The following is a 72089-nucleotide window of genomic DNA, read 5'->3' as shown; positions in this document are numbered from 1 at the left end:
CATCATCTTTGAGCACAAAAATAAGCAGGGGAGGATGGTCTTAGTGCAGTTGGACCTGGAAGAGTCTCATAAGGCACATCAAAAATGGGAGCCTGAAAGGAAGGCTGAGGAGGTTGTGGAGACGGGAACTGCAGAGCGCTGAGGGATTGCTTGGTGAAGCCTATGGCAATTTATGAACAAAACAAGTTGGCCACCACCTCCAGGGAGCTCACCCAATATATCTCCTCTCCCCCTACTCCCCAGCTTCCCCCCTCCTCCCATCTTTAAGATCTGCTGTATTGCCCAGGTAAACTGTGGTAAGTTAAAAACCTTCTTGAGGCAGTGTAATATTACTATTTTTAGTAGTGGTATTAATAGTAGTGATCGTATTACTACATTTATTAAGTACTAACTTTATACCAAGCACTGTACTAAGAGCTGAAGTAAATAAGACATACCAATTCAGATACGGTCCCTGTCACCTAGAGCCCACAGTCTAAATGGGCGAAGGTAATCCCACAGAAAGCAGGAATCAATTACAACAGTAAGATCAAATTGAAAAATTCCACAAGACACTCCTCCAACTCTTGACTGCTCCAGGAAAATGGCCTTTGGCTATGAATGGCGCATCACCCTAACGGTCGGAAAGGCAGGATCCACTCTTATGGTGTCAGATGGCCAGGGGGCGTCTGTCTTAGATGCAGTGGGGTCCTCCATGGAACCCTCCACGGGTTCAAAGGAAAGGCGTAGCCTCACAGGTACCAGAATGTGGAATATTTGCAAACCGCTGTTTAGATTTTTGTACTGCCAGAACTGAATCCAAGCAGATTGGACAGAGTCTAGCAGTAATTGCTCCATTTCTTCTGTGCTCTTCCTCTCCTCTTCACTCAATATGCCATCCCTGTAGGATTTGCCGGCGACTCCTTTCTCCTCGTTCATTGACTGGGGGAGCCCTGGTAGGTCGTGTCTCTCTCCGAAGCCCCCGGCACGGATTGTTCGTTAAAATGCAGGGACACGGGGAGCTGAACGTGTCAGCCACGGCTGTGACAGGTAAAGCTTCAATATAGTGTGGGAAAGGCCATAAAAATCACAAGGTGGTTCAAATGGATTCTAAGAATCTGAAGTGTTTTAAATGACTGAGCCAGCACTGCTGCCGTTTGGGTGTGAGATTGTAGCACTGAGACAGTGAATCTCAACCCATCCATCCTTCAGCTCTTCTGTCAGCCTAATGAAATGCTATGGGAATCCCTATTCCAGATGCGGCCACTGCTAAGTGCCTGGAAAATGCGCTCCCTGGGGGGGTGACCTCCGAGAAAATGGGGATGACCCCGCACAACCTGCATTAGTCTTGGTGTCATCTTTTCTACTCTTTTTCTCGTTGTCATTCTCCCATCAACCTCCACTCCCCTCTCCTGGCTGGCGTTGCCTGATTTAACCTTCCCCGGGATCCTTCCAAAGTTTCCTCAGGAGGCACTGTTCCTGTTCCCTGGACCCTGGAATCCTTCCCTCCCCATCAGTCCGTGCTTCAACCTCCTGCCAGCTTTGGATCTTCTCCTCTGTCATTCTAACCCCTGGTGCTGATGGTAGGCCAGGTCGACATATCCCTCCTCTCTCCCCCGCCCCCCACGGTGATTATCCACTGAATCAAGGCTGGATAGACAGCCCATCTAGATCATTCCAAATTTCAAATCCACCTATTGACCTGAATTCTTAAGCTTAAGAGCCAGAGGGGCACCTTGCACTGCTGTCACAGACAAGCCTATCGTACGTCATCCTGTCACTGCCACCTGTGGCCCAGCTGGTCCATTTCAATTTTTTCTTTACTTGTCCTTCTCTCGCCCTCCTCTTCATTCTCCTCGAATATCCCTACCACATCCGAGTGGCTTAGAAAGTTAAAGGAGGGCAGGGTAAGTGGGGAAGGGATTGTGAGGTCAGGAATTTTGGCTCCCCCCCAATTCCCAAACTCACTTGCAATAGCTCTCCCGGGCAGCCCGGGGATAGTGACGGGGTGACTCTCTTTGTGTTGACTGCCAAACAGCACTGGAAAGGTAACATAATAATAATGGTATTTCTGAAGTGCTAGCTATGTTCCAGGCACCGTACTAAGCGCCGGATGAAAGCCAAATGAAGTGGAACCAAGCTGATTCCAGGTATGGCTAAAACTGAGATTCTGGGTCCTGTTCCGTGGCCGAATTTCATTTATTCATTCAGTCGCATTTATTGAGTGCTTACTGTGTGCAGAGCACTGAACTAAGCACTCGGAAAGTACAATTCGGCAACAGATAGAGACAATCCCTACCCCACAGCGGGCTCACAGTCTAGAAGGGGGAGACAGACAATAAAACAAAGCAAGTAGACGGGCATCAATACCATCTAAATAGATAAATAGAACCATAGATAAATGCACATCATTAATAAAATAGAGCAATAAATATGTACAAATATACAAGTGCTGTGGGGAGGGGAAGGGAGTGGAGCAGAGGGAGGGAGTAGAGGTGATGGGGAGGGGAGGAGGAGCAGAGGAAAAGGGGGGCTCAGTCTGGGAAGGTCTCCTGGAGGAGGTGAGCTCCCAGTAGGACTTTGAAGGAGGGAAGACAGTTTGGCACATGTAATGTATCTCTCTTTGCTCTTTGCTTTTTTGCTCTTGGCCTTTTCCCCTGCAACGCCGGAGCTCCTTGTTGCCTCAGCTCTACTCTGAAGTAGAAGGGACCTGCTGATAGAAGATCCTATAAGCAGAGAAGTAAGTGTGTTTCCTTCTTTTCTTCTCCATCCAAATTGCCACTTCACTGATTTAAGCACTCATTCTATCCCACCTTGACTGTTGCATCTATCTCCTCACTGATCTTACTGCCTATTGTCTCTTCCTATACCAGTCAATACTAACGCTAATAATATAATGATAATTGTATGTGTTAAGCACTTACGTTGTGCCAAGCAATTTACTGAGTACTGGGGTAGATACATCAGGTCCCATGGGGTTCATAGTCTAAGTAGGAGGAAGAACAGGTATTGCATCCCCATTTTGCAGATGAGGGAACTGAGGCTTAGAGTAGTTAAGTGACTTGCCCAAGGTCATAGAGCAGGTAAGTGGCAGAGCTGGGATTAGAGCCCACGTCCTCTTACTCTCAGGCCCGTGCTCTGCAGCCCGGATCATTTTCTCTAAAAGAGTATTCAGTCCATGTCTCTCTACTCCTCAAAAGCCTCCAGTGGTTGCCCATCCACCTCCACATAAATCAATCTATAGTTTTTATTGAGCACTAGCATTTGCAGAGCTCTGTACTAAGCACTTGGGAGAGTACAAAGCATCAGATAGAAGCTCCTTACCACTGGCTTTAAAGCACTCAATCATCTTACCCTCTCCTACCTTACCTCACTGATCTATTACAGCCCAACCTGCACACTTTTCTCTTCTAGTGCCAGTTTGCTCACTATGTCCCAATCCTGTCTATCTCACCAATCTCTTTTCCATGTTATCCCTCTGGCCTAGAACTCCCTGTCCCTTCATTTATGCCAGACCCCACCACATTTCCCACCTTCAAAGCCTTATTAAGGTCACATTTCCTCCCCAGTTAAGCCCTCTTTCCCCTAACTCCCTGTCCCTTCTGTGTCACCTATTATGCACTGGCTCTGTGCCTGTCGGGCATCTGGTATTTGTCCTTCCCTCAGCACCACAGATTTATGTACATATCTATAAATGATTTATTTATATTAATGTCTGCCTCCCCCTCTAGACTATAATCGTGTGTGAGGAGGGAACATAACCAAATCTGTTGCATTGTATTCTCCCAAGTGCTTCATTCAGTGCTGTGTACACAGTAAGCACTCAATAAATACAATGATTGATTGATACTTTTTATTGGAAGGCACAGGATTTCAGTGATCTCTTTCCAGAGGAGGTAAACCCCAAAGGAAACTTTTTCTGCTCATCCATTCAATCGTATTTACTGAGCACTTAATGTATTCAGAGCATTCATTCAATTGTATTTATCGAGCACTTACTGTGTGCAAAGCACTGTATTAAGCACTTGTACACTAGAACAATAAACAGACACATTGCCTGCTCACAGTGAGTTTACAAGCTAGAGGGATTAAGCTGTACCTCATGGAGGGTCCCTTATTGTAGGTTAAATCCCTCAGCAGGGCAGCTTTTGACAGAAGAAGGAAAGTTTGAAAATGAGCATGTTGGCTCCCAGTAATAATAATAATAATAATGTTGGTATTTATTAAGCGCTTACTATGTGCAAAGCACTGTTCTAAGCACTGGGGTAGATACAGGGTAATCAGGTTGTCCCACGTGAGGCTCACAGTTAATCCCCATTTTACAGGTGAGGTAACTGAGGCATCGAGAAGTTAAGTGACTTGCCCACAGTCACCCAGCTGACACGTGGTAGAGCCGGGATTCGAACCCATGACCTCTGACTCCAAAGCCCGGGCTCTTTCCACTGAGCCACGCTGCTTCTGTGCTACAGAGTTGCCGCAGTGAGGGCCCTCATCCCAGTGCTTTAGCAGGGTTCTGTCTGTTCTGTGCCCTTGGTTCTGGACCAACTCCAGGATAGGGAAAACCAGCGTCAGGTTCCCTCTTCTTTCCGTCTCAGCTGCAGCCCACATCCTATTTTTACATCTGTGTTCACATCTCTGGGTTTGTTACATCAGCATATCCATACTTTTTGCATGGATGTTTATTTAAATTGGTATTCTAAGGGATGTCCTGTCTTCCATAGTGGATGGACCATGGGTCTAGGAGTCAGAAGATCATGGGTTCTCATCCCTGTCCTGCCACTTGTCTGCTGTGTGACCTTGGGAAAGTCACTTAACTTCTCTGTGTCTCAGTTTCCTATCTGTAGAATGGGGATCGAAACTGTGAGCCCCACATGGGACAAGGGACTGTGTCCATCTCGATTTGCTTATATCCACCCCAGCGCTTAGTACAGTGCCTGTTACACAGTAAGTGCTAAACACATACCATAATTATTATTATTATTATTCCTCCAATAGTTTGGGGGCAGGGGAAGGACTGCATACATGGAGCACTCTGATGCACTGATAGTTGGGTTTGTGCAGAACCTTGCATTATGGGGAAAACACATTAAAGCAATTTTTGATTCAGTGGGAATGAATGGGTAAGGGAGTAGATGGTTCAAAGATATCACCATGACAGACATTACAGCACTAATTCCTATTTTATCGTTCATTCCACCACAAGCAGAACGATTTACACCCCTTGCCATTAGAAGCAGTGTAGTTTAGTGGATAGGGCATAGGCCTGGTAGTCAGAAGGCCATGAGTCCTAATCACAGTTCCGCCACGTCTGCTGTGTGACCTTGGCCAAGTCACTTAACTTCTCTGGGCCTTGGTTATCTCATCTATATAATGGACATTAAGAATGCGAGCCCCATGTGGGATAGACACTCTGTCCATTCTAACTACCTTGTATCTACCCCACTGCTGAGATCAGTGCTTGGCACATAGTAAGTGCTTAACAAGTACCATAATTTTTATTATTATTATTGATATTTTACTGTAGCAAATGTTGTTGCAAAAATGCAAAGTACTATACGGAGTAAAGTAAGGCTGAGGCAGAGGCTGGGAAGCAAAGAAGCCTCAAGCCATGGCCAGAGCCATGTTAATGTCCAAAATCATTTCTTCCTACACTGAATTTACTTTCTAAAACCCTCCTTGTACAAACTGTAGCTATATTTTCCCTTCCCCTCCCTTTTCCTGTATATACTTTGGATCTGCCTGTCTCTCAGTCAATTATAAGCTCCCTGAGGACCAGGGTCTTTTACTTTTATTACATGGTTCTAAGCAACGAGTATAGTGCTCTACAACCAGAAGTTACTTGATTTTTCTACTCAGAACATCTGAAACCCAGCAACTTTGAGGCCTGCTAACTGTGCAATTAAAATTGTCAGTAATTTGCAATTACTATTTGTTTTTACTATTATTACATTCTTGACGTGGGTTCAGGCAGAATCAAGAGGACTTCTGCAAATTGTTTCCTATCACGTCATTCTGCCACACTTCATGCCTGGCATAACAATTAAGTGCCACACACATCGGGGTGGACACTCTAAGGATGGGGTGGCAAATTTTTTCCTGCCTCAGGGAAGTCAAATATCTGAAGTTGGCTCTGACGGTGACGGGCCACTGGGTGGATGGAGTACACCCTTCTATAGCCTTGTGGATCCCCTTGAGACCTGCTGTGAAGCTCTGAGGCAGGGGAAGTTTTGGGCATTAAGTACCCAGTTGTCCCAGTGTATAAAGTAGCACTGCCTAGCAGAAAGAGCACAGGCCTGGGAGTCAGAGAACCTGGATTCTAATTCCAGCTCTGCCACTTGCCGGCTGTGTGACCTTGTGCAAGTCACTCAACTCCCTGCTTCAGATTCCTCATCTCAAAAATGGGGATTCAATACTTATACTCCCTCCTACTTAGACTGTGAGACCCATGTGGGATAGTGACTGTGTCTGACCCGATTATCTCGTGTCTAGCCCAGAGCTTAGTACGATGCTTGGCACGTAGTAAGAACTTAAAAAATACCACCATTATTATTTGCCACCAGTTTGCTTTTGTCCATTGAGAATCTATATACAGTCTGGGTCCTCAAACAGCTGAACCTGTAGTCTATGCTCAGTGTAGGCTCCTTGAAGGCAAAAACCCTGCTTTCGCTATATTAAAGTATGTCAAGTTCCTAGAGACTTTCAGGTGGTGTGGCTCAATGAATATCCTAGGATGATGAAGAGCAGAAATAGGTGACTTGGTGAAAGAAACAAGGACAGAATTGCCAGTGTTTCAGTGTTTTTTTTCTTTGCTTAGTTTCCCTTTTTAGCTAAGAAATAAGAAATCTGGGAAAGAAAAATGAAGAAGAAAGGAAAACAAGTTCTTTAGCTGACAATAATGTTTATAACTGAAGAATCCTTAACTAATCTGCTATGGCTACTTAAGTAATTGACCTCTAAAAGCCAGGGAGGAATACAGTGTCATCAGATAATAATAATGTTGGTATTTGTTAAGTGCTTACTATGTGCAGAACACTGTTCTAAGCACTGGGGTAGATACAGGCTAATCAGGTTGTCCCACGTGAGGCTCACAGTTAATCCCCATTTTACAGATAACTGAGGCACAGAGAAGTTGTGACTTGCCCACAGTCACACAGCTGGCGAGTGGCAGAGCTGGGATTCATGACCTCTGACTCCCAAGCCCGGACTCTTTCCACTGAGCCACGCTGCTTCTCCAATGTGCTATTTAAATATATACATATATATGCCTGGACAGATATTATGCATCTCAGGTGTTTTCTTCTTCCCAAGATTTATATCTGGCCTGATTTAACCTTCTAACTCTCTACTCTCCCATCTCTGACCCATTGCTTTCACCCTTCTCCCTACCTGCAACTGCCTCTCCTTTCAAATCTGGCAGATTTCAAATCTTTCCTCATTTTCAAAGTCCTCCTGAAAATTACCTCCTCTGTGAAGTATCTCCCAACTGAAATATCACTATCACCTCCTCTACTCATGTAACCCCAACAGTTATCCTTAGACTTATAAGGCATATTGATCATGTTTTATTTATTTATTCATTTTCCATATTTTTTATGTACTACTTGTATCTCTGATTTTTTCTTCATTTTCCTGTTGTCCCTCACTTCAGATTATAAGATCCTTGAGGGCAGGAACCAGGTCTTTGACCCTTTTGTACTTTTCCAAGCATTTAGTTCAGTATTTGGCACAAAAATTCAAGCCAAAAATTGAATTTCAAGTCATCAACTTGAGAAAAACTTAGAATCCAAACTAATTTAAAATGAAGAAAAAAAATGAAGTTCACGTTAATTTTAGTTTAAAAAAATTGAAAAATGTAATAAAAATAATAATAATGATGGTATTTGCTAGGTGCTCAAGTCCTGGCTCTGCCACCTGTCAGCTGTGTGATTTTGGGCAGGTCACTTAACTTCTCTGTGCCTCAGTTCCCTCATATGTAAAATGGGGATGAAGACTGAGCCCTACGTGGGACAACCTGATCACCTTGTACCTACCCCAGCACTTAGAACAGTGCCTGGAACAAAGTAAGCGCTTAACAAATACCAACGATATTATTATTACTATGTGCCAAGCACTGTTCTAAGTGCTGAGGTAGATGCAGGGTAATCAGGTTGCTCCATGTGGGGGGGTGTCACAGTCTTAATCCCCATTTTACAGAGGAGGTAACTGAGGCACAGATAAATTAAGAGACTTGCCCAGAGTCACACAGCTGACACAGCTCCACAGTGGTGGAGCTGGGATTAAAACCATGCTCTTTCCACTAAGCCATGCTACCTCTTGAATTCTTCAAATTCTGGAAGCACACTTTTGGGGAGAAAGTTCTAAGGAACTGATCTTCCTGGTTCACTGGTGAACTTTTCTACTTTCTCATTAGCATTGGCAAGAGACCGTGTTGTAAAAAATGTTCTCCTGAAGTCCTGGCTAAGATATGATCTTACTTACTGTGCCCAGCTCTGACTGTGAGTCCTACGTAGTACAGGGACCTTGTGTGAAGTCCTTCCCTTGCTTAGCATAGTGCCCCTGACACATAGAATTATTTAATAAATGCTATAATTATCCAACCCAGTTGCTACTCTTTGGTATTATTGCATGATCAGCCAGGAAACTTGGGAAAATCAGGATGTTTGTGTGACCCACTTCCTCATTCCTTTCGTTTGAGTGATAACAATCAATAGTATGTACTGTGCACATACTGTGTGCAGAGCATTGTATTAAGCACTTGGAAAAGTACAATCGAACTAATAGAAATGATCCCTACCCTCAAGAAACCTTCTTATGTGATTATGAACAGCCATCCTCAGAGAAGGAAAGAAATTTATTTCCTCCACAATTCCTACCTTCATTCCTGTAACACCATTTGCCTACAGTTGAGTTGTTTGCCTGCTGGTAGAGCTGAGAGGTTGAGTTTTCCCTATTTCTACCACTGGCAGTGGTTCTGGAGGCTTGCTCGCACTCTCAAATAGGCTTCCAGGAAGAAGAGGCGAGGAATATAGAGCCATTTCATCCAAGGCAATTTGTCAGGTTTAATGTCCTGATGAAGGATGGGACAGTGAGTTCTTGTAGAAGACATTAAGCATTTGATCGCATTGGATCCATCTGGGAGGTGATTATGTTTACATGGGATTCCCACTTTCATGCAAGTAGAAGAAATCAATTGAGTCACTGCAGGTGAATTAAAGCAGTTTATTTGACATTAATCGCAGAATTTACAGCACTACCATTTAATGATAGGAATAAAAATATAAAGAATCCAGTGTAAGCAATGTCGCAGACAAAAACAGGTGGGTGACACCATGTTAGCAAACTAGCAATCGAAAATAGTAATTAACACTCAACTGAATCTCCCAAAGGAGAGGAAATTTAGCAAAGGATTTAAAGTGCCCTAATGATTTAAACAACACAACAACATTGAAACTCCAGGCAATGTAGCAATTGAAACCTATAACTCCTTAGCTTTTGACCAAATTTTTCAGGTCATGACTAACAATGTCAAATGGGAAATCTTACTATTAATGCACTCTGGAGTTATCAGATGAAAGAAAGGAAGAATGTGTGCGACAAAACAATTTGGTTTGAATTTCGATAGTTGAGAATAGACTCACTTGTGAGGCTTTGGCAGGCAAAGGGCAACTCAATACCTAGGAAGTGAAGGAGAGTGTCCAGGGCATATGGAGAAGAGATGGCTTTTCCCCTCATCCCTTTTTGTTTGCAGTCTCAAATTATTTCTCTTAGTAGTAGCATCAAGTCAAAATGTAGACACGGAAAAAATAGGTGACTCCTAGATTCCTAGCAGATTTGATTAGAAATGATTTGTTTAGAGGGGAGGATTTCTATCTATGAGAGAATGTATTTCCGTTGGTGAAGACTCTCCCATCTGGTTGTGATGTTTCTTTGGGAATTTGGAGGGTGAAAAATCTTACCTGAGGATTTTACATTTCTATGAACTTCTAACCAATGGCAGAAGGAGGAGCAGATGAAAAAGCTGTACCCCTGGAGCAGTTGACAGTAACCTTCTCAGAGCATTTGGCAGGTGTGTAGAAGAAAACGGGGACCAGGACAGCCTGATGAGCTAGGTGAACTAGGCATCTCTCCATTTCCACTTTGTGTTTCTTTTTCCCACTAGTGAACAACGGCCCAGTTGGTGATGATAGCAAATGAAAGTTGTAATTCAAAGTGGAGTTGTGTCAGACTTATCAATCAATCGTATTTATTGAGTGGTTACTATGGGCAGAGCACTGTACTAAGCACTTGAGAGAGAGTACAATATAACAGAGTTGGTAGACACATCCTCAAACGTACCCTCCTTCTGACATCCACAGAGGGAAAATCTTGGATTTAATCCACCTCTTCAAACAACAGCCAGAGGTCTGCTGTTTCCCACTCTTTCCTCAAAGGGAGGCCCTAGGATGTTAAAACCAAAATGCACCCTGGGCTTATAATGAGGAGTGAAATGAAAAAAGTAGCAAATCACTGTTCTAAGCTTGAAATCCTAGGTCCAAAGAAAGAGCAATCAGTTGCTTTCAGCCTCACCACTCTAGTGAACATCAATATCGAAAAAGTAGGAAGAGAAGAGGAGGATCAATTTCTAAACCTGTAATTTGGCAAGAAATAGATGCACTTGAGAGTGGGACCCTAAACCTCCAATGATCTGTAGCTTAGATCCTTTATCATTTGACGATATTTCAGAGACCCAGAGTGAAAAAGACTGAAGGTGAGATATGGAAGTCATGTTTATATCTATTGTAGGAATCTAGTTTCTTCTACAGTAGTCTTAAGATAGAAAATGATAATTGAATAAACTCCTTCTTTTGATGAAAAGGTAAACAGCATGGCTCAGTGAAAAGAGCACGGGCTTGGGAGTCAGAAGTCATGGGTTTGAATTCCGGCTCTGCCACTTGTCAGCTTTGTGACTGTGGGCAAGTCACTTCACTTCTCTGTGCCTCAGTTACCTCATCTGTAAAATGGGAATGAAGACTGTGAGCCTCACGTGGGACAACCTGCTTACCCTGTATCTACCCCAGCGCTTAGAACAGTGCTCTGCACATAGTAAGTGCTTAACAAATACCAACATTATTATTATAATTACACATTTGGTGCTTTTTCCTTGAATAATTATTTAATTTGACTGGATCCAGTTGATAAGGAAAATATGACAAGTGGGATTGAACTGTTGGCCAACGGCTTCGTTGGTGAAAAAGCGTGGTATTTCAGATCCAGTGAGTAAAGCTTCAGTAGTGTCTAACTCTACATTAACACTGGAAGCTTGAATAAAATGGAAAACACCTAAGATAAAGTTATCCATTTCCTGTTGTAGACCTTACCCGTCTGTCTTTGGAATCTCAATTTGATTCATCTTATGGTTTCTCTTGACACTTTTATTGCTGCTACAGTATTAATGGCATGCAAAGAAACCCTTCGATCCAAGTTGTTCTTGTGTAATTTTCCACGTTATTTCAGGAAAACTAAGTTCAACATCAGATTTCAAAGCAACTGGTGGGATGATCATCACAGCAATGTCTAGGCTTTGGGCTTTTATTCTTACCTACACAGTCAGGTCAGTGTCAGAAGCCTTCCAAATATCATCTAGACCTCAGGTCACGTCATGCTGAGCAAACTAACAAGTTTTTAAGTCAGAGGAAAAGCTTTTTTCCTGCTTAGGGTAAAATGACAGAAGCCTGAGGATGTCAACATTGAGATCACAGATTATCATCCGTTGTCTAGATAGGACTTTCCAGATCTTGATGTCCTAGCCAAATGCCAATTAGTTTGAAAACCACAACCCCAAAGTGACTGTATCTAGAACCAACACAGTCATTTTCAATGGCCTGTAATTAGCAGCTGGGGAGCTAGACAGAGACAAATAATGAGGCTTGTGGTCTCGTTTACCTCTTTCAACCCCAAAGATAAAGTTAGTTGTATTGCTAAAAATCCACCATACCCCGAAAATTCTTCCCCTTCTACCGTCCCTCCTTCCCCCAACCAACCTCTCCATAGTCCTTACCACCCTCAATCCAAGTTAGAAATATCACATAAAAGCTGGAGGATGGCCTGTAAGGTGGGAAAGGAAGAGCCATGAATTACTCTCAAGAAGGACTTTATAGGGGAGAGTGCTGCTATTGGTTTATATGGATTTAGCCCCTCTGTAGGAATCTTTCATGTGACCTATTGTCGAATCAAAGTACAACTGACCTCAGGTGAATCCAATGTTTCAGTGGGAAACTGGACCATCAGCAAAATAAGCAGTGACAAGTAAGTCACCGTCTACTTGTAAGAACATTTATAAAAGTTGGAGTTCGTTTATATGGTTATCTAGGAAAATGAATTTTCCAGCAAAAATATCTGAAGGCAGCTTAGTATTTCTTTCCTTTCTGTCCAACTCTTCCTATGCTTAAAATGTTAAGTCTGAGATCCCACAATAGACCTAAATAGGTAATCTTGGAGATGATGTTTTAGGAAGATTGCTGATGCAGTGAGTGGACCTGGGGGGCTGACGGGTTTTGGCGGGGGTGGTGGGGGCCGAGGTCATTTAAATTGATCCTGTTCTACTTTAAAGACTGCCACCTCTGGGAATTGGGAATTCAAGGGAACAGCACTCTTAATACCTCTTCAGTCCCATGCCTTGACATCCCCACTCAGGGCTCTCATTTTCTAGTTTACTTGAATCAACCATAATTATATTAGTAATCTAAAACCAAATATGGGATAGTTACATGGACCTCTTTTTCCACAGAAAAGGACATCTACTGGCACAAATCATTGAGTAAAAACCCTTTAATAATAAAATAACATTCACGATGTAGCTACTTTAATTGTCTGGAAAACTCAGCTTACACTCGATTCAACATACCACCTTCCACAAAGTTAAAAAAATGACATAAAATGGCATAATAAAATATACCTTAAATTTCATCATACAAGTATTCTTGGCAAATCTTAGTGAGCTGGCCCAAGCATTGTTTGCGTTCAACAGTGCTGGACACTGTCAGTTGTCTCACATACCCCTTGGTTCTCTTTGGATTGAAAATGCATTATGAACTTTGAAGATATTACAACATCCGCATTGGTAGGAATAGTCTGTGGATCTGTTAGCATGGGGAGAACTTATTGAAACAAATATCGATGTGGCTTATTGCGGAAGAACATATAAAGCTTTCTGGAAGATTAAACACTATTACAATCATTAACTGTCTTACAAAAACCTATTTAAAATCCTTGTTTCCATTACCATCTTTGGCAGATAAATAAGAAAAAAAAATAAACAGACTATATTACAAAGCTCTCATTATCACAAGCTACTTTATAAGGCCAAATAAAAAATTGTTTTTTTGCACTAATGAAAGCACATTTCCAATATATTCTCAATGACAGACAATATCGACACTCTACTGACGTTGACTTCAAATGTCTTGCATAGCAGACTGCCACTTTTAAACTATTCGTTGACTAAGTCGCAGTCTCCTATGCAAAGTAAAGTGTGTTTGGTAGTTGATTTGGCTTTATGTTAAGCGTGGTTGATGGGTTAAGTCAGTGTGAACCTTCCAACTGAGTGTCGGAGCCCAGTTATAAAAGAAGATGAATTTATCAATCCTGGTGCTGCTAAACCATCATTTTGGAGGTGTGGGAGGTTTCAGAGAAATGAGGGCATTTGGCTCATAGTAGCATTTCTGGAATACTGTCCAGAAATGTACTTTTATCAACCTTAAGAAGCCAAGATTGAGAGGAAGAGAGGAATGAGACAGAGACTCCATCCCAGAGAGTAGGGGGGAAATCTATGCAAACTTATTTCAGTAAGACTTAGGTAAAATGAGTTTTTGCATGTCTGACTCTAAAGATAATGGAAGTACAGTTGCATAGGCAAGGCATATGGGTGTAGATTCCAATCATGTCCTTTAGACTGAATCACTGGAAGAGCCTGCATTGTCGTTAATGGTAACAGGCGGCAAAGCTACAGTGGGCTTGCTCATTCTGAAGTTGTTTTGGTTCAAGCTGTGTCCTGACCCTCTTACAAATATAAGAAGGAACCAGTTTCAAAGAGTCAAAAATGGTCATTCCCAGCCAAAACAATAGGAGAAATTTACATTTTGGATGATTTTTTTTTCCTCCAGATACCTTGCATGTTCTGTCTAATGGTGTTTATTGCCATAAAGCCAAAGGAACTCCTTGAGGTGAAAAAAAAATGCAGTTAATCAATTTTCTATGGGTATTTTGAAACCATTCACGCATAAACTAGGTGCACGTGGGCCTTAGGGACCCCAAATTGGTATCTGAACCCAATAAGAATCCAACTTTATACAAATACTGATCTTAAGGTATTTTAAGGGTGAGACATCTCCCAGTGTAAACCAATATCATCACTGTCCGAGGCTGAACTGTGCACATTTTCACAGTTTAATGTATACACAATTGTCCACAATTGCTAACAAATAACAGGCTCCCATGCATAAATAAAGTCCATTTAACAAAAGGGAAAGACCTAGTTCCAAATGAAAAATGTTGCTATTAAGAACCACAATGCATCACACTGCTAGGTTTTTAGCCTCATGCATAAAATTATAGCACTGATTGGCAGTTGCTAATTATAATATTACACCGTTAACACAGAACAATTAATTGTTCAGACCAAGTAGCACAAATGTAGAAAATAATTTTTTTCAACAGAGCAAATGAACACAGATTGTTTCTTCAGCAAAATATGAAACTGTAAACTTTGGGCTCATTCTGCAATTTTCCCCAATCCATAATAAATAAAATCCAAAGGGGAAAAAAATGACTTACATTTTTAAGCGCACCTTTTCGTCTATTACAAAAGCACAACCTAAAACGTATAAAGCTTTTTTAAATCACAGTTACCAAAAGAAACAGTGAATAATTTATTACATACGCTATAATAACATTACTCTAAACACTATTATCTATGAGGTATATCTGAGAAAATTCGGTAAGGAATTGCGCGGTCTGCGTTGCCAACATGCCCAGTTTTATATTAAAGCTTTGGAACCGTGAAGAAATAGAAAAGGGAGAAGAACAAGAGGAGACAGAAGAGGAGGGACTAGAGAAAGAACCTTTGGTATTATTACAAATCTTGCTCTTTGCAGGGTTGCATTGCAAAGCACCACAGTACAATAAGCCCACCAGGTACAGTATGGAGGCCCAGTTGAAGCTGAGGTATTATTCACAGGAAGGATAAAAAAAGCACAGAGAGGTCCAGACTGGCAAAGTCGTTGCTTTGGTTCAAGCAAGGCACTCGTCCCATGGTTATGTCACACTTTGCAAGTGAAGCATGAGTCTGATAGGAAATGCGATTGCTGTAGAGGACTCTGCCAATTTGGGATATTTTTCTGTGTTCCGGCTGCCGTCGGGCTCTAAATGTGTTTTTGGGTGCAGGTTGGGGAAGTGAGAGAGGAAAGAGTTGCACTGAATAGATCATTTCCTCTAAACCTAGCAGGCCCCCTGAGAACTCTGGCTCCAAGACAGGAGAATCTGAAAGCCAAAGCTCTTTTACCCTGCCATTCTGGTCTCTTGAGGAAAGAAAGCTTTCATTATTGGACCTAGTTTGGGGAGAAGGAAGAGCATTTGTGTTGAGTTTAGAGATGAAAATAAATGGCGATCATGACAGGATGGGTGCATTGCAGATTCAGGCAGGGAAGCAACAGCTGTTCTCTACAGTAGCTTCTTCACAGCCTTTTGTACCCGATTGAGTGCTATTGTCCTTTACCAAGCATTACATCCTGCCTTGGCAAGGGTATGACCTGGATGATCTAATAAGGCTGCTCTTTTGCCAGCCACTGTGACTAAATGGTCCATTTAAGAGCTCAGAGACTGAGTTCTATGTTGAGTGAAAGTGCATCGTACTATTACTCGGTAAATAGTCTTGTGGACGAGACAGTTATTTGCATGTGTCTAAAACCCATTTGATCTAGGGGTGAGAATGTTTTCATTGGCTAACAGACAAGTCCATTCTGATGAATGGATCTTAACAGCAATTTAATCATTTAATGGAGGTGAAAAGAAACAAATAAAAAGAACAGAAATTAATTTCATGACAGGAAGAGGCAACTGTTAAGTAACCATTTCTGAATGGAGGTGAAAAGAAACAAATAAAAAGAACAGAAATTAATTTCATGACAGGAAGAGGCAACTGTTAAGTAACCATTTCTTAACCTGGCATGTAGATTCTTTGGTAAGCATGTATTTCTAGGTCACTGTTCATTTCTGGAAAAGAAAGCGGGGGCAGCATTCATTCTGACTCGTTAGATACCTAAAACTCCATTGAGCATCAGCTGGTGTGAATGGGATTTATGAAGAAATCTTGGATTTGGTCTAACTGATGAAATCACTGAAAAAAAAAATTCAATACTGATTGTTTCAATGTATGTATTTTACGTCACAATATCAATGGGTTGAAATCCATTGACGATTGATGACCCGTACATGGTATCATGATGAATGATGATGAAAGTGACCTTTTTTCCAGTCAAATCTTCCATGTATGTCATAGAGGTAAAGGAGGGGGTTTTCTTTCAAAAATATCCCCAGGCCTATCCCATAAGGAATGTGGGTGCAACTTTCTTCAAAATGAATGAAACTATTCTGTCATAGCATGCTAGTTACATGATAGAGGTCATAAGGCCATGAAAAGGACATTTCAAAAGCCATGTTTTCATCTTTCCTTTATCTGGACTTAGAGATTCAGAAATTGAAAATCTGACGATACCTTACACCGAATATTCATTCACAGGGTGAAAATGGGAAAAGTGTTTTTCCACTAAATTAGGACTTCTTCACAATTCTTTCTATTGAGAAACTTCCAGCTACTTATTTTTCTAGCTTTTTGCCACCTCATTCTTACTTTGTATTTATTAAATCACCCCTGGAATGCCAGAAATAGCTCAAAAAAGCTACATTCATTTCCAACCAATTCTCAACACAAATGACTCCCATCCTCCAAATTAGAACCTCAATTTGTCCTAGAAGTTTGCAGGGATTTAAAGATTGGGTCAGAGGAACTTGCTTTTCAGCACCTGGGCACTTTTCTTAGTTGTCCACAAACCAAAAAGATAATCACAGAAAATATCCTTCTCCCAAATTAGCAGGACCTCACCACACAGGTATTTATTTCTTTGGGGTATCTGAGCTGTAGCTGTACATACCATATGTCAGAGAGAATAGTTCAAACTATAAAAGAGCACAAGCAAAATGCAGACCGCACAGAGAAAGAAATCTTTGGTATCTTTGGTATCATCAACACGATTAAAATTACAAATGGAAAGTCAGTGAGGTAGCCTTCTTTGGTTCTCACTAGAAATAGAAAGTTTTTCTTTTTTTTCTTTTTTCTGCTTTTTTTTTACACACACAGAGTTCATTCTTGGAAGCAGCTAGTGTAAGGGTTTCTCTCTTTTTGCTCGTCATGATTTTAAATTTTTTTTTCCAGTTTATGTTGAAGAAGCCCCAAAGTTCAGGCAAGAGAAGCAATATCTTCCCTTTTGTTGCTGAATGCACAGTTTCAGGTTGAATATTCATTGCTTGCCCATAAAATTCGCTCTGTTGTTCCGACAGCAAATAAATTGTAGTGCTTCAAGTTGTTTTAAATAAAAAATATAAACTATACAAGTGCACCTGCAGCAGGTACTGAATAAGTTAAATAAATAAGTTACATTATGAAGGCTTCATGTGCCCCAATAATTAAAAGCTGAGGCCCACTTTCTGACCAGGTGTGGCTGTGGGCTTAATTTAAATAATTTAACGGTTGTTATTCAAACAATTGAAAAAATTAATAGAAGAAGAAAAATACTTCAAATGTCTTTTTTGTAACCTGTATTTCTTCCCTGTCTGTAACAGAATCTGGCTGCTTTATAAAGCAAACTAACTTCAAAGTATTCTAACAAGAAGATTTGCATCTCTGATGCACTAAGTCTAGATTTTGATAAATAAGTACAATGAATAAAATCAAACTAATTCAAAATCATTTAAATAATTACCCAAAGTCCAATTTTTTGGTCTAAACTAATTAAATAAATTATAGTATTTAACAGTTAATATATTGGGTTATTACCCAAGCGTGTCAGAAAAAAGAAAACCATCTTAAAGGTCTGTGTCTTCATCCTTAAAAGAAAAAAATGACATTTTTCAATCCCCTAACAATACAAAGCAGGCAAAGTAATCGACAAAGTTGTTTCACTTTCCCCAAAATGCTTAGCTATTGTGACAAGCAAATAACAAAATAAAATAAAATAAAATAACTTTATTTCCATAGCTAGTCCAGCCCTTCCAAAGCCAAGTAACTGCTGCCTCGACCTGCTGGTAAAGGAGAGAGTCTTGCTTCCTTGGATAGGTTTGAGCTTTGCTTTGCTGGTTTAGTCCTTCTCAGGTCTTTGGATTTCGCTTCAGTTAAGAGAGATCCATAATAAAGCTATTCAACCGAAGTAATCAAGCACATTCTTTGTTCCTTCACAGATGATTAAACAATATCCAAGGTTTCTTGAAAGTTGAATTCATCTTGGATGTGCCCATGATAGTAATTCCAAGTATACATGAAGATGCTGGGATACAATTTGATTTTTGAACTTTGGTTTTAAATAAGTACAGCAAATAAATTAAAAAAGATGCATATGGAAGATCTAACACATCCATATGAAGTAGCCTTTTTCCATTTATTTTGAGTAGGCATTAAATAAGGTAAACATATACATGCATGACAAATACATATATATGTTTGTAGATAAAGCACTATTTTTTATATATTCTGTGGACATATGTGAACACCTGTCTACATTATACAAATCTGTACTCATTTTGGTACCCACATACCAAACATGCTCTCAGCAACACTTGCCTCTGTGGTCCGTGCTACGTAAAGGCCTGTTGCAGTAAATGATGGGATGAAAGACCTTAATGGGATGACCGACAAAACAAGAGGCCCAAACCTGCAGCACTACATCGATTCCCATTAGCTCCTACATTAAGAAGATATTAACTGATTAGTTTAAACCATCCAACTCAGAATTTGGGGATAAAGCTGAGAATAGATATTTAACCTCCCTCACTCTGTCATAGGTATTACCGAGGGTCTCTGAACAGTCAATGATTTTTCTATACATGCTATTCAGGCTAAATGGAATCCAAAGAGAGCATTAAGCCTAAAGTATTGGCCTTATATGTGAGTTTTTATCCACTTCCCGAGAGATTCAGCAGAATTTTAATAGCAGCTTTTGTATCTCATTAGTATGCCTGAGTCTAGAGTCAAACACACGATGTGGTCTAAAAAATAGAAAAAGAAAATTTCCAGTGTAGAGGAGCAGGATGACTGGGCCAGCTATGGGAAAGCAGACAAGGTTTCAGTTGTTTTCTCCTGTGAACTGCAGTGCTTCCTCTTCCACTATTAAAGATCACTATGGAAGCATAGAATAAGAGTAGGCTTTGATCCGGACGTACGATTTCCAGTTCAAGGGGGTTGATCCCAGATTGAGTCTAATGTGACACATCAATAAAGCCTTGCTGATAAATATAAAATCTTTGCAAGTCTGCAAGTGTTGCTTTTGATTAGACTGCTTTCTCCCATACCCCATCTACCCAGCCTGAAGCCCATAGACAGTAAAATAAATAGAATCACCATCTCTGAGACTGGATTGTTAAGAACCTTTCTAGGTCTTGTGTTTTGGTTATCTGCAAGGCTGTTTTGTTCAGAAACCACTTTGCAAACCTGAATAATTGCACAATTTTCTTTTTCTATTTTTTAGTACACACAGCATGACAACACAGTTACAGTGCCATTTTTCTCTCCATTCCATTGTTTAAAGACAGCTGTTTGTCAGAAAAAAAGCCTTCATACAGTACAACTTCCTGAAAAACAAATGAATGTGGGGACACTGAAACGGCTATCGTTACATGGCAATGACATCGGGTGCCCTTGTAATTCCATCAGTTTCCCATGTCCTTGCAATTTTGCCATGTACTTTTGCATGTGAATCACATGATGGGCATTTAATGGTACAATTGAACAGACACGTTTATAATGGAACACACCTAGTAATATTCAATCATATGTGGCAAACGTATTTTCTTTTATTTTTTAAATCTTGAGCTCCCTTGTGTTGGTGGATTTCAGACTCTTGGTTTAACTGATATTTGACAAATGTATACTCCTAAGTGATACTGTTTCTGCTGTTTTGCTGAAGCCCATAACTGTAGGTCTCTGTGGCAAATAAGAGTCAAGTCAGAATTTCCAGTCCATTCCATCCCTCTTCAGAGATCTGGGCTTTTTGGAGATTTTAAGCCCAAACATGTATACTTAGTATTAAAATGGAAATTCAAGACAATTTCAGGGCTACTTTCCATTATCTGACTGTATAACATTCTTAAGGTTCTTTTTTACAATAAATCATAGCCCTCTGAATTTTGGAATTCAGGTCACAGAGCATGGACTTGAAAATCTGAGGGTTTTTTTTTTTTAATGTGGCGAGATTCTCCCTGTGATGTATACTTTAACATTATTGAAGTCAATTCCTGCAAAAATCACTCCTTGGTCACAACTGGTGATCTAGAAAGAGGTTGAAAGTACTACCGAAATGTCCAAAAACAACATGCCCTTTGCTCTAGATATTTTCTGTGAATTTAGAATGCATCAAGGTCCCGAATGCCAAGGTTACATAATCACAAGAACTGTTTACTAAATGCAATAGAAATGATCCACCTTTCCTAAACCTAAAGCCACAGTTTCCTTTCTCATTAATCCAAGTGGCCAAAAATTCAAATTTTAGCCTGGGATTTAGGAAAAAAAAATCCACCATGAATCTCACCTTTATGATCTTCCATATTTAACATTTCCTTTCTTTAGGACATTTCCTTCTATTAGTCCTTTGAAAAATGATAAAAATGAGATTCACAATAAGTGGGAAGTAAAGGAAAATTCATTCAGGCTAAAAGCATATGTTAAATTACGAGATATTGAGCGCTCTAGTCTCCCTGCTTATACTTTCCACTCCGCTCCCAGAGGTACTAAGGATTCAGATGGAGTAACATACATGGGGAGAGAGATGTACTAAAATCATAGAGCTTCCAAGGACAGAAACTCCAGAAGAATCCAGTTCTCCCTAAACTTACTTTGCTTCTCACCACTGAGGAGATGCTTCTTGCCCCAGAACTGACTGTGGTTGCATTCAGGCTTTTCAATATAATTGGTAGTCATCACCCTGAGGAAACCTGATGTGCCTGAAGCAACGTGAGCTCAGGAAGTTCTGCAAATGCTGGATTTCTCCCTTGATAGAAATAATTTCAGCATTTCCAGCAAGTGGGGAAATTCAGAATTAATCAGTGGTTATTTATTGAGCACTTAATGTGTGCAGCGAAAACCTGGAGGGGATGATGTGGAAGTTGCTAGGGAAAAGACTAGGTTCTTATCATTGACAATCCATAGGAAAGCTCTGTGGTGAATATTCCCATGAAGTCGCATCAAATGACTATCATTGGAGACATTCTGAGTCTGGGGCCAAATAATAGATGGGGCTTGACAACTTGTTTGGGGTGGTGATTTGGAAGATTGAGGACTACAAAATTAATGATGAACAACTTGCATATTGAAACTCATTTTTCATTGACTAGAAATTTCAACTACTGTTTTAACTCTACCCAGATAGTTTCAAAGCAATCTTCAAACAATATTTGTCTGCAGTAGCTATCTGTCTCGCAAAAGGCATGGAAAACTACCATAATCCTTCACAGCCATAGGACTCAAATCAGTAATAACATGACTTTTGTTGGCAATATCTTTTTTATCTCTTTCACAATCTCAAGATAGTTTCATATATTTATATTTCTCTTCATAAATGGAACTAAGGTTTGAACTTAAATGAAGCCCTGTTTGGATGTCACAATCACATGGAAATGCAGCAGTAATTATCTTGCAAACTCTTTGGCATAGTGGATGAAGAGGTGATCTTGTTAATATATAATCTTTTAAGAGTAGGGTGATGGTTAAAGCTCTGGACATACATGGAACTAATTTGAGGTGTTAAAGCAAGAAACATTCAAGTAACAGTAACCTCCCACAGACTCTCATGGATGGGGATGAGAAATTAGGTTGGTATCTCAACATTTTATACTTGGAATTCATGGAATCCCATGGAGCGATTCCATGTTGGGGTAGAAACCCATAAAGCAAAACAAAAATCTTAAAAAAAAAAAACCCCTCTCAAATATATGACCCTTTCTCTTGTGATTCTAAGAAACAGAATTGGTTACCTTTACACAGATCAATGGTGCTATTAGCATTTTAGCCATGCAAGAAGAGATAATGAACTGAAACAAAAGATGTGAGAAATCCTCATCTTTGGTATTGTAGCTATTGAGGTTCTGGTTGTTCTGTTCCTTGTTCTTTTGAAAAACTGCATAGGCACAAATTAAAGACAATCTTCAACTTTAAGATTACCAAGTGAGTTGTCGAATGAAGCAGCAACCACATAGGCTTCAAATTTGGTTTTCATTCTGGTTTCAACCCTTTCTTTGAAATCTGCTTCCTAAAATGTCCCAAGAGGTTTGTCCAAACAGAGTGTGTTACGTTGTTTTCCTGGCGTGCTTCCTTGTTATTGTTGTTGTTGGTTTTTGTTTTTATTTTTTTAATGGACGGGTTTTGTTGTTGTTGTTGTTGTTGTTGTTGCAGAAGAAGTAGGTGCAGAAAAAGTTTCTTTGGTTTCGATTAAGTAATACATAAAAAAAGTCTCAAGTGTCTTTAAAGAATCATTGCAGCGTTTGGCTTGCTTTTGAACACTGTAGTTGGTGTTCTAAAAGGGGCCATTCACTGGTAAATACGCACATTAAGTGACCATCGCAATCTCTGGGGTAAGCGATAAGAACTGTAGGCGCTGACTGAAGTTGACTACCATTAATTGTCGCTAGAGAGGCTGGGCCACTCCACGTGTGACTTGGCCAATGTTCTCAGGGTTGCCTTTCCGCTCAGCAATATGGCAAGCCAAATGCGAGCGCCAGATGCGATTTGGGGTTGCAAAGGCTTTCTGATTTCTAAAAGTAATCACAGTATTTTTAGGCTAGAAAATGGCAAGTAATAAATGTCTTTGGTTTGCAGTATTCTGCTTCTTTGGTGTGCTGTGTTTTCTCCAGTTTGAATGGTCCGTTATGCGGGGATGGTTTAACGGTGAAAGGGATTTGGGTTTCATATGAAAATCATGAGCAAACCTGTCTCAAATACTAGAAAATACTGAGGTATTCTACCACGGGGATAGATGAAACAACAACCAAAAGCCTCGATGTATTCTAGTGATAAAGAAAATGATGCTGTGGTAACAATGCATGATAGAAGGGACTGGGTGACGAATAACAAAAGAGGGCACATTAATGACCTAAAAGAATCTAGATCTTTCATTATGTTGCATTTGCTCCATGTACCGTAGCAGTTAAAATGACCTCCTGAGTGTGTGTCTGCATCATGTACAAACACAGAATTTGTGGCAAACTGCAAAATGTGCTTGAAGCCATGTTCCCATACTATTCACAAGGACTTCATCATCAGACTGTCTTGAAATGCGGATGTGGAGAATCCAGAACCTTTTTTTTCTTTTCTTTCTGTATTTATCTTCTTTGTGCTTGATACTTTGAGCTCAAGTGAACTGGATTTTTACTGATCCAAGACCATGTGGAATTTAAAATTAAAAAAAAAAGGGAAACCTTAAACTGGATCACCTACAGGTTTCCTTGACTTTTTTAACCAAAAGATGCCCGAGTTGGAAAAACAGGTTCTTGAAGTTTTAATTTCCGTTTTTAAACTTTGTGCTCAGTAATTTTCATTTTCGGGGTTTTTAGGGTGTGACTGTGAACTCGGGTGAACTGGGGTGTAAAAAGGCCAAGCATTCGGAAAGTAAATGAGGTCGCATGCATCTACAGCTCTTCTCTTAATATAGCAACCCTAGGGCCCAATCTTTGAAGTCCTCACACAGGCAAAATCCCCCGGTCTCCGATGAGAATTTTGCCTGAAGGAGACAAGGTGATGTTTTAAGTGATCGTGAGCTTGTGAGCTTGGCTTTGACAATAGTGAATAAACTAGTTTCCGGAGAGACCCATTTATGTTTCTGGTATGCTTAGCGTGCTTAGATGATCGCATTTGGTTGGAAGAGATTATTTTTCAGCTTGCACTTAGACTAAAGAGCCATAAAAAAAGAACAAGTGTCCTATGATTACAGCTAGAATAGAAATTTCTTTCTGAGATAATTGTGCTTTCAAATCACCAGTGAAGGGCCCCATTAAGACTCTGGGGTCTTTTTTCCTCTTGCTTTTCTTTTACAGTTGTCTTGTGCCCAATTTAGATTCCTTCAATCATGCTTTGGTACAACTGCTGGAGGTTGACGAGGGACCTCCGGTACTCAAATCGTCCTGCCATTTCTCCAGGCTGCGTCTCCGGGCATTCATGAAGAAGTTACTGACGGTGGTGAGCTCCAGGCCCAGCTGCTGGGAAATGGTAATCTGCATCTCTTTGGACGGGCGTTTGTTCTCCTTGAAGATGGCAAAGAGTGTTCTGCGTTGGAGGTCGGTGAAAACCAAGCGGGATTTCTTCTGGGAATTGTTCCTGTCTTTGTTCGGTTCTTGTTCTTTGCGTTTACATGCTTGAAAGGAAAGAGAAGAAGAAGAATCAATGTATGCATAAGTACCCATAAACTGAGCAGGTGATCCATTGAAAACATTGATGAAACTGTACAATGGATGTAAACGGTTAAACTTTATTGTGCAAATTTCATGGCTGTCAATAACCCCCCTGCTTCCCAGTTTGTCTTCTTGAGATGGGAGGTGCTGATAGGGCCAGAGAGACAGCAAAACTGGAACAGTCTGTTTCAGCACTGTATCGAGTCAGAAAGGAACTTCACTTCTGAAAGAAGTTGATAGGAAGGGAATTGTTATTCTCGAGAAACCTGTAGACCCTTGACATGGAGAAAGCACCTTCCTTAGGTTCCCCCGACAAAAAGACTTAAGATGCTGACATAAACATTTTCTCAAGCTGAAGTAAGAAAAGGCTTCCAACTTCATTGTAAGAATAAAGTTGGTCAGCCTTTTTACTTCTTTCAAAATGAATAAATATATCAAAGGAGGAACACTTTTTTCCTGAGATTTCACACATACCAAATAAAAGAAAAGAGCTTCTAAATGATCTGGGCAATTCTGTAGGGAGATAAGTGAAATAAATAAGCAGTGATAAGACCATAAGCTCCTTGTGGGCAGAGATCACATCTACCATCTCTACTGTACTGTGCTTTCCTAAGTGCTTAGTACAGTGCTCTGCACACAGTAAGCACTCAATAACAAATATATATGTATATATATAAAACTTGATTGATTCACTGAGTAGAGGTAGAAAGGAAAATGCTTGGAGACTTGGTTCCATTCTCTGAGCAATTCTGCAGGCAGATAAGATATATAATCAGTGATAAGAATGCTGAGGTGGAGGAGAGAGGGAGGAAAATGCTTAGAGACATGGTTCCGCTAGGAACAAGCCTTCCTGACCATTCAGCTCTTACAGGAGGCAATCTCAAAATAATTTTTCTGTCACCCCTGACTGTATCATTTAAACAGCCATCCTTAGCATTTATGTGAATATCCATTTACATATTCGATTTACTTATTCATTTATTTCATTTTTTTCCAGACTCTTGTTGGTCCCAACCACATCCCCATTTTTCCTTCTGATCTGTGTTTTTGTACAATTTATATCTGCCTGCCTGCCTCTATTATACTGTATGTTCTTTGAGAGCAGGGACTTGATCTTTTTCTTTTACTGAACTCTCCCAAGCTCTAGCCATCTTTAGCATTTATGTGAATATCCATTTACATATTCGATTTACTTATTCATTTATTTCATTTTTTTCAGACTCTTGTTGTTCCCAACCACATCCCCATTTTTCCTTCTGTTCCGTGTTTATGTACAATTTATATCTGCCTCCCCCTATTATATTGTAAGATCCTTGAGAACAGGGATTTGGTCTTTTTCTTCTTCTGAACTCCCCCAAGCTCTAGTGCAGTGTTTTGCCCACAGTAAGCTCTAAGTACAGTTAGTTACCTGCGCATAATAAGAACTCGCCATGGTGGTATTCATTGAGGACTTAACGGCAGAACACTGCACTAAGCACTGGGGAAAGTACGGTGTAATAGAGTTGGTATATATAATCTCTGGCCACAAGAGGCATAAGTCTACAGTAGGAGACAGGCATTAAAATAAATTAAAGATAATTACAAATGAGTACAACTGAATTTGAGAGATTATGGTAGAGTCCAGCCTCCCAGGGTAAATAATGCTCACCCCTAATCCCATCATTATTTCTGTAAAGTTAAATCTCTAATACTCATGCTAATTTGCCCATCCTTACGGAGAACACATTATAATTCTGGTTGGACAAAACAGAACCTAGTTTGAACAGAAGCTCACACTTCACTGACCATGTTTTCTCCAGGAATAAATAGGCACAATTGAATCTGCACCAGTGTCAGTGTCACCTTTATTTTCAAAACCATCGTAATAATTAATAATAATTGTGGCATTTATTAAAGCATTCAACACCAAACAAATGAACACACGGATGCACTGCACAGATAAGATAAACTATCTGAAAGCATGTTTCCAATAGCCTGCCTCTGAGCCCATCCCAGAAATCCTGCCCCAACCATGTGGGCCTGATTGACAGAGAGCATTTTAGGATTGTCATTGTTTATTGTTGTATTGTTCTTTTCCAAGTGCTTAGTATAGTTCTCTCCACACAGTAAGTGCTTAATAAATATGATTTAATGAATGAATAAATGATCCCCATTCCCTCCTTCTGTTGCTGGTCTGTGTGGCCTCAGGGTCACCAGGGTTCACTCAGGCCAGCGGGGTGCAATGGGAAGGGGCGAGCAGGACCGAAAGCACAACCAGACGTGGCTACCAATAGTTTAGATGGCAAGTAAGTCTAACAGAGGAAGCGACGTGAACCCAAATACGTGGCCTTGAGACAAATAACGCTGACGTTCTCAGAAAGCATTAGGGGCCAGATTGAAACGCAATGGAGAAAGAGCAGCAGGAGGGATTTACCAGAACGCTCACGATGATGCCTATTAAGCATCGACATTGTGCTGAGTGTTCCGAGTACAGAATCAAACAGAGAGGCAAGTGACTGCTTAGAAGTGACTGTGTGGATTGGGAATAAATGGCCAAGAGGGAGTCAGCTTCACATGCTCTTTTGTTCAACATATAAAAAGGTCGGCAGAAAGCTACGATTCAGATTAAGTATGAGTTCTGGGGCCCCAGGTCTAAGTGTTGAAAGGTCTGGTTATGGGAGAGTGAAGGTTTTACTGATTTTCTGATTTCCATTTTGAACAAGAATGAAACATATTATCTGGTAGACTCTAAAATTACTATCCCAAACCACCCGATGGCAAGGTTCAAACTTGATATCACGTGGAGGCACAAGATTTTGAAAAACGGATATGCACAGTCACAACTAGCCTAAGTGCTCTCCTTTTTGGAGGCGTATTTTATAATTGAGAATACAGATTTTTCATCTTGTCATCTATTTGGTCTAAATTTAGGGGTTGAGCTCATGTTTCCTGGGTGCATTGCACTTACTTGTCTCCTTTTGCCTGATACAGGCTCAATCCTGGCAGGAAAGGGTGGGATGGGAAAAGAAAGACCAGAATTGGCTTGAACTCTTCCTGAAGCTGTGAAGCCCATGTTGTCCCATGTTGTTTATTTCATTCATTCATTCAATCGTATTTATTGAATGCGTACTGTGTGTAGAGTAATGTACTAAGCTCTTGGAAAGTACAATTCAGCAATAGAGACAATCCCTGCCCACACTGGGCTTACAGTCTGGGGTGGCTATAAACTCTGGCAAGAAAGGCAACTCTGCTATTGCTATGCCCGTGCACAGAACCCATTCACAGTGGCCAAAGGAGAACATCTCATGTGTGATGATAATAATAATTATAGTATTTGTTAAGCACTTACTATGTGTCGAGTACTGTTCTAAGATAGGTTGGATGCTGTCCCTGTCTCTCAGGGAACTAAAAATAGGAGGGAGAATAGGTATTGAATCCTCATTTTACAGATGAGGAAACTGAGGCACAGAGAAGTGATTTGTCCAATATTACTCAACAGACAAGTAGCAGGTGTATTACTAAAACTCAAGTCCTTTGACACCCAGGCTCGTGTTTTTCCACTGGGCTATGCTGCTTCTCAGATGTAGCTTCCCCTGTGAATTTGGGCTATCAGATGCTTTTCAATCAATCAATTTCGAATGCTTACTGGGTGTAGAACAGTGTATTAAGCAGCTAGGACAATATGATATCCTTAAAGAATTTACAGTCTAGTTTAGAGATAGACATTAAAATGAGTTACAGATAGGAAATGCAGAAGAGTAGAAGGATATGTACATAAGTGCTATGAGGCTTGGGATGGGGTAAGTATTGATGTTCTTAAAGAGTACAGACTCAAGCGCATAAGTGATGCAAAGTGAGGGTGAATAAAATGGGGGAAAGGGAGGTTAAACAGAGAAGCTTTCTGGAGGAGTGATTTTAGTAATAATAATAATAATGATAATAATGATGATGATGGTATTTGTTAAGTGCTTTCTATGTGCCAGGCACTTTTACTAAGAGCTGGGGTGAATACAAGTATATCAGGTTGGACACAGTTCCTGTCCCCCATGGGGTTCACAGTCTCAATCCCCATTTTACAGATGAAGTAACTGAGGCACAGAGAAGTGAAGTGACTTGCCCAAGGTCACACAGCAGACAAGTGGAAGAGCTGGGATAAGAACCCGTGACTTTCTAACTTCCCAAGCTGTGCTCTCTCCACTCTGCCTCAGTAGAGCTTTGAAGATGGGAGAATGGTGGGCTGTTGCATATGAAGGGGGAGGGGCATTCTAACAGGAGAAACGACATGAGCAAGGTGTTAACAGGGAGAGGATACTAAGTGGGTAGATTGGCATGAGAGGAGCAAAGTGTTGTTGTTTTTTAAATGGCTATGTGCCGGGCACTGTACTTAGCACTGGGGTAGAAAAAAGTTAATCAGGTTGGACAAGGACCCTGCCCCATCTAGGGATCACAGTCTTAATCCCCCTTTTACAGATGAGGTAAATGAGGCATAGAGAAATTAAGTGTCTGGCTCAAGGTGACACAAACAAGAGTTGGAGGCAGGATTAAAATAAAAAATAAATTATGGCATTTGTTAAGCGCTTAATATGTGCAAAGCATTGTTCTAAGCGCTGGGGTTGATACAAGGTAATCGGCTTGTCCCAGTCTTGATCCCCATTTTACAGATGAGGTAACAGGCACAGAGAAGTTAAGTGACTTTCCCAAAGTTACACAGCTGATAAGTGGCGGAGCAGGGATTAGAACCCATGACCTCTGACTCCCAACCCCATGCTGGTACCACTGAGCCATGCTGCTTCCCAGTCCAGGCCTCTGACTGATTAGGATGCAGGTCCTCTGAAGTGTTATGTGGGACCTTTCCTCCTTTAATTTCTTGTCTTATGTTCCTGGAGACGTTTGTCAGGATACAAAGGTTTCAGACATCCTATACTTCATCAGTTCTCTCTCTCCCTCTTACCGATCAACTCTCTTCATGCACTACCAACCTCACTACATCGTGTGTTTTACCACGATTATACCCCCAAGTGCTTAGTTCAGTACTCTCCACACAGTAGTTGCTCAATGAATACTGATTGATTAGGATTGACTGAATCACATATCAGTCCATGCAGGTCAATATTGCATATTGCCCAGTCCTGGATCTTGCAACCTATCAGTGCTCAGTAATGATAGGTGCTCAGTAATGCTAGGCAGTGGTGATGAGGGAGATGCATTTACCACAGGGCAAACAGCCTGAAAACCCTAAGAGTCTTGTCAAGTCAATCCATTCCTTAGTCATGTGCACCTCAATTTTTCAGACAAATACGATTAATAAGTAGACTAGGCAGAGTTGATGCCAGTAAAATGTCCATTCTCCCAGAAGACATTTGGTGGTCAGTTCATCTATTTCATCTAATTTCTATTTCATTTAAGAAAAGAATATTAAAGACTACATGTTCAGCACAATGGAGGGAGACAAGGAAGGATGAATCCATTCTACACTTCCTTAGTAACCCTCGGAAGCCACCAAAGTCTTAGCCAGGAAGTGAAGCTCTGGAATTGCTTTAATTCCTCACCTCCAAACGATACATTTATAGTTAATTAAAATAACCAAACCACTCTGCATACCTCTCATGCATATTCATTAGGGTGCTCTCTGTCAGAAATTACCATCCTGCTGGGTTTTGTCCCAGGGGCTTTCTTGAGAAGTTAAAGGAAAACAGACACGTGGCAGAACAGCATCCAGCAGTTCTGAGAGATAGGGTGAACACAGAAGAAGCTGGCTGAGTTGGGGAGAGGGTAAATGACTCAGAACCCTCCAAGACTTCTGAAAAATCTAAGTCAGAGTGCCACTTGGACCTTATCATGGGTTGAGATGATTAGATTAGGGGTCAGGGTGAAAATACACTGCAGACCACATCAAGAGGCTCTATAAATGAATTGGCTTTCTGAGGGAGATCTGAGGGAGACCAGGGCTCCGGGGCTTGATTTAGAAAGCCCATTTATGTTCTGTTTGTCCTCCACTTCCTTCCATACCACTGAAAGAAAGGTGAGATTTTGGAATGATTTCTAAAGTCAGCTTTTGTTCTAATCTGAATGATTTTAACATGGATTAAAGTTCCACAACCTGAAGAAAGGGTCTCTCAACCAAACCTTCCTGGGGTTAAAATACAAATTATTACAAAAGGAAATGTAAAGCAAGCATTCTGACTCTAGGATATGACAGAATGAAGCAAATAGTTAAGCAGGATTCAAATTGTTTCTGCACAACCCTCCCAGGGGAAATTCTGCCTCTGTGCTGGGACTGGGTAAGTGCTGAGCCCAAACTCTGCAGATTTTTCAATTAGGACTCCTTCTCTGGAGCCCTCAGGCCTAGGAGTCAGGAGCCCTGGATTCTAATCTCAGCTCTGGCACTTGCCTGCTGTGTGATTCTGGGCAAGTCATTTAACCTCCCAGTGCCTCGATTTCCTCAACTGAAGTGTGGAAATTCAATATCTGTGCTCCCTTCCTCTTCGACTTGTGAACACCATGTAGGGCAGGGACTATGTCCGATCTGATTAACTTGTATTTACCCCAGAGTTTAGAATAGTGCTTGACATATAGTAGGTGCTGAACAAATAGGATAAAAAAAAGAAACTGTGATCATAAACAAAGGATATGGGACATAGCAGGTGAAAGGAGGGCTGATGCAACTCAAGATGAGGAGGAGGAGGAGACAGAGGAGGATTAATAGGAAAAGAGGAAGAAAGAGCTAGTAGAAGAAAGAGCTAGTACCCCTCTTCTTGGTCCAGGGGTTCTGCCCAGCCCCCATGCTCAAGACCTATGCATTGATTTAACCACAGCCGTAGAACCAAGCTGGGGCTAATTGTTCCAGCATGATGCATCCGACTCTAATCTATGAGCAAATAATGGATAAGTTATTCTTTGAGAAAGGGAAAATGCCTAATTAAAATCATATCACAGCAGCCAAATAAAAAGGAAACACTTTCAAATCTGCTTATGTGAGTAAACCCGAAAGACCTTTCTGTCCTGTGGAGCGGAGAAAAACTCAGAAAAAAGAAAGGTTTATTTGGATTTCTTTTTCTCCTGAAACAGGCACCAAGGGGTTGCATGTAACCCTTGCTGAGCAGCACGTGTTTTGGAGGCAAAGGTTTGAAAGGCAAATGATAATTCATTCCATGAGGAGATTAAAGAGGAAGAGAGAAGGAAGAAAGGAGTTACAGAGGCTGTGTATCATCCTGCACTTTCATCTGGCTGTCAGTCTGAGGAGGAGGCAGCATGTTCTAACTGGGAAGGTAATTAACCATGTGGTTTCTCCTGCCGAAAAGAAAGGCTTTCACCTGCCACTAATTTTCCTTTCAGTGACAAAGGTCATTGTGGATCTGAATGGAAGGGATAAAGGCGCTGTTAGAAGCGGCCCACTTAATGCAAATGAAGTGAGGTGAGGCAAGGGGGTAAGGGGAGAATAGGGAGGGGTGGTCCAGATGGCCATGTGTCCTCCATCCATCCCGTACCTCAGCATCTCTCCTCCCCCATGCCTAACCAGAGTGAGGCAGGTAGCACTGCAAATTTCTCCTCACCCGTCCCTCCCCAAAATGTCAGTTCAGTTCCAACCTAGCCCAATCCCCAAACATTTCTCATTCCAGGAGTCTCAGGAGACCAGTTAGGCTCTGGAGGCGATCTGAGAGTTTGAGTCTAGACCTGGGCTAGGGTTGGGGTTCTGGTTCCAGATTCAGAGCCTGATCTAGAGCCGATTCAAACCCTGAGCCTACTTCAAAGCAGATCAAAGTTTTGATCTGTCTCCAGAAGTGTCCGGGGGTTCCACTAAGAGATGACCACTCATCTCTGGCCAAGGGCAACTCTGATCTGAATTGGACCTCCCAGCAGCTTCTGGTCATCGTCATCATCATCATCATCATCATCATCACTGATATTTATTGAGCACTTACCATAAGCCAAGAGCACTGTCCTAAGCACTAAGAAAACAAGACATCAGGGTTAGCAGGCACATTCCCTGCCCAAAATGAGCTTAAAGTCTGGAGGGGGAGACAGGCATTAAGATAAATAAATAATTACAATATATAATTTAAAGATATGTACATAAGTGCTGAGAGATGAGTCTGTGCCCATGGTAATGAGTACTGGGTTGGACCCCACTTTCCCGGACTCAAGGGCAGGGGTTCAAACCCATTCTGGAAATTTTGGTTTGGAATCTCCCCAGAGGAAATGCTGATGGACCAAAGAACTGGACCACAAGAACTAACATCCACACTTTAGTTCATTCGAGAAGCAGCTTGCAAAAAGCAGGGCCAGAATCATTCCCTGGCTTTTCTGCGATGGTGACTGTGACTCTTTTCTTGGCCTACTCTCTCCCATTGCTTTTCCATGTTGCCTTGGCCTGCTGACTGGAGTGATATCCTGTCTCCCCTGATGGGAATGTCTCTTCTCTTATATGATTCCTTCTCCCAGCTGAACACAGATGCAAGGGCTATTGATAGCAGTGGAAAGTCCCCAAGGAGGGCAGCTCTAGGCCCAGGCAAATGTCTCCTCTGGGGTGCTGGCCTTCAGAATGCACAATACAAATCATGGCTTGTTGTCAGAAATTACAGAAAGAGGATCAGTTAGCTGCAGAATCCCCCAGGAAGTGAATGATGTTTCAGATAGCTTAGCATCACAGACCACGAAAAATTACCCAACACATCTATCAGCTTTCCAAAAGACTAGACATAAATGAGACAATCTCCACCAGCAACATTCTGATATTTCAGTGTGATTTGGGAAGCTTAGTTAGTAAAGGCGGAATATTTTTAAAGGTAAATGATATTTCCTCTTCATTATAAACTCCCTACCCTGTGCCCCTGTTTTTACTTGTGCTTCATTTATGGCTTACATTTGCTTTTCCTCATTGAAGTTTTCCATCCTATGGATTTCTTCCATCTTGCTTCACTCCTGCTTAGGATTACCCTCCTCTCTCTCTGCCTGCAGACTGCAGCTACATTTCTACTTGACTCTTTCCGCTGATTTTTAAAAATGTTTTTCTGGCATTTATCCACATTCATTTTTCTCCTTAAGTTAATGAAGTATTTCTTATTCCTGCACTAATTCACTTCAATGAACCTCTGTTCTCTCCTTCCCCAAGACAGGTGAGGAAGTTGAGAATTTTATAAAGAGCTGACATCTTTTGTCTGATGAAAATTCACTTTTCTAATATATTGATATTTAGTGCTCAAGAATAAAATGTTATGTGGTATTTTCTCTGAGGGATCCCCATAAAATTTAAAAGAAGGCATTTTAGTTTGCCTTTGATAACACGACTATTCCAAAACTTGTGCATAATTTAATTTAGATTAAGAAATTGAGATGTCACAATAGAAATCTGGGCTTTTAAAGAAACATTCATTCTCTCATTTTTTAAAATAATTTTTTCACCCTATTATTTAAAGATGCATTTCATAGTCAACTTCAAATACATTCAGTTTAAGAAAAATTACCAGCCTGGAACATTACTGATTTAAAACCACCATCGCATAGACAAATGAAACTCATGAAATCAACATTCTTTACCAACTCCAGGCTTAAAACATGACTAGCTTGTGGATATCTAGAAGACTGAATCAATAACTTGCTCAGCATTCTGAAGGATATGAGTTGGATTCGAACTCATACCTCAAATTTATTGTCTTTATAGCACTCACCACCTATTCCACCCACTAACAGCACTGTATTAAGAGAATGCAAAGTACTGTACTAGACACAGTGCTTAGCTTTTGTTCTCACCCTAGTGTCATTAATTTAACCATCCTCATTATCAGAGGCATTTCAATACTTCTGTTCATAGTGTTGAACAGATACAGTCCTTATTCTTCCAGAGTCTAGGGACAACACACCCCTGACATAGGTATTAGGACCTACAGACTAGTGAGCTAATGACTTACGAACAGCCACTTTCATTAGATAAGTAAAAAAAAAAAAATGTTTTGAGCGAGTAATTCTTGGGAGTTTTGTTTCTGCATATTTCCCCCTCTCCAATTTATCATTTTTCTCAGATCTTTTTAAAAAATTCTCCATTCAGTCATTCCTTTTACTCTTTTGTTTCCTTTCCTTTCTCTCCTGTCATTTCTTTTTAGTAGTCTTCTGGCCTATTCTTAGATTGAGGTCCCTATTTCCCCACTGTGTAATCTCCCCGGTGCTTAGCACCCAGTAAGTACTTAAATAAATACTATTGCTGTCTCAATCCTCCTTTTTCTCAACCTTCTAGCCTCTATCTTGGGCTCCTCCTCTTTCTCATCTACAGGGTTCTTCAGTCCACATCAATTTCCTGTGGGCTAGGCTGTGAGCATATGGAACCATGATGCCCCCATCCCCCCATTCATCAGAGGGGTTCTTTGAAAATACCATGAGGACATTTGGCACCATTGTGGAATTGGCATAACGGGTGAAGGCCACAAGGACCAGAGAAGGAAAAGCATCTGCAATAACTGAAAGAGTTCTTGCTCCAGAAGCACTGTCAGCAGAACAGCTCTAAAGCATTGAAAAAGTGGACTCAATCCAGATTGGTTTTTGACAGACCATGAAAAATGGGGGGGAGGTGGGAGGAGGAGAGAAGGGAATTCATGATTTTAAAATGATTTGCCTGGCCTGGGCTTGAGAACATCATCTGCTGATGCCACTTTACCGGGCACTAAGAGCAAAGAGAAGGTTAAGGTTTTTTTCCATTAATAGTATTTTATTTAGTCTTTTGTCTCAAATCCAATTCCCTGCATGCCAGCAAAGGGCACAAGATGTGATGAGCTTTTACATATTTGCCATAGATCCTAATAGGTTTTTGACCACTGGAAAGGGCAAGGTGTGTCCTAACATCATTAATTTATGTCCAAATACATTCTGCATATTACAGCTATTGTTATCTGATCATAAATAATGCAGAAGAGCTCTATTTCTCAATGCATTCAGTAAATACTTTCCTTGAACTGTTAACTTTGCTCTTGACAAGGAACCTGAAGGGAGACTGATTTTCCTGGTTGTGCATTTATCAGAAAAGAGGGCCAGAGAGAGCTCATTGTGATCCCCAAACGTTTCCATCTGAGAATTGCTCCTACAAATCATCAACTGCTCCAGCAGGACATGATCGCCCTGCTCCTCTCAACCAGCACTGAGTAGGGTTGGGGTCAAAGCCACTCACTTGAAGGCAATAATTGGAAAAAGGGTCCATGCCACTCCATAAACAGCCTTTTGAAAACTGGAATAATGGAGTCGCCCGACATTAGTTAAAGAAATAGAGCCATTACCATTCATTCCGCTTACGTTCATTTTTCTTCAGTGAACCCTTCGGCACTAGTAAAAGTCATCCTAAAAGACCAAAGTTTTTGCAATTTCTCTCTATCAGCATCCTACACCACCCCTAATGCCTCTCACCTTGGACTGCATTTAGGTGTCTAGTGATGGGCACCCTCCCTCCTGGTGTATTGGATCACCAAGTCACATTTATGCCTATTACACTCTCTCAAGTGCTTAGTACAGCATTCTGTACACAGTAAACACTCAATAAGTATCATTGCTTGACTGATTGATGAAAAATCCCTGTACTTACCCTGGCCCTGGCCCTAGTGGATAGGGCTCTGTCAATATGGTTATTTTAGAAATGAGAGAGAAAGCTAGAAAGAGAGAGAGCAGGGCAACACCGTTTCTGTGACTGCTATTGTAGTGCCATTAGAAGGTGGAGAGGTGGCAGGGGACATATCGGTTTATTGTTATATTGTACTCTCCCAATGAGAAGCAGCATGGCTTAGTGGAAAGAGCATGGGCTTGGGAGTCAGAGGTTATGAGTTCTAATCCTGGCTCCACCACTTATCAGCTGTGTGACTTTGGGAAGTCACTTCACTTCTCTGTGCTTCAATTACCTCATCTATAAAATGGGGATTAAGACTGTGAGCCCCACGTGGGACAACCTGATTATTTTGTATTTACCCCCAGCGTTTAGAACGGTGCTTGGCACATAGTAAGCGCTTAACAAATACCATTACTATTAATACAGTGCTCTGCACACAGTAAGTGCTCAATTAATGCTACTGACTGACAGACGGACTGACTGACCACGCGGACACTTGGAATTTATTTAGTGCGTGGCACAGTTTTCATTCATTCATTCAATCGTACTTATTGAGCACTTACTGTGTGCAGAGCATTGTATTAAACACTTGGAATGTACAGTTCAGCAACAGATAGAGACAATCCCTGCCCAACAACGGGCTCATAGTCTAAAAGGGGAAGACAGACAGCAAAACAAAACAAGTAGTCAGGCATCAGTACTACCGAAATAGCTAAACAGAATCATAGATATATACACATCATTAGTAAGCAAAGCCATAGGCTTCTGTACCCAATTAGTTCTAGATCCAGCTTTGGTCCTTTTTGTTCAGTTTTCAGCTTTGGTTTTTGATCAGTCACAATCAGAAGTATTTATTGAGCTCCTACTGTGAGCAGAGGTCTGTGCTAAGATCTTGGGAATTGGCAAGAGAATTACTGAGTATGATCCTTGTTTTTAAGGAGCTGATCATTTAGTTGGGGAGATGGGCACTAAAAAGATAGGAAGAAGCATGATGGTGTTTAGAGGCAGGGGAAGTGTGTGTGAGGGCACATATGCTTAGTTGTTCCAAAAATCCTGAAATGGCAGTAGAGGGGATTTAAGGTTGGGAGATGAAAATGAACCAGGGAAGGCCTCCTGGAGGAAATGTGATTTCCAAAAGGTTTTGAAGATGAGGAAAGCTGTTGCCTATCAGTGGTGAGGGTGGGATTGGGAGTTGGACAGTGGGAGAGATGAGAACGAGACACCAGTGAGTAGGCTGGCTTGAAAAGACTGGAGCATGTGAGCTGGGTATCATAGGGGAAGAGAGTGGATAAGAAGGAAGGAGAGACCACTGAATGCCTTAATGGTTAGGAGTTTCTGCTTGATAGAGAGAGGAATGGGTAACTATTGGAGATTTTTTGAGTGGATAGGGCACAGGCCTTGGGAGTCAGAAGGTCATAGGTTCTAATCCCTGCTCTGCCTCTTGTCTGCTGTGTGACCCTGAGCAAGTCGAATTGCCCGAATTGTACATTCCAAGCACTTAGTACAGTGCTCTGCACATAGTAACTTTCCTAATAATTATGATTGAATGAATGAAGTCATTTCATGTCTCTACCTCAGTTACCTCATCCGCAAAATGGGGATTGAGACTATGAGCCACACATGGGACAGGGCTTGTGTTCAACCTGCTTTGCTTGTATCCACCCCAGTACTCAGTACAGTAAGCATACAGTAAGTGCTTAATAGATACCATAATAATAATTATTTTTAGGGAGAGGTATGCAGTTTGACATTTTAAATAGATGAAGCAGGTAGCAGAGTGAAGTATAGACTGGAGAGGGGAGAGAGCGAGGGCATGGAGATCAACAAGGAGGCTAATGTCAGGCTATGACAGGTGACTGAACCAGTGTGGTGGCCATTTAGGTGGAGCGGGAGGGGAGGATCTGGAAATGTTACAGAGGAAGAACCATCAGGACTTGACCACAGACCGAATACGGAGGTGGAAAAAGAAGAAGGAGACAAGAATAGGGAATAGGGCTCGAGAGGTGGAAGGGGTGGTGTTGTCAACTGTGATAGGCAAATCAGTTGGAGGAGAGGATTCGGTAAGGAAGATGAAGTGTTCTGTTCTGGAAGTATTGAACTTCAGCTGTCAGTGGGGCATCCATGCAAATGTTCTCCTGGGGGTAGGAGGAGGTGTGAGATCGCAAAGGGGGTGAGAGGACAGGGCTGATGAGTTAGATTTGGGGTACATTCATGAAGAGGTGGGAGTTGAAGCTGTGGGAGCCACTTGTCAGCTGTGTGACTGTGGACAAGTCACTTAACTTCTCTGTGCCTCAGTTACCTCATCTGTAAAATGGGGATTAAGACCGTGAGCCTCAAGTGGGACAACCTGATTACCCTGTATCTACCCCAGTGCTTAGAACAGTGCTCTGCACCTAGTAAGCGCTTAACAAAAACCAACATTATTAAGGGAGTGAGTGTATGTTGAAAAGAGGCCTTAGAACTAAGCTTTGAGGAACACCCACAGATAGGGAGTAAAGGAAGAGTTGGTGAAAGAGATTGAAAAGGATCAACCAGAGAGGAGAAAGGAGAACGCAGGAGAGGACTGGGTCATCAAAATCAAGGTTAGTTGGTACGCAGCAAACAAAATGCATAAAGTGGGTTGTAGCCCTTTCATGATAAAAAGGTACCCTCCCCCCCATCCTCTCAAATGATTCCACTTTTAACACAATAAAGTCCTAGCATGTAGAATCTCAGTTACAGATAATTCATGAGACTAGCCCTTTGGCTTATTGCAAGATTTGTTTAAAAGAGAGAGGGCCTGATTTAGAGACTGAAGAAGAAATGGCAGTCTAATAAAGGTGAGTTTTTCTGTAATTTATTTATTTCTTTGTATTAATGTCTACCTTCTCCTCTAGGCTGTGAACTCATTGTTGGCAGGAAATGTGCTCATTTATTGTTATATTGTACTCTGCCAAGGGCTTAGTACAGTACTTGGCACAAAGTAAGTGCTCGATAAATACGATTGAATGAATGAAAAAGGAGCTTTTTCATTTGAACACAAGGTATCCCACTTATTATGCCAAACTTTATGGTAGTGTAGCCTAGTTTTATTTTTTCACCAGAGCTCAGCCGCAACCATCAAGAAATATTCATCTCATTTTAAGGGCATAATTAATATTCAGTAAAGTTGCCATAGGGGGAACAGAACACCCAGCCCCCATCCAAAGGGGCTCCATGAGTTAACTACTATTCATCTCCTTGCTGAACTCTAGCTCAAATGTGCCAGCTTCTTGAACCAACTTCATTGTAAGCATCATCCCCTCACCCTAGTAAGTCATTTCCAAGACGCAGAGAGATGGGCGCCAATGCAGCATGGGGGTTCTGGAAGTCAGGAGATCTGGGTTCTAGCCCTACTTCTGCCACTGACTTCCTGTGTGGCCTTGGGCAAGTTATTTTCTGGACCTCATTTTCCTCATCTATAAAGTTGGGGTGACACTTGCCTACCTGACCTCTTGATCTACTAATCTACAGATCTACCGATCTACTGATTTTGATTTTTTTTATGGTATTCATTAAGCACTTACAAAGTGCCAGACACCGTACTTAGCACTGAAATAGATATAAGCTAATCAGTTTGGACAGTCTTTATCTTGTACCTATTCCAGCACTTAGCACAGTGCTTGGCACATAAAAAGTACTAATATATGCTGTACCATAAGTTATCCTAGCTAACTACCTAATTCAGTTGCATTAATTGAGCATTTATTGTGTGCAAAGCACTGTACCAAGCACTTGGAAGAGTACAGTATCACAAAATACAGACACATTCCGACCCAAGACGAGCTCACAGTCTGGAGTCAAGCAATCTAATGCTTGAAATACCACCCAATGGATGGTTCTGGAAAAGACGAGAAAAACTGCAATGACGCCCTGTTTCTCTGAGACTAACCATGGTTTAGCCCAAGGTGATGGTGCTGATATTAGAAAGTTATCCATTATCAAAGCCAAAAAATAGGAACTAGTTGGGACCTCTCATTTGAAATCAAGGGTTATTGGAAAAGCATTTCTTAGTTTCAATCTGTTAAATAATTTTCTCTTATATTTAGCAATGCTAGTAGCAGCCTTTGTATGCTACTTTCAGTGATGCATTAATAAAAGCCTAAGATAATCATTTGACTTTTTAAACCTAATCAAAGTAATTAATTATTGTGGCATTTCTCTGTTCAGATCCTTCAAGCTATTTTAGTCAGGCTAACTTCTACAAAAGAATTTAATTAGTTCCTTACATTTCCTTTTGAAGCCAGGCTCCCTGCTTAGCAGTGATAAATGTTAATCCAAAAATTTGTTATTGTGAAATTTTTTACAATTTAGACTAAAGTATTAAAAATGGGTTTTGCCATCATGAACCGTGTGCACAAAAATTCTGTCTGCATAAATATGACAGAACGACAGGGCAAGCATGTTCCAATGGACATTAAGGCGGTCATTAAAGAGCTGAATCTGGGAAGGTAATCAAATATAGCTGGAGGAGACTTGCCCAGCTGGGATTGTTTAGTCTGCACATGTGGCTGCCTAGACAGCAGCTCCGCCAACCCATCCCGAGTACCACAGGTTGGCAAATATAGACCGTTTCAGAATGCTTAGGCTATTTGAGTGAGCTATAATTGCAATGAAGAGTCAGAATTTTCTAATTTTCATGGCTTGGTGTCAGAGTACTCACCATTGCTGACAAACAGCCCTGAGAACACTTCTCTGAAGCGAAGGACCACCAACTGCAGATAACACCAAAAATGGGACGTGCTTGTGTTGCCATTCCACCAACTTCACTTTTCCTCTCTTCCTCTTCTCTAAAAATGAGCCAGGATTTACCTAGAAGCACTTTCACTTCAGTGATCATCTCCTGTTCTCCCTTGTCCTTCAGTTCTGACAAATTGCAACGTTCTTTCTAGTTTGTCGTTAAAGTCCTTGAGTTCCTACTTTTCTCCCGTGGTTAAAAGATGAGAGTTCTCACTCATAACTTCCTCCCCTAAATCCAATATTTCGTTTGTTCCTCCAGACTGTGGCCGAACCACACCAAAGAGGCTGCCCTGTTTAACTCTTCTTAATATGTGGAGTAAACCTAATGGCATTAGACAATAATTCAAGGGAAAAGCCATAATTACCCCTTGGATGCATTCTAGAAAGATGACCACATTCGATGCACCAAGAGAAAGAGAGATTAATGAATCACCAAAGTGTATTAACTGAAAAGCCACTGTAATTAGTGTTATAATCTTTACGGAAACAGTAATGAATATTAAAAGAGTTTGAAGATGAAACCACTGAAGCATTTAAAACTTCAGAGTAATTTTTGGTCAGGAGAGAATATTGAGGTTGTTTAAAATATATGCTTCAAATTAGGGCATCTTATGGAGCAGAAACCTTATCTTTTTAAAATAAACTGCCGCTTCACCAAGATCAACATGGACTGCACAGAATAAAAGCTACCAGATACTGGAGGGATGGGGCTGTCTCTGGGAAGATTTGTGTAATATAAAAGGCCGTGTCTAGCCAGTCCGATAAAGAGCATACTCTTAATAAGTATCCATAACTTAAATGCATAATCAATAGGCTGAGAAACAGTGATAAAGGGGCAATGCATGGAGATGTTGCAACCAAAAAAGGTTAAAATGGGACAATATGACTTGAAGCTATTCTCTTTAGCACTTCCAGCTTCATGATGACCTGAGTGTCTTAATGAGAGTTTCTGATAAGAGTCCAGAATCTGGACTTATTGTGTGGATAATGTATTTGTTCTTGGGGTTTGTCCAGTCAAAGTTTTGGGGATAGAAAAACGCATTGAATTTAGGGATCTGCTCTTCCGCTCCCTTCTTAAAATTTATGGATACTGGCAAAGACTGCTTATCTCCTACATAACCCAATGAAGGCAAACTAAAATTTTGATGTTATTTTTTAAACTTTGTAGTTGCCGGTGAGACTTTGCTTTTATTGACATAATAATAATAATAATTATGATGATTATAGTACTTGTTAAGCACTAGATGCTAAGCACTGTACTGAGTGCTGGGGGAGATAAAAGACAATCAGGTCAGACACAGTCCCCTTGTCCACAAGGGGCTCACAGTCTAAGCAGGAGAGAGTAGGGTTTAATCCCGCATGGCTCAGTGGAAAGAGCACGGGCTTGGGAGTCAGAAGTCATGGGTTTGAATCCCGGCTCTGCCAGTTGCCAGCTGTGTGACTGTGGGCAAGTCACTTAGTTAAGTGTGCCTCAGTTACCTCAACTGTAAAATGGGGATTAACTGTGAGCCTCACGTGGGTCAACCTGATTACCCTATATCTACCCCAGTGCTTAGAACAGTGCTCTGCACATAGTGAGCACTTCACAAATACCAATATCATTATTATCATTATTATTATTCTGAGGAAACTGAGGTTCAGAGAAGCTAAGTAACTTGCCCAAATGACATGGCAGATGAGTTACAGAGCTGGGATTAGAACTCTGGACTCCTGACTCCCAAGTCTGTGTTTTTTTCCAGTAGGCCACACTGCTTCTCTTGTTCACCAGAAGCTTTATCTAGACACTAGAGTGTTTTATAATGAGCTTCTTCAGCTAAGCCAGAGAACAATGACTCCCAACTACCCCAGGATCTAAGGGACGCCCTAGTGATGTCTGGCACCTTCAAAGGAGCACTTATTCTCTTAGGCTACTGGGGGCCCAACTAGTGCACTGCTAAATATATTGTGCTTCCACTGCTGGGATTCATCAAATGGTTCCCAAGAGAGATGAAAGAGCAAATGCTCCTCCTAAAGATCAAGTTTCCCATAAGGGAAAAACCATGGAATCAGGGGATTTGAACCCAACAATTAAAGGGGATTTCTTAGTATGCCATTTTGAGCAAATGTTGCCTCAGTTCCCTCATCTCTAGACTGGTTGTGGGCAGGGAAAGTATGTTTATCGTTATATTGTACTCTCCCAAGAACTTAGTACAGTGCTTTGCACACAGTAAGTGCTCATTAGATACTAGTGAATGAATGAATGAATCTTCAAAATGGAAAATCAATACCCGGTCTCCCTCCTACTTAGACTGTGAGCTATACACCAAGTACAATGCTTGGCATATAGTAAGCACTTAACAAATACTAGCGTGGCCTAGTAGAGCATGGGCCTGGGAATCAGAAGCATATGGGTTCTAATCCTGGCTCTGCCTCTTGTCTGCTGTGTGACCTTGGATGAATCACTTCCCTTCTCTGGGCCTCAGTTACCTCATTTGAAAAATGGGGACAGACACTGTGCCCAACTCTTTTTGCTTGTCTCTCGCCAGTCTTTAGTGCAGTGCCTGGCACATAGTAAACGCTTAACAAATACCACAATTATTATTGTTAAATACTACAATTATTATTATTCTATAAATATGAGAAGACAAAGGGAGGCAATCTAATGACACCACTCAATGACAGAGTTAAGGTATTGGATGACCCAGTGTTCTGAAAGTCATGGGACCTATTTTCAGCGGAGCCACTAACTTACTACTTGCCCTCACACAAACCTCTGTTTTCTCTCCAGAAAATGGGAAGAATATACTTGATGCCCAGCTCCCAGGAATGCTGCAAAGACTGAATAAGTATTGGCAAGTAGTGAGCGGTAGAACCATGAGTTCTGAGGAGGAAAAGACACACCAGGAATTGTATATTTGTGAGGTATTGTAAACATTTTGGTGCAAATTCTGCAGTTAGTCAGGCCAAATCCTAAACTGAACCCTGGCTTCAGCTGCTTACAAGGGCTGCAATTGAGCACCAGTAGCACGGAGATCCATCATGGAGGCTCAGAGACCCAGAGAAATTCTGGAGAGATTAGGAGATAACTAGCGATGGAAAAGAAATGATAGGCCATGATTTCTGGATGGTAAAAATTACTATCACGGCAAAGTTCTAATACCGCAAAACCATCATCGTGGATTACTGTATGTAGTACTTAATGGAATAAATGGAACTAGAGATGGAAAAGATTTCCTGGTTCATTATGCTTTGGTGATGGAGGAAATAAGAAGAAAGGAGGGACAGACTTGGACCAGTCCTTATTGTGATGCTCATTCTTTGACCTAATCAATCGATCATATTTTTTGAGCATCTATTGCGTGCAGGGCACTTTTTTCCTGAGTACTTGGCAATGTTCAATAGAGTTAGTAGATAAAATCCTTTCCCTCAAGGAGCTTACTCCATGCGGTAGAAAGACACGAGTAATATAGTTCGCTTCTCCTGGGAGAGGATTTCTCAATTACCTTTGGAGGTTATAATTTTGAGAATCAAGTGATATGTTCCTCTGTTCCTTCTCATTCCAGTACTCCTTCCCTTTTCCTCTTTGCCACACTCAGTGAGGCTTCTGGCCACCCATCAGCCAGACCTGACTGAGAAGCAGTGATGCCTAGTGGAAAGAGCGGGAAAGGACCTGGATTTTAATCATGCCCCCTCCTCTCCACCCATCCCCCACTTGTCTGCTGTGTGACTTAAGTCACTTTACTTCTCCGTGCCTCAGTTACCTCATCTGCAACATGGAGATTAAGACTATGAGCCCCATATGGGACAGGGACTATGTCCAATATGGATTATCTTGTATCTACCCCAGTGGTTAGAATGGTGCCTGGCACATGGTAAGTGTTTAACAAATGCCATTAAAAATACATAGACTACATTAGCAGATAGAAATTCCTCACACAGAGCGTTTGAGGTTTAGGCCACTGCTCACCTGAATCAGCAAAATTCAGTACTGACAAATCCTAGATCATGAAGCGCGCTGACGTTTCCCAATTATAAAGTGGGCAGCTGCAATAACCAGAAGCAGTAACTGTTATGAATAACTAGATACTTCATCTACCTCTCAAAGATGTCATTTTTCTGCATCTTTTCTAAGTGTAAGCAATGCATATTGATCCACTAGAGACCATTTCATATGTGCACAGTGCAAATATGGCTAAACAAAGTTATCTGCCCAATGGAACTCAAAAATATTTCTCAATTAAATTTCAAACAGACCTCAATGTGAAGGAAATTTAATTATGTTAGAAATACAGAACACAATGAAATGACCATCGAAATGACTTCCAGGGGTTTAAAATGTTTTTCTTTTCAGACAATTTAGTTAGTGCAACCTCTTGTATATCTATGTTAGGACAATCTCTTAAAAAAGTAAGACTTGGAAATCAATTTGATTACCTCTCTGAATTAAGTATGCACAAATGAGAGCAATTGAGATCAATATAAATCAGGTTAAGTACCCCACTGTGTACAAGACCATTATGTAACTAGAAACTATTTGAATGAAGATGCAAATAAACACATTGTCAGTGTATACAGCCAGTGTACATGCACAGAGAGCATTTCTATCTGCCACCTAGAAATGATTTTAAATTTTAACTCAAAAAACGCTTAAGAGGAATCCATCTGGAAGAAATCTGGATCTGAGGGAAAAGGAAAACGCCTCCATACAACATAGGATGTGAGATGCACAAAAAGTGGTCATAAGGCTAACACTGCAAGTTATAATATTATACCAAAATGAACTAATTATTTATGAAAATGAATACTATTTGGTCCTTTAAAAATACTCCACCAAAATGGGTTTAAATTCTACATTCAAACACTAACACTGAAATGGGTTTGGAACTAGGAATTTAGAGTTTGGATTTTGGAATGAAGCATAGTGTAGAGTAAAAATAGTTAATTTAAATCTGGAGGCTGTTTATGGTATATTAGCATCCAGATGCTTCGGGGCTGGTTCAATTACAATATATGCATATACATCTATTTTTAACTGAAAAAAGAAGGACTTTAAAAAGGGACATGAAGCTATTGGATGCAAGGGTCTAGGCCAACTGAGCATGTGAAAGAAGCATAGCCTGTCATTTGGTCATGACCTAGTGGAAAGAACACAGACTTGGGAGTCAGAGAACCTGGGTTCTAATCCTGGCTCTTCCACTTGCCTGCTGTATGATCAATCAGTCAATTATATTTACTGAGAAGTTACTATGTGCCTAGCATTGTACAGAATAACAATATAACCAAGTTGGTAGATATGTTCCCTGCCCACAGCAAGCTTACAGTCTAAAAGGAGAGTCTAGATGAACCTTGGGCAAGTCACTTAACTTTTCTGAGGCTCAGTTTCCTTATCTATAAAATGAGGATTCAATACTTATTCTCCTTCCTACTAAGACTGTGAGCTCCATATAAAAGGTCAGGGACTGTGCCCGATCTAATAATCTTGTATGTACCTCAGTGCTTAGTATAGTGTTAGGCACATATCAAGTGCTTAACAAAAGTGCAATTATTATTATTTCTGCACTAGAAGACAGAACAGTAGAGCTGCATAATCTTGGGTGAGTCTCTTAACCTTTCTGTGTTTTCTTTAAAATTGCAGTGGTGATGGGGATGATGATGATGCTTCTTTACTTCCTAGAAATATTCAGTAAATCAAAGAAAACAATTTATTGAGCGCTTACTGTGTGCAGATCAAAGTACGAAGAACTTGGGATAGTACAGTATAACAATATATCAGAGTTGGTAGACATTCTCCACACACAATGATCTTACGGTCTAGAGGGGGAGGCAGACAATAATATAAATCAATAAATTATGGATAATTACATAAGTGCTGTGGGGATGATTCAGGTGTGAATAGAGGGAGAAAATCAGGGTGACACAGAAGGGAATGGGAAAAGAGGAAATTAGGGCTTAGTCAGGGAAGCCTCTTGGAGGACATGTGCCTTCAATAAGGCTTTGAAGGAGAGGAGAGTAGTAGTCTGTCAGATGTGAGGAGAGAGATTGTTCCAGGCCAGAGGTGGGACATAGACAGAGTTTGGGGAGAGATTAGAGGAGATCAAGGTGAAGTGAGTAACTTGGCCTTAGAGGAGCAAAGGGTGTGGACTGGTTTGAAGGAGGAGAGCTATGAGGTCAAGTAGGAGGGGTCAAGCTGACTCAGTACTTTAAAACCAATGGAATGGAGTTTCTGTTTGCTGCAGATATGGATGGGCAACCACTGAAAGTCCTTGAGGAGTGGGACAACATGGACTAAACAATTTTCGTAGGAAAATGATCTGGGCAGCAGAGTGAAGAATTGACCGGGGCAGAGAGAGACAGGAGGCAAGGAGGTCAGCAAGGAAGCTGACAGTCATCAAGGTGGGTTAGGATAGGGGCTTGGCTTAATGTGGTAGCAGTTCAGATGGCAAGGAAAGGGTGGATTTTAGTCATGTTGTTCAAGTTGAACTGACAGGATTTCACCATAGATTGAATATGTGGGTTGAACGAGAGAGAGGAGTCAAGAATAACACAAAGGTTACGGGCTTGTGAGGAAGGATGGTGGTGTTGTCTACAGTGATGGGAAAATCATGGTAGGGGAGAGGGTTTGGGTAGGTAAGGAGTTCTCTTTTGGACATGGTAAGTTTGAGGTATTAGTGGGACATCCAAGTAGAGATGTCTCGGAGGAAGTAGGAGATGTGAGACTGTAAAGAGAGCGAGAGATCAGGGCTGGAAATACTGAATTGCAAAGATGTGGCAGTGGAATCCATAGGACCAAATGAGTTCTCCAAGGGAGTGTGGGTAGATGGAGAATAGAAGGGGACCCAAAACTGAACTTGGAGGGATTCCCACAGTTAGGGGGTGAGAGGCAGAGGAGGATTCTGCAAAAGAGAATGAAAATGAGTGGCCAGAGAGACAGGGGGAGAACCAGGAGAGGACAGTGTCAGTGAAGCCAAGGTTGGATAACGTTTCCAGAAGAAGGGAGTGTCGGTAGGGTCAAAGGCAGCTGAGGATTCGAGGAGATTAGGATGGAGTAGAGGCCATTGGATTTGGCAAGAAGGAGATCATCTGTGACCTTTGAGAGGGCAGTTTCTGTGCAGTGAAGGGACGAATGTTGTGGAGATGAATAAAATGATATATTTGAAGAGCTCCTTAGACAAAAGAGGATAAAACTTTCAAGTTGTACATTCATATATTTTCAAAAGGCTACAGATATAAGAAAATGGATATGCTTAAGAAAAGAAGGTTTGCTAATGACAATTTTAAACATTAAACTGAGACAGTGAGGGAAGTTTTATCTTCATTTGGATGTGGTCTTTTAGAATCAAAGCCAGTGAAGGTGCAAAATTATCCTGAATTTGGGTTAAACAAGGTATTGAAGTGACCTAAGAACACTCTACAGTCCTGCTATGACCATACGAGGATTCAATTCTATGGGGAATACACTCATTTCTTTTAACTGATACATTAATTTGACACTCTTAGTCCATTTACTTGCAAAATATCAAGTGCTGACATGGATATTAAAAATGAAAATGGTTTTCAAGGATCATCAAAATAATTTAATAAAGGAAATCATATCCTCTAATCTGTTACATAATTTTAGACATTGGCTTTTTTACTCGGTTTTATAGAAGAAATATTAATAATGTCTTAAATAAAATCACTTTTGTTTAAATGAGTAATCATATGCACTATTTTTTCACATATTAAGTCCATGCCTCATTTCAGGTTGACATGAAAATCCATTTTAGATTACGTAAGCAATGATTTCAGCCAAAGGTCAAAACCAATATGTAGAAAAATATCCTCTCTTAAAGAGAAAAGAACAAAAAGAAATATCAGAAACAAATTAACTTATAATGAAATAGATGGTGTCTAAGACTAAAATAAAAAAGATACTGAAATCCAGAGACTCTGTCTAAACAGGTCGAGATTCTCATTTAACATTCCGTTTTCCACTGTAGATATTTTAAGAGCGTGAATGAGCTTATAGCTCTATCGGTATCGGTCCTTTAAGAAACTAAGATAGTTACAGGTACAGTGTTACCCTGAACTTGGTTAAACAGATCAATCAATCAATCAAGGGTATTTGAGTGCTTACCGTGTGCAAAGTACTGAAAGAACAGTATCTACATATTTTAGAGGCTATTAAAATAGAAATTATTAATTTGAACAGATAAAGATTGCAATAATTACCTTAAAATTGTTATTATTACTTATATTTTAATAGCCCTCTAAAATTCCCCAATTGTCCTTGAAATTTTGATGTAATGAATGCCAAAAATGGAATCCAAAAATACTTTCACTATTCAAAATGTGGATATCAATGCTATTGATTTCCTAGCCACTGAACAATTCTTTTATTTTTCTATTGGTTTGGTAATTTTGAAAGCGGGCAAGATACTAATTCAAACTGGAGCATAATAACATATGCAGCTTAAAGGCCATCCAAATGGAAATCAGAAGGAAATGCATTCATTCAACCATATTTAAGTGGTTACATCGTGCAAATTATTGGTAATATAAACTACCCAGAGCAAACACTGCATGTAAACAAGATGTAATGATGAATATCAGACAAAACAGAAAGGCAGCTCTAAGTTCAGGGCTACAGCTTCTAAAAATAGGAGTGCTGTAATGGGACCAAAAAGCTTTCAGAAATGTATGTTTGCAATTTGGAGATTTAACATGATTTGATGAAACTGTTCTGACTCAGAGCTCTTCAAACACTTTTAAGAGGCAGTTCTCTGGCATTTTGGAGCAGTCGGACCTGATCCAACTCTGTTTTGCAGCTGGAATTTAGGTACCTAACCCCCCAAAGGATTCTTCCTTTCCATCCCTATCTCAAATGGCTTCACCACTATCAGTTCTTTTTCCTTAACAAGAGGTGATTTTAAGATCTGAAGATGGATTTTTAATTTGGAGAAAAATTTTACGCTCGAATGAACCTTCACATTAGCTTGTCAGGTTCACTTTCTCAAAATGGTTACAAGTCTGCCTCTTCCTCCTCAACTTCCAGGAAAGCCCCCTGTAGCTCTCAAGAGCAGAACCGATGAGCAGGAAGTAAACAGAAGCTCTCTGCCCTGATCAATTATAACAGCTCTTTTGTGATGGATGAAAAAATATGGATTTGGCCCAGGCCTGCTGGGCATACTCAAAAAGGATCGTCAGATTCCTCTCTGCTAGATACAGAATAGAAGTCAAAGCAATTGATTGAAGAAGGCTTGGTTCAGGGGTCAGTGCCCAGTGTCAACTCTCATTCTGGCCAAGGCCATCTGACTCTTTCCATGACCTTAAGCAAGTTACTTAATTTCTCTACTTCTCTGGAGAATGGTTTTCCTCTCCATAAGAGAGGACTCATTTTAGTGAATTCTGGGCTTCTAAACCTAGTGAAACCAATTCCACAACTGGACTTCTAAATTTGCCCAAATCTAGTAATGCCAAATGGGGGTGGGGGGGGGGGCGGGAAGGAGGGAGGAGGAGTTGGGGCAGGGTGGGGGGAAGAGGGAATGTTGGTGTGAAAAGAGGGGTAGTCTCCATTTTAGTTTTCAATCTTAGATTTGGCTTACAACTACAGGGCGAAGAAAACCTGCTCTCTAAAATACCATTAAAGTCCAAAGTCAGTCAATAAACACGAACCTGCATATGCTTCTTGGGCACAGAGGCCTGTAAGCAAGAGGAGTTGGATTAGAAGAGAGTGCGAGGATATCTAGATATTCAGTATCGAAAGAAAAATCAAAATCTGGAGGAACTCAGTGGCGGAAGATTTCCCTTTCTGAGGGAGGCAGCGAATCGGGAACGAGGAGGGAAACTCCCCCAGAAATGGCATCTGTTCTCCTTATCTGAAGAAGAAGATCATTTAGCCGCTTTTGTCCCCTTCGCCACACGCCGCCTTCTCTCCTTTTATTGTCCCTGGCCTCACGCAGTCGAGCAAGGAGGCAGCCCAGCACGAGAGAAAACCCCGAGACTCAGCTCTCTGCGGCGCAGCAATCTGCAGAGCTGGTGCCATCGGTCAGAGACTCGTCCAAGGCTTCAAGCCAGTTGGTCTCTAGAGGCAGAAACTTCTCTGATCTCAGGCCTTCGGCTCCCCAGGTTTGCAAAACCAGTAACTGTTCGTGGTCCTGAAATCCAGGCCAAAGACCCAGCTGCAGCAACAGCCCCGAGGCGTCTTGCTTCCCGGGACCCCGGGCCTGGAATAAATGGCCACGAGAGTCTGGAAACATCTGCCGCCCACAGAGCTACAGCGAACAGCACAATTTAGCTGTTATTCCCACTGAATGCTTCGGTTGAATACTACGCCCGACAAGCCGATCGCCTTATTTATTTGCTATCGCGGTCAGGCTGTTTCACCTCTTCTTTACCCAGAGCCACCACTGGGTTCTTTGCCAGACAAAGGAGATCGTTCGTTTGGGGGTTTTTTGTTGTTGTTGTTGTTGTTTGTTTTGGCTCTCTCCCTTACCATCCTCTTTTCCTCCTCTCCCCGTCTCCGGGCTCTCATAGACACCCTTCCACTTATTCTCTCGTGTGTTTTCCTAGTAGGCAGCAGACTGCAATCCCAATGGAAAAATAAATGAGTACATCCTATTCGCCACCCGCTACAGTTGGCTGTCTCCGGCTGTGGATTGGTAGAGAATTCGGTTATAGCAGCAGACCACTAGGGGTTAATGATAATAATGTTGGTATTCGTTAAGCGCTTACTCTGTGCAGGGCACTGTTCTGAGCGCTGGGGTAGATACAGGGTCATCAGGTTAGAGAAGCAGCGTGGCTCAGTGGAAAGAGCACGGGCTTGGGAGTCAGAGGTCAAGGGTTCAAATCCCGGCTCGGCCATTTGTCAGCTGTGTGACTTTGGGCAAGTCACTTAACTTCTCGGCGCCTCAGTTACCTCATCTGTAAAATGGGGATGAAGACTGTGAGCCCCACGTGGGACAACCCGATTCCCCTGTGTCTACCCCAGCGCTTAGAACAGTGCTCGGCCCATAGTAAGCGCTTAACAAATACCAACATTATTATTATTATTATTAGGTTGTCCCGCATGAGGCTCACAGTCTTCCTCCCCATTTTACAGATGAGGGAACTGAAGCATAGAGAAGTTAAGTGACTTGCCCAGAGTCACACAGCTGACCAGTGGCAGAGGGGTTGCATGAGTGGGTGCTCTGAAAGCAAGAGGAGACATGGGGAGGGTACCTGAGCGCTTAGTAAAGGGCTGTGCACATAGTAAGCGCTCAATAAATACTTTTGAACGAATGCATCAGCTGTCTTTTTGAATATACTGAGCATGAGCCCGGCAGGTGGAGATCTAGTGAGCAGTGGAGCAGTCCTTTAGGGTCACCCACTTGTCTCCGGGGAGCTCAGTAGACCCGAATCCGGCGGCCGTCTCCAGCAGTGTTTACAGATCTGTCTTCTTCTTGATCCATGCACTGATGGAGTCTATATTCCAGCTAAAAGCCCTGTTTGCACATTTATGTTTACTGAAATGCGCAGTGATTAAGGGATTATAAATAGAAAAGGGAGGGTCAGTTGCAGGATTTTTTTTTTTCCCCCTGAAATGAATGATTGATGGTGGCTTGGTCCCAAACTGTTTAATCATCAATAACATGATTCAGCAATCGGGAAACGTAAACAAGCTATGCAACCGTTTTTATTGGTCAAGTGTGGCTGGGGAGAAGTGGGGGAGGTGAGGGGGGCGGGACAGACGGGAGTTGCAGGTTCTCTAGTTAGGATTAGAACTACCGTCGTCGTCGCCCCCTTACCCAGCCTGAGAGGGCCGATATTTGTACAGTAGGGCTATCAGTGACCTTTGGTTGTCAGAGCAGCGAACAGTTCTGTCTAGCCTAATGACACTTTGCAAGAAGCTCCGACTGAGTAAACAAAAATGTCTTGCTCCATCCTAATGGAGCACATTATTCTGGAAACTGAGCCTCTGTTCAGGCCCTGCAGCTGCCCTGCAGGTCAGTGGTACCAATAAAGTAATTAACCAATGAGGATACATACACTTCTTCCCCAGAGGGACGCAAAGGGTTTTTCGTTCGTTTTAATTTTTTCTTCTTACTAGTTTTTGTTGTTGTTGTTTAACCAGGCGTTCCTGAAGCTGTTGTGTTGGGCTATTAACATCAAACTTCACGATGAAAACATTTTAAATTTCATTACATTTGGAAAGTGTTAAACATAATATTTTAAGGAATGTACTTTTTTTTTTCTGGTTCAGTATTTCACAGGAAGAGCATTGCTGCGTGTTCAATTAACCTGAACCATAGCTGAACTCTGCCCTTTGAACTCACTAAACAGATAAATACATTAGCTCACCTAAGGAATCATTAATATTTTTCATTCTCTCTTACACCCGCTCACAAAGAAACACCAAAGAACTCCCAAAACACCTAGTGAAGCACAGCATTTAAAAGGCCATCTGTTTTTACCCGCAAAGCGATAAAGGGGAGAATTCATAAAATTGAGCTACAGTAACCGTCCCCGAAAGTGAAAATGCCTTTCAAAGCTGAAGACATCTGAATGATAACCAAAGAAAATAGTATGTCATTTCTTATTGTGTGTCATTTTAACATCTCTTATTCTGTCTGCATTATTCCATAAGCTATCGCCAAGAAGGAAAACCTGCTTTATTCATTTGCAATATGCCCTTGTATTTCCTCCTGGCACAGATCTCAGTATAGTCTTTCATTTTACTGCATCTCATTCTCATTTGAATTGTTTTCAGTAATCTATGTCTGAATAAAGATTCTCTAACATCCCTTCTTAAAATCCTATGGATTCTGTTCTTTCATTCATCAACAAATGGATCAGGCCTATCCCTAGTGCCATTAGTATTGAAATATTGTTGCACTCATACGTAAACAGTATGGTCTGTGAATCTAACTAAGCTAGCCCAACTCAATTCAATTTGAAATAATTCTGCTGGTTAAAAAAAAAAGGAAAAAGAACGTAATAACAACACTACATATAATCGTATTTCCTTATTTATAAAGAAATATATATTTATTTTACCTCTTTCTAAGTGAATCACCGTATTGGTTAGACTGAACAAAAACCACCAAAGGAATCATTACACTTTCCAGGCTGGTGTTTCAGTTTGATTTCATTTTCCACCATGCTTCCCCCTCTCTCCCTTCAGTTTCATTTTTGTTTGGTTTGGATTGTAGGCTTAATGCCGCACTATCCTAGATGAGAACACTTAAAGGAATATCACAAGCGCGAAGGGTAAATCTATTGAACGAGGGTCTTTAACTATGTGGTTTCCTTAAAGGGAAAGGTTGGATCAATGGGATCGATATGAAAGGTTTCCCTGGCCCTGCATAAAAGGGTGAGGGCTTCTCTTTTCACTGGTTTAACTTTCCTCCCTGACAAATGCAAATCAATGGATCTGTGTTTACAACAGATTTTCTAACAGACTCAACTTAGACAATGCCCAGCTCCCTGCGAGGGGGTGGGAGAAGAGGGTCTAAACTTGCTTCGGCTCAGGGAGAGCTGTTGCAGTAGAATCAGCAGCAGTTTGCTCTGAGCCCTGGGGGTGCTACTTAACTCTGCACAGGCCTGAGCAGATTGCAGCTACCCTCCTTAATGAAGGAGCCCACTTCTCATCTAGGGCCTGTTGGAAGACGGCAAGCTGCTGCCCGTGGCCAACCCTCAGCTCTCCTCCCAACCCGACAGTTGTAGCGAGAAAATCGGAACCACGCCAGCTCGCTTAGGGGAGTCCCTCACCCAAGAAGCTGTGCAAACATAAAAGGATGCCTCAGAAAGGATGACAGGGGTCCAATCACCAAAGATAGAGCAGCTCAAATAAAAATGAAGCAGAGAGCATAAATCCTGGAGATGGAGTCAACCGGCCCGCCCAGATTCTGACCACATTATAGATCTACACAGACTGATTGCCTTGGGTCCCTCCTCGAAGGAGCTGGAGGCTCCTCTGCTCCTTGTAGAAAAAATATTGACAATAGGAGCGGCAAATAAATGAGTTCCAGGAAGGCCTTCTTCTTGCTCTTTCCTAGTAGGTACTGGGCTCCTCTTGAACAGCGACATGGACCACGGCTAAAACTGTGGGTTCTTTTCCCCCTTAATTTTCCATTTCCCTTTAAAATGTGAAGGTTTTCCGAGATTACATGCCTCTAAAGTCAATACGTGTTAGAGTGAAATTATTTTTCTTCCTGCAGGAGAAAGTATATGTATATTTGATTACGCGAGCCAAAGTCCAACGCCGATTAAATTACATTGGAGGTGTTCTCCTCACCCAAACAAAGTCTGCCGCCTGCGCCAGAGTAATGCATCCTCAAACGACAGAGAGCAGTCCTGGCTGAATACAGATCCGGTCTTTTCTTTAGAATGATCCGGGTAGGTGGATTTTTTTTTCTTTTTAATATTTCCCTTTTTAGTAACGGTTTTGTTTTTTTCCGCAGTCGCTAGACATTTCATTCCTTCTCTGCCTAAAGGAACTTTGTCAACCACCTGGGGGAGGTTTTCTCTTCACCTCACACTTCCTCCGCCTCCAGAAAGGCTTGGCCAACGCCTAGGCTTTTGGGCCCAGGTCGGTGGCTCCCTCAGCAACTTATCCGCAGCCTCTCCTTTCCCTCCACCATCCCATTCCCTCCTCTCCCAGCCCCGCGGAGAGGGAGCCGAGAGGCGCCTGAAACCATGGGAGAACTTGGGAAACTGGAGACCAGAGCCCATCTTCAAGGCCCCTTCAAGCCCCTGTCCTCGCCTCAAACTCTCTTGGGTGGACTCCCATCCCAGGATAGCAGGTCGAGCGCCTTCTGGAATTTTTTAGGAAGAGCGGGTTTGGGGATTGGCGCGAGCTAATCGGCTCCAGAGGCATCCCCGAAGATCCCACTCAGGCGAGGCGCAGAGGAAGCAGATATTGTTTCTGTCCGGGACCCAGAAAGGACACCGTGGTGCTCCAGGTTAGGGAAGCTGACTTGGGAGAGGGATCTGAGGAAACCCAAAACCCCGCATCTCTCCCCTCGCCGCGGTCCTCATTGGACCGACCCCTGGTGATTGATCTGCTACCAAGTGGGGAGCTTTTCCAGCTGAAGAGGGTCCCACAAAAATTTGGGAAACTCCAATTATCTACGGCCTTCAACTCTGTTACGACTTGGGATGGTGGATTCGTTTTGCTGCTTTCGGATTATTTAAAATATAGATGATTGCCTCTGTGGCAGGTTTCCTCTCCGGTTTATTTTCTTTTTTTGAAAGGAAACGGATGCCATCTTTATACTACTGATTTCTTTAAATGTAGGAGTCTTCTATGCTCTTTTCACTCTCTCTCCCTTCACAAAATTCCGACCCAATCATGAGCACTTTTTTTTTCTGCAAATTCAACACTTTGGAGGCGAGAGCTGGGGGAAGCAAAGAGGAGAGTGTGCATAATTTACAGGATGACTTCTCAAAGTGCTCTCTTCGAAATCTCAGAAAGTTAGGACCAAATTTTACATCAGGGATCAAAGTTACTCGTTCGTCTCCTACCGAGTGCTCAGGGGCAGGGTGGAGGGTGGGGGAAGGTGGAAGAAATTGGGGGGGTGGGGAGGGCGAGAACTCCTTTTCTTCGAGGTTGCAGACCACATCCCCACCTGAAGGTCACTTGAACGGCTAATCCTGGATTTTCAAAGATGCCCCTCTGAACACCGACTCCAGGGCGTCCATTAAAGACCCCCGTTGGCGTTCCTCCAGAGACACGATATAGCCCACTCTCAGAGCAATCTTTACTCTGTACATGTGCAGACCATTGGCCTACAGACTTCCTATTTGAATGCCGTATTCTCCAGATCGACATTTTGCGATGAAAAAGTTGGGGGACTCCAGAAAAAAAAAAAAGAACACTTTCTGGTTTCTCCTGACTTCCCCACTTCAGAAGGGCACGCTTTGGAGAAGGCCTAACCCAGAGTTATTTACATTCGATGCTTAAATCCTTTCTCCTACGCGGGATTCTGACTCTTGCTTTCTAATGTTTAAAATGAAACCAGATCGTGAAATGTTCCCTAAGCTTCGGAGTTAGGTGTTACCGAAGAGGAAAAAAATTAAGTTCCAGCCTTTTCCTCCTTTGCTGTAAATTATTGTTCTGTGCCCTCAAACGTAAACTTCATCTGTTTCTAGCTGTGCTACACTGTTTTGGGAGCCTTAATAGAAAAGGTCCCGAGAGGGCTTTTGTCTACAAAGCTAGTCCCTAAAATTTTTTTAAAAGGTGAAATACATAAAGACTCCAGTATTACCTCTGCTACACAGATGATTCTGTGGGAATTTATAGTAGCCGGTAAAACGGTAAATCTCTAGAAATGAGAATCGGACGAAACGTTGACTCGTCCCTGTTTCAATTACCTTTGACAATCGGCCTCTCCGAATTTTTAGGAATGGAAGGGTTTGCAGCGTTCAGGGATGGGGAGGAGAAGAGAAGCGGCGAGAATGAGGGAAGAATAGAGGGACCGGGAGGGAAAAGGATACGAAGGGCAGCGAGGAAAGCCTTTGGAAAGGAGGAAGGTAGGAAAAGAAAGAGGGGAAGAAAAGACATACAAGGGAGATTTTTTTTAAAAAAAAAAAAGGCGGGGGGAGTAGGGGAGGGAGAAGGGAAAGGACTAAGGGAGAGAAGGGGAGACTGAGAGGGCCATGGTGGTGAAGAAGCCTGTGCTGGGAAGAACTCACCATCGGGTTTACTGGAAACTAGCCGGATCAAGTTCCAGATCAATGAAACCTGGGTCCACACGTTTATGTTATTGTTGCCAGCACAAATGCTCTTTTAATCTTCTCAACATTATCGGCATCGATCTCCCTCCAAATACACATTTGTTTGAGAAAGCGACATTACCACACGGTGGAAAGGCTGGAATAAAAATAAAGGCGGAGACTTTCTGATTTCACGAGATCCTCACTGCTTTGGTGATTTGGCGGGTGTGCGTTTCTCCTCCGCCCCTCGGCACTCTCTGCGCTCCCCCTCTAATGCATATTAGAAAGGTGTTATTGATTCACCAGGGATTTGAAGAGGCGAGGACAGTAGTGGGTTCTTCAATTATTAATCCGATCGGGCCATCGAGCAAAAATATTTTATGTCACATACCAGTGTTCTATATGTAGCTGGATCTCGTCACACCACACCAAGACTTTAACGGAGCGCGGCACCGATGTGAAGGCCAGAGGTTATGTGTCTTATGGCAATTAGGGCACACGGAGCGGGACAAAGAAGCAGCGTGGTTCAGGGGAAAGAGCACGGGCTGGGGAGTCAGAGGTCATGGGTTCAAATCCCGGCTCCGCCGCTTGTCAGCTGTGTGACTGTGGGGCAAGTCGCTTAACTTCTCTGTGCCTCAGTAACTGTAAAATGGGCATCAAGACTGTGAACCCCACGTGGGACAACCTGATCCCCTTTGTATCCTCCCCAGCGCTTAGAACAGTGTTTGGCACATAGTAAGCGCTTAACAAATGCCATCATTATTATCCATGCAGTCGGTTGTCCCGGGCTGCACTGTCAAACCATCCATACTATGCATGCTAATGAAACCGATCATAAAGTTGCTCATTTTTTCTGCTTCTCTTTCCCCCGGATGGCACTGCACTCCCGCTTTCATCGGATAGGTGACACAACCTCAAACGACGAGGATTTAAGGACGGCTTACTAACCGTGCATTCCTCAAGAAAAGCACGGTTAGAAGCCCTGAAAGACTGAAAGCTCCCTCCCTCCCCGCAGGCCCTCTCCCTCTCTCTCGTGGATAGAACGCGGGCCTCGGGGCAGACGGACCTGGGTTTTAATCCCGACTCCGCCATTTGTCTGTTGTGTGACCTTGGGCAAGTCACTTCACTTCTCTGTCCCTCTGTGACCTCATCTGTAAAATAGGGATTAAGACGGTGAGCCCTCTGTAGGAAAGGGACTGTGTCCAACCTGATTAGCTTGACTCTACCCCAGCGCTTAGAAAAGCGCTTGACACATTGTGAGCGCTTAACAACTATTATTATTATTATTATTTTCCCAGCTCTCTCGGGAGAAGTTACTCACCAAGAACGATTCCATCTCCTGGCTGATCACGCATCCAGGCTGAGGGGGTGGCGGGGCCACGGCACCTTCCCTGGTCAACTAAGGGGGGAGACCCTCCCTCTTTGCCTCCCTCCCCCCCGCCCCAGTCTCCCTTTCCTTTTTTAGGTTCTACAGCGAATCTCCGTAGCCGTGATGCCTTTTCTCATTTAAAACCTGTTCAATCTAGCTAATCCCAAAGATAGAAAAAGACTAAATGTGATTTTTATTTTCCGATCAAGGAATCTCGACTCGATTAACAAAATCAGTGAAATCGAGGATCAGCAGGTAGGGATGGAAAATATCGCCGTTTTTCAGAAGGGATCGGCTATGTCTCTTAACTTTGTTATCGCACTATAGGCTACGTTAAGGCATTACTGCTTTTCTTCTTGTTTATGGATTTATTTGGCTTTCTGGGAAATTTACCTCACCCTTCTTTAAAAGCTCCTAGGAAACCTTTCATACTGTGCTGGGGTCTCCCAAACCACTTGATTCGGTGGCTCAGAAAGGTGCAGGAGTAAGGACTGGGGGCAGAAGGGGAGAGACAGTAACAACCCTGGGAAAGACAAGAAGGAAAATATCTAAATTCCCCGCCTTGGAAGAGTGAGCCCCCCCCCCCAGACCAGACTCTGTTTCTGAGGCCTCTGACTCCCATCACCCCCACCCTCCCCTACACACACACCCCCGAATTCCTCCCTCCCTTCCTTCCAGAGGGACCCCTGGAGCCCTCCGGGCAGAGCAGTGTGGTAAATACGAAAACATCCGGAGGGCTCTTGGCAGCCACTTTCACCTTGAGTGTCAGTGAAGGAGGAAGAACCCACATCCCACGCTCTCGGTTTGTGCCTGTTTAACCCAAAGCCAAATGACGTGGGCCTCCCTCTCCAGTTCTGGGTCGTGCAGAGATTCCTATCAATAATTCATGGGGCGATGGCCTCAGCTTTTCTCTTCCTGGTCTCTGTAGCTGTTTTGAACACATAATACCTCCCCACCAAATCCCAGCTACTGCATATTTTACTAAAGGCGAGTGAACCCTGGGCAGGAATGGGGGAAAAAGCCTCCTTTGAAAAAAAAAAAAGATAACTTTCAGTGGTGGATGAAAAACAACCAGAAAATGAGGTTTTATGCTTCTGCCCCCACCCCACCCCCTGTTTAATACTAAATAAGAGAGGAAGACGCGAGCACAAACGTAAATACTTCGGAGTGACCAAATACCAGACAGGCGTGTTGGATTCGTTCAGACATCGCTTACTTTCGCTAGCAACACCTGTGTCCTCTAGCTCCCACCTACATCTCATCCTACCTTGGGTGAATTAGAAGGAAAGGTCTCAAGTATGGGAGTGGGATCTCCTTTTGGAGCGTTTTCCACGGTCCCTTCCCTTCCTACACCCTGAACGCTGATTAACATTTGGATATTAAAATGAATGCTTTTTTTTTTTTTAAGATGGTCACTTCTCTGCCCAACTGGATCCTGGAAGCAGTTGATTCCGGAGGGAGGGAGTAGAGAGGAGTGTGGAAATTTGTCCCGAAGGTGCCCTTCCTCCGCCCTCCCACCCTGTCACACTCCCCTCCCCCTTCATTGTCCTCCCAAGGGCTGCCCGGTTTCCAAGGGCTCAACCCTGCTGCTCAACTACCTCCCCTCTGCCCTGGGGAACCCAGAATTAACCCAGACCTCCAATCTCCCTCCACAACTAGAAACAAAGGACCAGCCGCGCACCTCTCCTTTTCATTTTTTTTTAAAAAAATGTTCTTGACATAGTGTATTTCATAACTATTTTCACCTCTCGCTTTCTCTCCGGCCTATAGCTATAACGCGAGCAACAGCCCGCTGGAGAGGAGGGAGAAGTAACTGCCCTCAACATTTTGCAACCGACCAGAAAAGAGGAGCATTTGTGCCACAAATAGCCCAGGCCCGCCGGATCTGGGGACGGTCTTAGGGCGAAAGCTGTTTTATTTACCTTCTGCTAATCAATACGGCGAAGCGATTAATGGCCACAGATCTGAATCACCCAGTCGGCCGGTGGAAGAGGCGGACAGGGGAACAGATATGCCTCCTGAAGATGCGTCTGCAAACGCGCTGCTCGTCACATTACCTAAATCAGCTGGTCAAAGGCTAACGAACCTCTCAACCTGGCGAAAACGCTCTGCGGTGAAGCGCGCGTGTGTGGACGACCCACACGAAGCCTCCAAAATCGCTCGACTCCGCTCCTCACTCCGTCGCTGAGCAAGTGGAAGACGCTGAATCCCGAATCCTAATGCATGCATCTTATGCACCTATGCGGCTCTCCGGCTGCGGCTCCCCAGAAGTGCCGCCGAGATTGCTAATCCTCAAGGGGGCCCGCCACTTTGTCCATCACAATACCGAAAGAAATCTTCTTCGACGATGCAGGGTTTTGAGGTTTGGGTTTTGTTTTTTTTTTGGGGGGGGGGGTTTGGGGTCTGTTTTGTTTTTACACAGAGGACTGGAAGAGCCATTGTTCATTCTCTCCCTGGGCCCTAGGTCTGAAGGAGGGAGTGCTATTTGAATACACTCTGTCCCCGTGCCTAGGTTCTTCGGCTCCGAGTTTATTTGGTAAGCACTCGAAATGCTTTCTCCCCTCCCTCCTCTCCTCCTCCCCCCCGCCTTCCCCCCTCCGAGCCAGAGGTTTAATGGAAGGTTTCTCGCAGAACAATAGAGGCCTGTACCTCGCTCGTCCGCCACTAGAGGAGGCACAAAGAACTCATGCAACCCCAGAACAATATCCCAAACATCATGATCGTTTTCTCCCTGGACTGCAAATCCACCTCTCCGCTCCGTACAGAATCAGAGGCCGCTTAATGCACGGGGTGGAGGGGGGGAGGGGGAGATGGCACTTTGACTCCTCGATGCATTAACTTGCATCTTAATTTCTCAGTCCCTCGACCGGAGGGCTTCTCTTCCGAGGGAAGCAGCGAAACCTCTCGGAAATCCCACGTAGGAAGGGGGGGGGGGGGGGGGGGGGAAAGGCACGGCGCACTCAGGGATCTGTTTCAGTGGGGGGTGGGAATGCGACAGGCCAGGCTTTCTCCTTTCCTCTTAGTCATTATGGGGGGGGGGGGGAGGAAGGTCCCGGGAGGATGCAATGGGACTATGGAAAGCTTCCGGAACAACCGAAGGGAGAGCCGCATCACCCAGATTCAGACCCCCTATCCGACCGATTGTGGCTGGCTTGGACGCGTTTTCTTTGCTCAGACAGACGTCCTGCCCCCAGACTTTGCCTCTGGACCGTGCCAGATGAAGTTTGCTTGGCGAAGACCAGAAGAGGAGCCGTCCCGTTTTGCCTAAGAAAAGCTCCCACCCCCACTTCCCGGTCCCCTCTCACGATCACCCCGCAGCCAGGCTGGGCCACCCCGTTCCAAGGGCAAATAGGATCAGACCGGGACAAGGGGAATCGTTCCCGGCAGTGACTTCCTGGGAGAAACAAGCTCCCCGTCCCTGAGCGAGGACATACAACGAGGCAGTCGGGCAACCCCCAATTAACCGCGCCTGCCACTTTAGGCTCTAGAAATCAAAGGGAAGGGGAAGAGGGTGGAAAAAAAAAGTGGGTGAGAGTGGGCCGGAGGGGAGGAATGAGAGTCTAGTCCAGGGAAAGCCCGACATCCTTCCCGGGGAGATCTCCCTTCTACCCGGGGACTTGTGGCTACTCGGACGGGCTCGGGGACTGCTTGGGCTAAAGAAAGAAACAGAGATAGAAAGGGGTTGGGGGGGGGGGGGAGAAGAAGAGAGTTAGGGAGACAGAGACGGAAGAGATAGAACTGGGGAGATACCCGAGAGAGGGGAGAGAGAGAGAAAAAAGGGAGCGGGAGGAGCAAAGGGAGAAATAGGAGAATGAAGGGAGACGAGAGTCAGGAAAGAGAAAGGAGAGATTGGAGAGACAGGAGAGAGGAGAAATGGGGAGAGAAAAAAAGAGACAGACCCGCGGGAGATACCCGAGAGTGGGAAGATAGAGAGAAAAGAGAAAAGGTAGAGGGAGGCGGAAAGGGAGAAATAGGAGAAAGAAGGGAGACGAGAATCAGGAAAGAGGAAGGAGAAATTGGGGAGACAGGAGAGGAAGAAGAGAGATAGGGAAGAGAGGAAAGAGAAGAGAGAGGCGAGAGGAGAGAAGGGGAGAGAGAAAAAGAGTCAGAAGAGAGAGGGGAGAGAAAAAAGAAACAGGAGAGGAGCGATGGGGAGAGAGAAAAGAGACGGAAGCGAGAGGACAGAAGGGGAGCGAGAAAAGAGACGGAAGAGAGGAGAGATAGTGGAGAGAAAAAAGACTGGTGAGGAGCGATGGGGAGACAGAAAGAGAGAGGGGAGATAGGGGAGAGAGAGAAAAGACAGGAGAGGGGACAGGAGGGGAGATAGGGGAGAGAGAGAAAAGACAGGAGAGGGGACAGGAGGGGAGACAAGAGAGACAAGAGAGGAGAGATGGGGGGAAAGAAAAGAGGCAGGAGAGTTCAGGGGAGAGAACAGAGACGAGAAGGGGAGAGAGAGGAGAGGAGAGACGGGGGGAGAGCTAGGGGAGAGAGAAAAGAGGCAGAAGGGGAGAGGGGCGAGAGAGTAGTGGAGGAGGAGGAGGAGGAGGGGGGGGGGGCAGCGGCTCGGCGTCCCGTCGCTAGGTAGAGTCCCCGGCTCTTTGGGGTGCGCCCCCCCGGGCCTCCCCCCGCCCCCCGCAGCCGGCTCCCTTTGGCGGGCACGGAAAAGTCTTACCTGCCAGGCGTAAGGCGGACATCCGCTGGAACTCGGGCTCCTGCAGCCATTTCCACATCCTCCTGAAGGTCTCCCTGCCCGATTTGAGTTTACTCCAAGGTTTGGGGTTTCTGAGCAGGTCGGAAAGGGTCCCCTGAGAGCGGCAGAGCACCCGCTGGGCAAAGATGGCCTGGGGGATGCTGTAGCGCTTGAGCTCGGCCGTGATTCTCTGGGCCACCTCTTTGGTGTTGATCTCTTCCAGCTGGCCGGCGCCGGCCACCTGGGAGGCCGAGGAGGAGGAGGGCGGCCGGTCCCGGCCGGGGCCCAGGACCGGCCCGTGCGGCTGCGGGTGGCCCGGGTGGTGGATGCCGTTGAGGTGCGACATCATGGCAGCGGCGGGCGGGGTGCCCAGCCCCCGGGGCAGGTGCTGGTCGCCGCGGGCCAGCATGGCAGTGTGGTGGGCGTCGAAGTTGGGGCCGAGCATCTTGTCGTGGCCCGGCGGGCCGTAGTTGTGGAGGCCCTGCTGGGGGGTGTGGAGGGAGCCCAGCCCGTTGCCCAGCGGCGCGGCGGCCAGCGGGGACAGGCTCTGGCCCATGCCGGGCATCTCCTTGTAGGGCCCGTAGAGGTTGTTCATGGCCGGCAGCCCCCGCTCGTCCCGCATGAGGGTGAAGCTGCCGCTGACGTTGCCCGACAGGCGCTGGTGGTGGTGATGGTGGTGGTGGTGGTGATGGTGCGGGTGCGGGTGCGGGTGCGGGTGGAACTTGTCGGACACGGTGGAGATGGGCGGCAGGGGCTGGAGCGGCGTCAGGGTGGTGTAGGTGTTGCTCATGCCCATGCCCGGGGGCGACGCCTCGCAGGACATGCTCATGGCGTGGTGCAGCGGGATGGACAGCTCCGGCCGGTAATCCCCGCCGCCGTCCAGGAGGGAGGCCATGCCGCTGACCACGGCCGGCCGGGCCGGCGCCGAGCCCAGGTCGGCCTGGTGCGGGTGCACCCGCAGGGAGCCGGCGCCGCGGCCGCCCGGGTGGTGCGGGCTGGGGCTGCCCAGCAGCTCGGCCTCATGGCCGGGGGCCCCTCCGGCCCCGCTCCCGCCCCCACCGGCCCCGCTCCCCCCGCCGCCGCCGCCGCCGCCCCCGCCCCCGCCCCCGCCCCCGCCCCCGCCCGCCCCGTGCAAACTGCCCAGACTTTCCATTGTCAGCTCCGGGTTCATGGCGCAGCCCTCTAGGTCTTTGGAGAGGCATCGATAGGCGGTGCAGGCAGCCTTCATTCAGTCCATCGGGGGGCTGGGGGGAGGGGGGCGGCGGGGCCGGGCCAGGGGGACCACCGCCGCCGCCGGGATGGGCAAGGACCGGACCGATGCTATCCGGGAGGGCAGGGGAGGGCAGGGCAGGGCAGGGCAGGGCAGGGCAGGGACCGACGCTGGGGATTAAGGCCTCTCGGTTGTGTGTCTGGGGGGGGGCGGGGGGGGGGCGTCTGTGTGAGTGCCTGGGTGTGCGTGTGTGTGTCTGGGTGAGTCGGGCTGGGGAGGGTGTGGGGGCGAAAGGGACAGACGGAGGGGGTGGGTGGGTGCGTGTCTGGGTGGGTGTGAGTGTGGGTGGGAAGGGGCCGGGGAGAAGGAGGAGGACCAAGAGGAGGAGGAGGAGGAGGGAGGCCGGTGGAGGAGGGGGGCGCCTGGGGAGAGGGAAGGGAGGGGGGGTGGGGAGGGAGGGAGGGAGGGAATCACCGGTCTCTGTCAGACGGGCCAGTGCAGTTCCTCCTCTCCATGTCCTAGCCTTTCCTCCTCTTACGTCTTCTGTTTGGGTAAGCTGGAGCTGTCCAGAAGGGATTCGCTCCTCCAACAACCTACCCTCCCTCCGACTGGGCCGGGCTCGGCCGAGACGGACACTGCGTGCGGCCAGCGGCCAGACGGGGAATTTTAAACCAGCCCCGTGGCCAGCCCCGTCCACCAATGGCGAGGGGGGGAGGCGGGATCCAAGCTTTCATGTTTGGCTGAGGGCTCGGGGAGGGTTTTTCTTTTTTCTTTTTTTTTTTCTTCCTCCTTGGCCACTGGAATCAAACGTCAAGGAGAGAGGGAGGGAGGAAGAGCCAGGGCCAGGGCCAGAGCCAGAGCCAGACACGCACACACACACACACACACACACACACAGATTTTAAAGATGCAATGTCCCCTAGGCCGCCTGCCCGGTTGTCATCCACGGAAGGACACCCACTTCTTCGGCCCCCGAGGGAGCCCCTGCCCTTCCCCGGAGCTAATAAGCCGGAGCCTAAGACCGAGCCAGGCTGAGGTGGAAAACCTCCACCGGCTCCCTCCTGAGCGTCAGAAGCAGCGATGATGAGGAATCTTTCCCTTTTAAGAGCCAGGCGCTAATGTATTCTAATTCATTTTAAGTTCCAGGGAAGGGAGGGCCATGCATAATACATCCTCCTGCTGATGAACTCCTCCACCGATGCTTCCTGCAGGCCGGGGGCGACGGGTCGCAGCCCCGTAGGCGGCCCAGGCGGGACTTAATGCCCGCACAGTTAACCCAGTGATATTCGTTTTAATTACACGCCACATTCATACGTTCCCCATTTAGGAGTCCTTTTGTCTCCGAAGATCGCTTCAGCGTGGCAAGACAAAGGTGGGACTCTAGGACACTCGGCAAAGTGATTGGAAGGTGATTAAGCCACCAGTTAGGCAATTTGCCCCAGCCAAGAGTGTGTGTGTGTGTGTGTGTGTATGAGTGTGTGTGTGTGTGAGAGTGTGTGTGTGACTGTGTGTGTATGTGTGTATATGAGGGGTTGGGGGGGGGGGGTTGAGGAGGGGAGAGGGGTCCCATTGTTCCCGAGGCTAATAACACTCACTCTTTCGGGCTCACGTTCTTCTTATAAAGCATCCACCCCCCCCCAACCCCCAACACCCCCCGCACCCCAAAGTCTCTGAGTTGAAATCTGGCCCCCGGCTGCCCTAAGCTTTACTCTGAGTTTCAAAAGTCTGAAATTTCCAAAGCGAACGAGTTGCCCATAGAGTCCCCTTTCCCTCTGGAGTGGAATCTCGGTTGTGAGATCAGGGCAATGGGGTTCGGAGGTGCAACTCATTTTTTTTTTTTTAAAAAAAAGGGACTTCCCTAAAATCCAGCGAAAAAGGAAAAAAAAAACAACCAACAACCGGCAGGGAAGGGGAGGAAAAACGATCGAGCCAACACCCCGTCTACAAAGCTCTCAAAGTAACAGATTCTTCTGGAGCAGGTTGCTCGCCCTGCCTTATTCTGAAGATCGGAGCCGGCTGAGGTTGCGCAGATGTTGCCTTTGTTTAAAGAGACAGTAATTAAGGACAGGGTGGACATAAGTTTGAAAAGCGTGACCTATTTTCTTTTGATCAGCTGTCAAAAGAAGAGCAGGGGGTCTCCTTAAGACAGCCCCCTCCAACCACTTCCAGCTGTTAGAGAAAACTTGATAAGAAAACAAGGACTCTGCCCCAAATACTACTGTATCTGCCTTTCTTACCTCCAGAGAGGTCTGATTCTTTTGGAAAATAGTTCTTACTCTCACTGACCTTTTCTATCTTCCTTTCCTTCTGCTTAAGAAAGCAGGCACACAGACTCACACACACACACACACACGCACACACAAACACACACAGTCCCCGTCACATGAATGTACAGTAACGTTATTCATAAATCAACTCTTCTGAGCTCTGGCCAATACGCGGTCAATTATTCTTGCAGATAGACTCTGGTGCATCACGACTGAAGGCAAGAAAAGCGCCCCGATTCTCTGTGTTGCTAGAGAGGTTTTTATGCTCACATCACTGCTGTTACAAATATATAGGAGGTAAAACAACTGAGTTCTCCGGTTTTCTTCTACCCTCCCCCCCCCCCGCCCCCCATTCGGATAGTTCCTCCCACCTTAAATCCTGGGTTTTGCAGACCAGGTACCTTGAAAAATCGGACGCAGCCAACGTCTGAAAACACACACCTGCAATGGTGAAAAAAGTTCATCTATATTCAGATTCCCTCTGGTTGACGGCACACACAAGGGTGTTTAATTTCTTAACTCATCAAGATTGCAGTGAAGTTTGAAAAAAAAAAAGGCATGCGGAAGATAAGTGATTCTAGGTAATATTTATAATTGGTAACCGGGGAATCAGGGTTTAGTGTCCCTTGGGCTCTCTGTTTGGAAACATGTGTCGGGAGGCAGTTCTCTCTTCCACACACGTATGTAAAAGCGTATTTTAAACAATAATAAATAAAAACCTCATTTTACATGTAATCAAGATAAATCTGTCTTTGTGAACTGCACGTCTATATGCCTCAGAGTGGTCACGTGTTCTGGACTTTAAAGGTGAGTTGAAGAAATCTCCCCCCACCCACACACTCTACCACACACACACACACACACACACACACACACACACACACACTTTCCTCCCCCTCCTCTTTCCCATCCTCCCTTTTTCCCATCCTCCCCCTTTCCTCGATCAATATTGGAGATCTCAGGGAAATCATGAAATCGTATTGGTTTCTTTGTGTATAATTTCACTGGACTAGATTAGAGCATGTTTTTCATGTTGTAGTTCAACATTAGGCTCAACGCTTTACATTTCAACCAGAATTAAATTTAAATGCAAAATGCACATGCTAGATGATCAGCGCCTTCATTTTTATTAAGATACGTTTGGACGCCCATTTACACCCTCACTGTCTCTTTTGAAAAAGCCCAAACGCTATTTTTTCAGGTCTCTTCTTAAATGCCATTTCTATTCTGTTCATTTTAATAATTACTCTTCAGTTTTCAAAACGTCTCTCGTTGTATTTTACTATGAGGAAAAAAATGGAAAAAAAGTTTATTTCTCCATGACTGTTACAGAGCTCCGGGTAAGTGCTCTTCTGCAGACTTTACAAGTGCAGAAGTTCTAGGATTTAGAATTTTGGTCTTTTACTGGAATTAATTTATTTTCATGTGAATGGCATTTGATGAATTGGGAAGCTGTATAGAAATGCTGTTTGTGGGCAATTGATTTTCCTCATTAATATCATTTGGCCAAGCAGTCGTGAAATACATTATAATAAAGAGCACGATGATATACCACTTAGCATATTACGTATGCAGGTTCGATTCTGTCACCCATCAGACAATGGGTCAAAGGAAGATATTCTGAAAAGAAAAAAAAGACATAGCGTTAGTAACAAATCTGGTGTTTCATGCTGTAGTTTTTAAAAAATCAAGACCAGAGACCCAATTCCCAGGAAGTAACATGAATTAATAAAGCAAGAACCTTTCACACATATTTACACACTGGAATGATATGCGTGATATAAGAGGCAGAGAGAGCATAGCTTTCAATTAAGGCAGAAGCTCAATAAATTATTCACGAAAAATAAACAGACCAACAAGTAAAACGGATCTGTAGAAGTGAGCTAGGAGCTTGCTTATTATTTCTCTTTAAATCCAGTTCAGAGACAAGGACTATTTATTTACCGAACATCTGCAAAATACCTGTGATTTTTTTCCCTCCCCACTGGGAAGAACCTGTTTTAAAACAGGCTTATTCTCCAAATAGGTTTATCCGAGAAGCACAAAAAGACATAATAACAGTGGGTTGATTTGAACTATTTTATTTTTGTCCTTTCCAAAACCATCTGGCGTGTGAGTGCAGGGGTATTGATCAGAATCTGTGTGCTGCAGACCCCATGCTAATCTATAGCGTTTCTGGCAATCAGCTTCGCCTATGAATTGCATCTGTCTGTACAGCTACCCAACAAAAATCTTCAAAAAGTCCCCCCCCCCCTTATCAAACGTGTCATCTATTCGGGGGTAAGTCAATATTTTTCCTTTGTAATTCTGCGAACGAGGATTATGCAGGAGAAAGTTTTTGTTGTTTGTTGTTTGTTATTGCTGCTGCTGCTTTTTAAAGGAATGAGAGCGATTTTCTAGCCATTGGATGATAATGGTTTTTTTTTTCTCCGAAAGGCCTCAAGCGTTCATATTAATCGGACAACAAACGCAGTTTCAATATTGTGGGGGAATTTTCATGAGAGAAGGATCATTATACTAAGTTGTAACCAAAAAAAAAAAAAAAGAAAAGAAAAGGAGAAGATTCTATTTAACCACTGAACGTTTGCCCTAACGTGTCTATACTAATGGAGAGTTATATCCCTACCTGAATACACGCATGTAAACACATGGAATACACCATCCGTACTGTGGATAGAAAGTCTTGGAACATAAAACTCTTTTGGGCAGGTTCCTGGGTTTCTCTCTCCATATTTTATTTGGACTCTCTTTTGACAGCCCTGATATTGGGCAGCCAGAAAACAAAAAATGGTCAGGCCAACCTCCACATTTAAGAACTTAAAATGCAAATCATGAAGGCAATAAAAATTTACCTATGAATGTATTTCCCGGGTAGGTGGTAGGCGATTTGTATATTGTTTTCCCCGTGTCTCTTGCCAGAACTGGGGCTGTCCGGAGAAGAGCAGTCTTGAACGCTAGGCGCTCTCTTACAAAAGGATACTGGCCACAGGTCCGTAGTTGTTAACCTCAAAACCCAAACCCCGAGATCTTTCACACACCTTTGACTCACACTGAAGGAGAAAGTGAACTGGAAGAACGGCCAGCTTAATGGCTTCGTCGTCCCATCCACCCAACAGACGCGTTAGATGTCCCCTGGATCCCGAAACTTTCTTCACTTTGGTCTTGAGTGTGCAGTGATTTTGGGGGGCAGAGAAACAAACTCCAAGAACAAGTTAGAAACGTAGCGTTGGCTGGGAAGGTGGGGAGGATTTCCGTAGCCTCAGCTCTTTCTCTCTCTCTCCGACCTGCCTAACTAAGCTTCTGCACCTTCCTGTGTGTTGGTTTCTAATGAAGTCCGTCTCTGAATTGGTTTTTTTTTTCTCCCTTCCCCGCCCTTTCTCTTTCCTCTCTCTGTACCTCTGTCTCTGTCTTTGAAAGAGACAAGTGACAGGGAGATTTGTTTTAATCTTCCTCAGAGATGAGAACCCTTCTCTGACTCCCACCAAAGTTTTTCCCCTTTCGCCTGTCACTTGAAGTAGCGCATTGTAATTTTTTTTTTCTGAAGTGGAAGCTGCATGAGGTGTCTTTAATCAGTAACACAAAAAGAAGATAAGTTTATCCACTATTTGTCCTTGTGCTTTCGGTGATCCTGTACGGGACCCTGCTTACCCTTGGTACCCCGGCAACATGAAAACGTTTTTTCAATACCGATAATTATTGTATCGACCATTATCATCGTTCTTCTTTGACCACGGATAGAAAAATGAAGAGAGAAATCGAGGCAAAGTTATTTGAGTCCCCAAGAACAGCGGGGAAAAAAGGCTTAATTGATTTTAAACAAAATAAAATACCAGACAATAAGGAGAGGCTCTGATTCCTAAAAAAAAAAAAACCCAAAACCAAAACGGTTTGTTCTGGATTCTACTTAATTAGTTTTTTGTCCTCGTTGTCATTTCTTATTTTTCAACTATTTACACCTCCTACTTTAAGCCCAGAGCGGCACCGAAATAAGTAATATCTTTAAAGTGAGTTTCCCGAACTGCATTTCAAGTGGGTTTAAAATGAAGTTCTTTCGCCTCTCCAGTTGTCATCCTACAAAAGAAAAACTGGCGTGAGGTGTCTTTGTTCAGGTCAAGTTATGCGTGAAATCTTTTTGTTGTCCTTTCCAAAGGAAGGCAAAAGTTGCAGTTGATTGTAAAAAGGACAAATTTAACTCTCTGAAAGCGGAGATGTTTTCAAGTTGGCCTAAGACACTCAACTCGGGGGTCGTCTGTAATTTATTACCTCCTTAAATGTATGATTTGCTCTGGAAATGACCATTTTGGATCGGGGATGTTCAGCCATAAATTTATCACTTTTTCGAGGAAAACATGAAAGCAGATTAAAACCCGTTAGAGTTTGAGAAAATTAAATGGATAACGAATAAAGTCACTGCAAGCGTATCGAACTAGTTTTTTGACGTTTTCTTCTAGGACGGACCGAAAAAGAAAACAAACCTTAAAGTCGCCACGATTTTAACTTTAGTAAAATGGCACCTGCAGCTCTTTTCATGGTCAAATTTAGCTGCTGTCGCCTTAAAACTTGAAAAAAAAAATAAACTAGGGTTTCAGAATCTTCATTTAAGTCGATAGATATTTCCCCGAATTCTCAGGTTTTAAGACCTTCGGGGTTTTTTTTCCCTCCCGGGGAAAGTATATCCTGAAGCTTAGAGGTATCCGAAAGAATAGTTCTACAGCAAAAATGTACGAAACAAAACAAAATATCGTCCTCTTGACTTTTCGAGTAGCATTTCACCTCTGGCAAATCTAGTAGATGCCACTAGAAATGATGTTTTAGTTGCTTTACTTTAAAATCCTGCCGAAAAATATCTTTTTAGAAATGGAAATATTTTAAAAGATCATTATTGCCACTCGAGGTCATGCCTGCGTATATGTGATTTCTTT

At 43.3% G+C, this 72089-nt stretch overlaps 1 protein-coding gene and 1 long non-coding RNA gene across 5 annotated transcripts; both read right to left on the bottom strand.

Moving 5' to 3' along the window:
- Nucleotides 1-12771: 12771 nt before the first annotated feature.
- On the bottom strand, nucleotides 12772-65098 carry ONECUT2 (one cut homeobox 2). The gene is made up of 2 exons (XM_029060233.2): nucleotides 63673-65098; nucleotides 12772-24623 (listed from the first exon to the last, which is right to left on the bottom strand). The coding sequence occupies exons 1-2, from the start codon at nucleotides 64916-64918 to the stop codon at nucleotides 24337-24339; spliced, it is 1533 nt and encodes a 510-aa protein (XP_028916066.1). The 5' UTR covers nucleotides 64919-65098; the 3' UTR covers nucleotides 12772-24336.
- A 3164-nt stretch (nucleotides 65099-68262) lies between these two features.
- LOC114810064 lies at nucleotides 68263-70901 on the bottom strand. 4 transcript variants are annotated; one of them, XR_003757793.2, is made up of 4 exons: nucleotides 70816-70901; nucleotides 70020-70366; nucleotides 69794-69926; nucleotides 68263-68787 (listed from the first exon to the last, which is right to left on the bottom strand). It is a non-coding gene; the product is annotated as an uncharacterized LOC114810064 (long non-coding RNA). The 4 variants fall into 4 exon arrangements; XR_003757791.2 differs by having other exon boundaries at nucleotides 70020-70897; XR_005659864.1 differs by lacking the exon at nucleotides 69794-69926 and having other exon boundaries at nucleotides 70020-70897.
- Between the last annotated feature and the right edge of the window lie 1188 nt (nucleotides 70902-72089).

The sequence above is a fragment of the Ornithorhynchus anatinus genome, chromosome 3 (assembly GCF_004115215.2).
Source record: "Ornithorhynchus anatinus isolate Pmale09 chromosome 3, mOrnAna1.pri.v4, whole genome shotgun sequence".
In the NCBI taxonomy this organism is placed as follows: Eukaryota; Metazoa; Chordata; class Mammalia; order Monotremata; family Ornithorhynchidae; genus Ornithorhynchus; species Ornithorhynchus anatinus.
Note: the sequence above shows the minus strand (reverse complement) of the source record. Positions and strands in the feature narration are given on the sequence as shown.

Excerpts from the sequence above, each read along its gene's own strand:
- ONECUT2 (XM_029060233.2), bottom strand. The coding sequence starts at position 64,918 with ATGAAGGCTGCCTGCACCGCCTATCGATGCCTCTCCAAAGACCTAGAG. Across the intron at positions 24,624-63,672 it reads GTCCGCCTTACGCCTGGCAG|CATGTAAACGCAAAGAACAA; the intron begins GTAAGACTTTTC and ends TTTCCTTTCAAG.